General features: G+C 36.3%; 8 protein-coding genes, 1 non-coding gene and 1 pseudogene across 9 annotated transcripts; 6 read left to right on the top strand and 4 right to left on the bottom strand.

Annotated features, from left to right (window-relative positions):
* Positions 1-470: 470 nt before the first annotated feature.
* On the bottom strand, positions 471-6,225 carry LOC130739250 (potassium transporter 8-like). Its single transcript, XM_057591502.1, has 8 exons — positions 5,750-6,225; positions 5,171-5,660; positions 5,001-5,054; positions 3,014-3,274; positions 2,877-2,929; positions 2,387-2,510; positions 2,036-2,290; positions 471-1,619 (listed from the first exon to the last, which is right to left on the bottom strand). The coding sequence occupies exons 1-8, from the start codon at positions 5,786-5,788 to the stop codon at positions 568-570; spliced, it is 2,328 nt and encodes a 775-aa protein (XP_057447485.1). The 5' UTR covers positions 5,789-6,225; the 3' UTR covers positions 471-567.
* A 3,614-nt stretch (positions 6,226-9,839) lies between these two features.
* TRNAR-ACG (transfer RNA arginine (anticodon ACG)) lies at positions 9,840-9,912 on the top strand. Its single transcript has one exon. It is a non-coding gene; the product is annotated as a tRNA-Arg (tRNA).
* An 8,263-nt stretch (positions 9,913-18,175) lies between these two features.
* Positions 18,176-21,814, top strand: LOC130739249 (benzaldehyde dehydrogenase, mitochondrial-like). Its single transcript, XM_057591501.1, has 11 exons — positions 18,176-18,630; positions 18,725-18,862; positions 18,973-19,115; positions 19,231-19,384; positions 19,479-19,708; positions 20,026-20,115; positions 20,229-20,402; positions 20,508-20,645; positions 20,967-21,104; positions 21,205-21,266; positions 21,371-21,814. Exons 1-11 carry the CDS (start codon positions 18,552-18,554, stop codon positions 21,642-21,644), a joined length of 1,620 nt encoding a protein of 539 aa, XP_057447484.1. The 5' UTR covers positions 18,176-18,551; the 3' UTR covers positions 21,645-21,814.
* Positions 21,815-22,069: 255 nt separating this feature from the next.
* Positions 22,070-24,797, bottom strand: LOC130739248 (heat shock 70 kDa protein 4-like; annotated as a pseudogene).
* Positions 24,798-42,527: 17,730 nt separating this feature from the next.
* LOC130736975 (uncharacterized) lies at positions 42,528-44,162 on the top strand. The gene has a single exon (XM_057588747.1). The coding sequence runs from the start codon at positions 42,528-42,530 to the stop codon at positions 44,160-44,162; it is 1,635 nt and encodes a 544-aa protein (XP_057444730.1).
* Positions 44,163-48,288: 4,126 nt separating this feature from the next.
* LOC130739247 (multiple organellar RNA editing factor 8, chloroplastic/mitochondrial-like) lies at positions 48,289-49,547 on the top strand. Its single transcript, XM_057591500.1, has one exon. The coding sequence runs from the start codon at positions 48,426-48,428 to the stop codon at positions 49,299-49,301; it is 876 nt and encodes a 291-aa protein (XP_057447483.1). The 5' UTR covers positions 48,289-48,425; the 3' UTR covers positions 49,302-49,547.
* A 601-nt stretch (positions 49,548-50,148) lies between these two features.
* LOC130739244 (probable receptor-like protein kinase At5g18500) lies at positions 50,149-52,491 on the bottom strand. Its single transcript, XM_057591497.1, has 8 exons — positions 52,409-52,491; positions 52,280-52,322; positions 52,085-52,195; positions 51,883-51,996; positions 51,390-51,611; positions 51,180-51,295; positions 50,770-51,030; positions 50,149-50,672 (listed from the first exon to the last, which is right to left on the bottom strand). Exons 3-8 carry the CDS (start codon positions 52,191-52,193, stop codon positions 50,430-50,432), a joined length of 1,065 nt encoding a protein of 354 aa, XP_057447480.1. The 5' UTR covers positions 52,194-52,195; positions 52,280-52,322; positions 52,409-52,491; the 3' UTR covers positions 50,149-50,429.
* A 474-nt stretch (positions 52,492-52,965) lies between these two features.
* On the top strand, positions 52,966-54,862 carry LOC130739245 (zinc transporter 1-like). Its single transcript, XM_057591498.1, has 3 exons — positions 52,966-53,882; positions 54,208-54,357; positions 54,440-54,862. The coding sequence occupies exons 1-3, from the start codon at positions 53,307-53,309 to the stop codon at positions 54,743-54,745; spliced, it is 1,032 nt and encodes a 343-aa protein (XP_057447481.1). The 5' UTR covers positions 52,966-53,306; the 3' UTR covers positions 54,746-54,862.
* Positions 54,863-56,405: 1,543 nt separating this feature from the next.
* Positions 56,406-58,628, top strand: LOC130739243 (uncharacterized). The gene is made up of 3 exons (XM_057591496.1): positions 56,406-56,595; positions 56,722-56,832; positions 57,987-58,628. The coding sequence occupies exons 2-3, from the start codon at positions 56,739-56,741 to the stop codon at positions 58,205-58,207; spliced, it is 315 nt and encodes a 104-aa protein (XP_057447479.1). The 5' UTR covers positions 56,406-56,595; positions 56,722-56,738; the 3' UTR covers positions 58,208-58,628.
* Positions 58,629-58,829: 201 nt separating this feature from the next.
* Positions 58,830-59,837, bottom strand: LOC130739241 (RING-H2 finger protein ATL74-like). Its single transcript, XM_057591495.1, has one exon. The coding sequence runs from the start codon at positions 59,538-59,540 to the stop codon at positions 58,974-58,976; it is 567 nt and encodes a 188-aa protein (XP_057447478.1). The 5' UTR covers positions 59,541-59,837; the 3' UTR covers positions 58,830-58,973.
* Between the last annotated feature and the right edge of the window lie 1,111 nt (positions 59,838-60,948).

The raw sequence follows: 60,948 nt of genomic DNA, 5'->3' as shown, positions 1-60,948 counted from the left end.
AAGTTTTCCAAGGCTTGATCTTGCCACATGTATATCAACCTTTTAAAGAAAAAAAATATTGAGGTTTCTCCTTTTGATTCAAAAGACTCACTGCAGTAGCTGTTGAAAACTACTTTGATCTACATTTCAGATACATACTAGGATTAAAAGATCTTAGATCTTGGGGGAAGGAGTCCCTACAGAGAGCTTATTTATGTACATAGATAATCCAAAATCTAACAAAATAAAAGGTAAAAATGACAGGTTGGCAGCATTTTAATTGTTTGGAAGCTTGGTGGGTCGCTGTACAAAATGCCACCATTTATCATGAATATGGGTTACCTGCAATCAGGGATACCCTACATTCACGCATTCACGATATCTGTATTGTACAATACTCATATTTTTATCAAGATCAGATGGTAGACATGTCTTAAAATTTAAGTCATCCGATCATATTTGGTGACTGTGCGAATGTAGAGACTCCTGACTACAGAGAATCCATTTCCATTTATCATGTATAAGGTTCACCTATCTGACAAGATCCTTAGTTACAAAACTATATCTAGATTACCACTAGCCAAAACTCTAGACATGATAGATCATGCCAACCTCTAGGGTAGAAGCATGAGGTAAACTTAAAGCATAAGTTGGTCCTCTAGAGTTTCTCCTTAAGAAATCATACCCAAAATTGATAACAACTTTCTTTATCCAGCTTGATCCTCGTTTTGCTCTCACATATGAGTGACTCATTATAAATGCCATTCCTGCCTCCTTTGCTTCCATTAGCTCATGCAGCTCATCCCTTACATCCAAATCAATCCGAGGACTGTCCGGCACAACAAACCTCACTCGCTTCCTCACCTTTTCCGGAGACTTAACCTCCCTCAACTCCGAAGTGCCTTCCATTTGAGAATCATCCTCACCGTCTTCAGACATCCTTACACCTTCCAAGTTTGATGCTGAAGTCCCAACAACTGCCATCTTTGTATCATCTTCAAAGTCTCCAAGTCCTAAGCCATATTCAGAGGTATCTGATCGGATAAATTCTGCTATACTGCAAACAAGATCCTTCTCAAACTCAAGGTCATCCTTGTGAACATCACGGTAGCCGTAGCGTGCTATGCACCTATAAAGCCTATATTCCTTTGGGCCAACTCTGCCCACTAAGAACCTTTCTTGAGGTCTGACATGTGGTACCGGGACAGATTTGACGCAGAGGAAGATTACAACTTGATGGAAAGCAGGAAGATTGGTAACAAAGTGAGAGAAAATAGCTGGGATCCCAGATACAAGCTCAGTATGTATGAGGCCAATTCCCTTAACCCTAACAATTCCGAGAGTGGGGCCCAAACCCAGAAGCCAATTGATGGGGACCTTGTTTTGAACATCGAACTCATACTTCTTCATTGTGCCGTAGTGCCACACATACATGACAATTAGAAAGATGAGTGAGAGGGCAATAGGGACCCAAGCCCCCTCAAGGAACTTGATGAGGGATGCAGAGAAATAAAGTGCTTCAATGGAGCCAAAGAACAACATAAAGCAGATAGCAAGCCAAACATTTTTGTGCCAACATAAGACTATCACTAGAGACATTAGGCAAGTGGTCACCAGCATGACAGTTATAACAGCCAAACCTGTTTATGGAAAGAAAACAAATACTTATTTGGTTAGAACTAATATAACTATTCACATAACTATGCTTTAAGATACTTGGTCACTCAAAAACGTAGAATAGTACCATAGAACAGTAATCTAGTCACTGTTATGAGATGCAAATAGATTGGACTACTCCCATTGAGTCTCTAACATGGTATAATGTTTTTAAAAAATGACAGGGTTCAAACCAAACAACATCTCACTGGTTATTATGTCAAATAGTAAAGCAGAATTTTAGGCTCCTAATTTACTACCATCTCCCCTTCCAACAGAAGACAGACAAAAAAAAATTAGGGGGAAAATGAAACAAACATAATTTCTTCTATATGATTCAGGGCCTCTAAATTTTCCTATGCATATTAAATCATGAAATTATTTCATGAAGATAGATTACCTGCAGCATTTCCCATGCGTTTCGTATCTCGAAATCCAATTGTAATAGCCAGGCAAAGCAGCATCAAACTCCAGTTTATCTCAGGAATGTAAATCTGGCCATGTATCTTTGATGATGTATGAATGATTTTGACTTTGGGGAAACATCCCAAAGCACAACATTGTTTGATTATTGAGAAAGTCCCTGTGATGACAGCTTGACTTCCAACCACAGCTTGAAGTATCGCTATTGCAAGAACAGGCAACCTAAGATTTTCTAAAATTGGGGTTAAAGAAAAGTAAGTTAAACAGCTAAATAGAAACTAATTATTCTTTGAATATGCGACTGTAGAAAATATCACAAAGATCCTACCAGGTACAGATACATAAAACCCGATTCGATAGTCACTTCCATTTTCATGATGCTTGGAAAGATACGCAGCTTGTCCCATGTATGCTAGGATCAAAGAAGGGTATACCAAAAAGGTGAAAGCAATCTGCAGGTAAGTGACTTTTTGTTAAACCAGTTGATTATTTTCTAATGGCTTCTAATGCAAAGGAATTTCCTTCTATATGAAATCAAGAATTTTGAAAACTGATAGACAGGTTACCATAAGTTCAAGAATATCAAGTATTGGATGGTATTACCAACACAAGGTCCATCATTCTATGTATCGTTTTCATTTATCAATTATGGTTTACTTTACCTTCTCCTGCAGTTTTTTTTTTCCTGTTTTCTTAATGAAATGGCATCAGTTACTTCATCAGTTTCTATGCTTTAGAAAATTCATTACTTCCATCCAACATTCCGTAGTAATTTTGAATTCAAAGTTCCAAATAAAGGACTTCATTTGTCTGCGTACCTGAATCGACAATTGTGTAAAGTGTCCTAAATCAGCATACATAGCTTCTGAACCTGCAATATAGAGAAACATTATCAGAGAAAGATAAAGTATATGTCAAGTGCAAAAGCACACAATTTCTACACTTTGTTCCATACCGGTTATACACAACAGAATCCCACCCAAGGACATCCATCCTCCCGTTCGAGTCTTTTTCAGAAATTTGTACATGTAGTATGGGGAGAGAGCTTCATAGACATGTGGATTCCAGTGAAAGATATTATAAACACCAATAGAACTTATGCAGAGCAGCCAGGTCAGCACAACAGGTGCAAAAAGATATCCCATGCGGTGCGTGCCATAATGTTGAAGGGCAAACAAAAATAGCAGTATTACACAAGCAACTGGAACCTCCACATCTGCATAACCAGAAAGCACCGATATAATAATGGTAGTAGTAGGAAAGGTACAAGCCAAGGAGATTCTCTATTTTTAATGTTTGTTGAAGAACATATATTGTAGTAAAGGAAATATTAACCATTAGAATTGTTGTTGAATGTTTAGAGCAATGACTGGTGGTAATTACATCAAAAGGCATATTAAATTGCAAATGGTAATTTTACTTGACCATAAATCATCAAGTGGAAATTGCAGAACCTATGACCAGCAATAGCCAATTGGCAAAATGTGAAGGTCAAAGATCAGTTAACTAAAAGGTGACAAGTGTTATTAATATTTAGCAAAAGGACTACTTGTAAGATAAATCAATAAACATTTTATGAGAATTACAGACTATGAAAAAAAGTAAAGAACAATTATAAATCCAGTTATGGGGGTGTATAACAAAAAGTTTATCTGTAAATTGTTAGTAGTAGTGATTAAAATAACTTTCTATGAAACAAAAGAATAATGATACAGATGACAATTATCCAAAGCAAAAGTTGAGTCAATATAAAAAAGTATCAGCAGGGTGATTTCATTCTATACTATTTCTGCAGCTGCAACTTATTGAAGTTGATAGAATTAGGTCTCCATTTAGTTGAGGCACCATAGAAAATCATTATTTATAAATCATAGTGGAATTGCATATACTGTTCATGACCAATTGACCAGTATAATAGTGGCCATACCTAATTCTGTATCCAATCAGATAATCAGATGACTGTTCTAGATTGATCAACAGGGGATTCATTGAAGTTCTATCTAAACCACAATGCTCTATAACTTAATGAAAGTTTAACTTCATAAAGGATCAACTTTTTTAAACTTTATCTTCTGATTAATTGCATTGAGCTTTACATATCAGCCACACGTTTCATGGGTACACTTTTTTTATTATTCTAATCAATAATCAATTTAGAATCAACTACGTATTCAAAAACATGTTTAGCATGATAGTGACTTTACTTTGAACAAGCAAGGATATTTGCCCTGATCATATATTTACAAGGACCCACAATTGAGCATGCACTAGCAAAGTTGCTGTCATTTGGTTCTCCCTTTCTATCCACTAATCTTACACGCCATGCAATAGGAAGCACGAAAGCGAAGGAAACAGATTGTTCAAATAAGATTTTATTCACTCATTAGAAAAATTACTTTTAATATCTTTACAGCATATATGCCATGAGGGTGAAAATATCCTAAGGGAATGAAGAGTCAGCTAAGACAACTGCAGTATCACATATATTACAGAACACAAACGGTATGAACTATTCTAAATTTCTAAATTAAGAACATATTCCTAAGAATTGTTCATGAAACCAAGTGTTTTGAATTCTACTTCTACTCATCAAAGTTAGATTCTGGAAAACAGAACCAAAAAGTTGAAATCTGCAATTGGAAGCTAGATGTTTTAGTATCAGCAATAAAAAATTTGATGATTGAATAAAGAACTCCTAGTTGTGTATTAAAAAATTGGGCAACTTTCAGTTCACCAATCGAATTCGCTTATCTGAAAGACCTATTGCATATCTGAAATACCCCTCATAGTAATTAAATCTTAATCCCAATTCCCAAGAGTACAAACTAGATTATCAGAATTGCATTAAAAGATTATGCCATGGAGAAGAAAAAAGAAGAAGAATAAATGAAAAGAAACAGGATTTTTTAGACAAAACTAGTTGTTTCTAGAAACAAACTTACATCTGTGGTGCTCTTTGGACATGGAAAGCTCCAAACCTGACACTGCAGAGAAAACTGCAAAATGACAAAAAACAACAAAATTGAGTGACCAAGATTAATCCCATTCCCATGTTCACTGCTTGCAAATTGCAATGAAATTACACAAAATCATCAGAAAAAATCTCAAGTACCAGAAATTGCTGGTGTTAGAACACCATCTCCAATAACCATGCAAGTCCCAATCAAAGCCAGAACAAGCAGAACCCTCTGCAACACCCTATGTTTCTCCAACAAAGATTTCAACCCCGACCCAACATTCTTCTTGTCCACAGGAACTTCTCCATCAATAGTGTACTGAGTCAAATCCTCATCCGCAAGCTGAGTGCTAGGCAACAAGCTAATACGGGCATGCCGGCAAAGCGACGAGTACAGAGCGAAAGTCCCTCCTTCACCATTGTCATCAGCTCGGAGCACAATGAACACATACTTGAACAGAGGAATCAGTGTCAAAGTCCAGAACACAAAGGACAAAACTCCATAGATTTCTTCATTGGTTTCTGAATGCTGAATGTCCTCAGCAAAGGTGCTCTTGTAAACGTAGAGTGGGGAAGTGCTCAAGTCTCCATAGACAACCCCCAAGCTCTGATATGCCAGAATCAACACTGTCTTCCATGATTGCTCCTGCAAGAAGAAGGCAATGGTGGATGAGAAGAATTGAATAAAGCTGAGATTTTGAAGGAAAATTCTGACACCCTTTTAGCTTCTTCTACCTTATTTGGGTTCTTGTAGATCACAGACTCAAGATCCATGATGGGGTTTCTCAGAAGAACCACACAGACCCCATTTCACAGAAGCTAGTTAAAAAGCCAAAGATTGAAACTTGAAGGACAAAAAGTGATTTTGGTAATGGTACAGTGTGACCCTTTTGATAACTTTTGATATCCCCCGCTCTCTTTTTGTTGGGTGTTTGATATGAAAAAAAAAAAGTGTGTGTTGGTGGGAAGTGGTTCAACCAAAGAGGGACAAATGCAGAACAAGCACAAAACACAAGTAGGGAGGAGTTTTGAGAATGGTGTTGTGATGAGGAGAGGTTGGTGTTGGTGTTGGAAAGAGAGCTTTGAGAGAATGAAGGAGATTAGAAAAATGAGTAGGTGATGGGGGAGTGTGTGTGTGTGTGTGTGTTTTGTGTTATAGGAGAAGAAGGTGTGTGTTGTGTGGTGAATGAGAATGGTGATGGTGAGTTTTCTTTTGGTCAAGTTAATGAGCCCTTTAAATATTGCTCATTTAATATGATTTAATAAGGTCAAATTACTTTGCCTCAAAAATTGCATGTTTGATTCTCATTGTCTAGGTAATGGCTGTCTTGACGAGGGATATATGTAACTGTGTGAAGTTGTGAAGCATTTAGAGCATTTCCCATGTAAGGTTCTTAGTTCTTATTTTTGAGTTAAGAACTAAGAACTAAGAACTAAGAACTTTACCATTGGAGGTGCTGACATGAAGCTCTTAGTTCTGAAAAATAAGAACTCAGTTCTTATATAAGGAGTTTTACTTTTTAAGTTCTTAGCTTAAAATATTAATTATTTCTCTCTCATCCAAATTACTTTATTAGTTTTATATTTTACTTTATAAAAATAAAAAGTATAAATAATGTGGTTGGTGGAACCAAATGAATAGTGGTAATAACTAAGAACTAAGAACTCATGGTTGAAGCAAAATTGCTTGAGAGTTGCTGAAGCACATGTGACAATATGGGCTCACATGAATAGTGTTAAGAACTAAGAAATAAGAACTAACATTTAAGATACTCTTATAGATTTAGAGATATAAGAGTATTTGGTTTATAATAGTGATTAGAATCGAACTCATTCAAACGGTTATTGAGCGATTTTCCTACTTACTAAAAAAAACTGTTATTGAGCTCCTTTGTTTTCTGTTTATGTTACTTTTGTCTTTGACATGTACTTGACTGACTTGTTTGAAAAAAATTATTTAAATCTTTTTCAATAAATGATTTTTCTGGAATCCAATCTTGTGAAGTATCTAACTAACATTTGCGTAAAAAAGAATTATATATATATATAGATATATATATATATATATAGACTATATAGACCCCAACACTTTATTAATTCTTGTTACTATATAGTATATACAATATGTAAACTAGATAATAAGTTGCATTTTTTTAGTTTAGCAGAACATTATTTAGTCGTAACTAAGCTAGTTTAACAACAAAAACGACTTGTGATGTGTTATTTTGTTGTTTTTATATTTTGTAACAACGTTCAAAAAAAAAAAAATTGTAACAGTAAATTAAATCCTATACTCTCTTATATTACTCCCTACGTTTCTATATATGAGTCTATTTTACCTAATTTTCTTAGATTAAGAAAAGTAGTTACAAGTAATAAATTTGTAAAAGAATTTATTCACTTTCCTAGATTACATTTATTTAATTTCATATAAATTTCTCTCTCTAAGTTATTATTTCAAAACTTCATTGTCTCTTTCATATTAAATATGAGATGGTTTTGGAAAAAAATAATTAATGCTTCATTGATATTGTAAATTAACTTATATTTAGGAACAAGAAAAACACTAAAAAATTACCTTATAATAAAAAACGGATGAAGTACTATATATTATTTCTGAAACCAAAAAGTGGTGACAAGTTTTCTCTCTCATACTATAATTATGAGGTAAATGATGTCATATTTATATTTTCTGATTTTTTAGTAATTTAAATATTAAATAATTCCATATTTTTGAAAATAATTAATGTATTAATATTGCATTTAATAATATTAATAACATTATAAATTTTTTTGTTACCCGAGGAAGATTAATAATAACATTAGAATAATTAAAAAATCAATTGTGACTTTTTTCAAAAATTATTATTGTATTAATTTGATATTTAATAGTTATTAATGAAATTAAAATAATTAATAAATGTCAATTGTGACGTTTCTACCATTAAAATGTATGCTGACAAAATCTTTTTTTAATAATTATGTTTATTTAATATAATAAAATAAAAAATATTGAATACGTTCAAAAAATCTTAATTATGTGGAGGATGAGGCTGAACAAAGTAGTAAGTACTACATAGGATGCTACAGATGGCTGCTTGTGAGACATGGATGATGTCAAGCAAGCATGTTTTGAAGGAGAGAGAAAGAGGGGCTCCATAGTCCATTCCATTGCCATACCATGGAGAGAGAGAAGAGGGAGCATTAACAATCTCTAACAACATGCAGTAATTGTGACAGTTCTCATTTTAGGGGTAACACTCACCAAACACCGGGTCCCCGAGGGTTAGCTCAAGTGGTAAGAGTTAGGGACATAAGGGTTGGGGAGGGGAAGATCCAAGGTTTAAATCCTGGAAGAAAACTTTGAAGGAATTTTCTAATTTACTAATAACTAATCATTAACATTTTTCTATCATAAAAAAAAAACTCACCAAACACTGACGACTTCTGAATCTGACGTCTCCACTTACCCTCTCTTATTAATTGTATTTTTCATTATTTACAAATAATAATAAAAACATTTTTAATTGTTCACAAATGATAACTCAAGTGGCAAGAGTTTGAGATATAAAAAAGGTCTAGTGATCAATCATTAGAAGGACAATTTAGATGATTCAAATGTCAAAAAAAATGCATTTTCAATTTTGTAATTTATTTCTTTTTTTCACCTTCATAATTTAGAAATGTTACCTTTGAAATAACAATTAATACTTAAATGTTTATTTTCAAATGAAATTTTTCTATTCTAGAGGGAAACAACATGTTTACGTCATAACAAATAATTTGTCGCCTCTTTGTTAGAGAAATTTGTTGGTGGGAATTGAAGTCGGTAAGCGTGTCGGTGGACATTGTGGTTAGCTTGGAGGTGGTCTTGAGAGGGAAGCAACCATGGGTTTTTTTTTTTTACAGAACCATAGGGGTGATGCACCGGTTTTAGGTGAAACCAGGAACTGATCCAATCAAAATTCATTGGTTCGATTATTAGCAAAAAAAAAAAAAATGAAACCGAACTAAACTAAATCGATGATGAACGATTTGGATTTGTTAGGTTCATCGGTCATGTAGGCATGAATGAGTGGTTTGATCCGAGACGACTCCTCTGAATTGGCAAGTGGGGTACTATGTGGGTTCAACTAGAAGAAATCCTCTCACTGTTCAAGTTCTTGCTCTAAAGCTTGACCTTATGGTGCTTAGGGAGAACAATACTAAGAATGCATACTGTGAGTTGGATTTCTGGGAGATTATGCACACTTTTCAGTACCATTTTCCATGCTAGTGACTTTCTTGGACTTGCATATTCTTTTTTGGCGGAACTAGGAAGTGAGACTACAACATATTCCCAAAGAGACTAATGGCCCTACAAATTGTCTAGCCAGTTTTGGTACTCACCTAAAGTGTGGCGTTACCCGTCCCTCCAAATCAAGTTGTTCCTTTGCTTTTCTTAGCGGGCTATTTTTGTTAAATTTTCCAAAGAAAAAATTGAAAGTTTTAGCTACCTAATATTTTGGACCTTCCACTTATTAATAAGTATGATTTTTAGATGAGTGAAAATTAAAAAAAGCTGACTATTGTAACCTTTGAAAATTTAACTGAACAAATTTATTTTAAAGAACTAAACTAATTAATAAATAATTTACCTATGAAAAACTAAAATATAGTTTTACTCTAAAAATATAACATATATATTATTTTTTGAAGTTTAAAATATCATAATATAATCTCAAATTTTATTTTTAAAATATTACATAATATATTATTCAAATCTCTTTTTAAATTAAATAATTTATTGTTCATTACTGGTTTTGTCCAACACAATATCAGCAATGACTCTGTGGCCCAATGGATAAGGCGCTGGTCTACGGAACCAGAGATTCTGGGTTCGATCCCCAGCAGAGTCGTTTTTTATTTTTTATTTTGTTGATAAATTTTTACTGACATCCAATTTTAGTAATTTGCTTATCTAGTTTAAAAAAAAAAATGAACGGTGATTTTTGAAAGTAACGGTGAATTTAATTCCAATTGATTTTTCCTGTCAAATCAATGAAAGACATTCGTTCAAAAAAAAAATGAAAGACATTACAATTTACTGACCACTTTTTCATCCAATTATACACGTGGAAAGAAAATTTCACTCTTTTTTATATCAAAACAGAGGAGTGTACTTAAGTCTTAAGCCCTAATTGTTTTTAATTAGTTATTCTTCAATTAGCCATTTATAAAAGCGACGTAGAAAATTCAGTGTCTAAATCTTAACTGTTTATCGTTGCAATATGCTGTCAATAATTAGTTAATTACCGTTTCACCTTTTAACCAAAAAACTATATTGTTTGACTTAAGAAAACCCTTTTGTCGTCTCTATCAAATATATTCACGAAACATGCTCATTTTTCCGCGCCGAAAAGAAATTGAGAATATAATATAATACTAATTCAATTTGATTGAGAATTGAATTTCAACTAAAATCCTTTCAGCTGTTGGAGATTCTACCAACCACAATGAGCCAAGCATGCATAAATGTAGAGCAATTGAAGTATTTAAATTCTGCACGTAAAACTTATTGCAAAAAATGACACGAATCCTTTTCAAATTGATTTTGAAGAAGCCTCGAGAAGTTTAACCCTCACGAAACCACAATGCAATTAAAATCGCACAAGCAAATTGTGAATAAAAAGCTACGTGTGTGAGTGTGATGGATACCACAAGCAACAAACCCTTCTAGAGTCTTTGTTTGTCTCCATTGTTTGTCACCTACTACTGCCTCATAAATTAATCTTGACATGCATGCTTGACCACCCGGGTCCCACAGAATGCATTTTAGGTCTCATGTATAATTCACAAATATAATTATATTTGTGTATGTGTATTTTAGTTTATAGTATAAGCACGTCATCGACTCAATCAAATCTCAAAGTTATTATCAATGGCTTGGTTAAGGACCACCATTTAAATAAGTGGTGTATCGGAGGCTTTTTTTAATCTATTGATGCCTCTGCCTCATATAGCTGTTAGCCATAAAACAGTTCATTATATCACTGTTTTATTTGCTTACTAAGTAATATATAGGGGATTGAACAATTTTTTTTTCTATTCATAAGAGTGAAAAATAAAATAAAATTTGCAACTGGTTGCTTAATGGATGAACCACTACGACTTCGATTGTCCAATTTTAACTATTAATGGAAAATTTATGTCGGTAGGAAAAAAAACTCTACCACCATTCTTCTCCCCAATTCCAATTAAAAGACGGGCCAGGGTGCATTTAGTGGTTGCTTTTGTCTGTTATTTCAAAGTGATGGTGAATATATGGTTATATTTAATTATAAGAGAGTTTGAAGATTAGATAAGAAAAGTCTAGCTTCTTATGTATTTATAAAGTGCAAGATAAGTGAAAGTGACACTAGAGGGCATTCACTCTTATCTGAGGGTGGTGATTTGTGAATGTGGAAAGAATTGGAACAGGTGGCTACATAGCTAGAAAAATGCCAAGGAGAGTTTTATACAATGCAATTACAGATGGACCACTTTCCCTTTATCTTTGCCAATCTTGTGAGTGCATGGTTATTGCCTTTAAGCTTTTGGAGTATGCATCTTTGCGCAACTTGCCTCGTTTACATCCTCCTATCAAATCGCAATTATCATCATCAAACTTTAAAAAGAAGCAAATAAACTTTCCCCTTTTTCTGTTTTTGTCTTTTTTCTTAAAAAATTCTAATCCTTTTTATTCCCACTCTCTTCGCTTTTTATTTAAAGAAGAAATCTAGAGGCAAGCTATATGGTGGGTGTTGTCTTAATACAAAAGAAGAAAAAGAATATGTTAAACGCAAAAAGTTTAGGCATTGCCTACTTTAGTACGTTACCATGTAATCAATCAAGGTGAAGATTAAGGTGGAACTTTTTATTTTGGTTCATTGATGAACTAGGGGTACTCAGATGTCTTAGGGCTATTTTAGACTTTACCATTCATCTCTTAGAGGGCTCCACATCGTATTAGCATCGCCTCACCGGTGTCGTGGCTGGAGTCATGCAAAGTCTGAGTTAGGGGTGGGATGATTGGGGTGATTGGAGTGAGTAAGGGAAGATGTATTAACAAAAGTAACAATATTTTATCACTGATTCAATCACAACCATACATTTATGGGATATTTCTACAATCTTGCATCCAACAATGTTTAATTCATGGGTTCATCGATGAAACAAAATAATAAAGGTTCACTTTAGTCTTCACCGTCATTGAACAATTATAATAATAGGGACCGGAGGATGGGTAATTCACATGGTTGAGCTAAGGGTAACTGTAGGTGAAGGACTAGGATTCGAATCTTGAGAAGGGATAATTTGTATTAATTTACTAATAACTAACATTTTTCTATAAAAAAACTATAATAATAGGGACCATTTAATTTTTTAAACATTTATTCTATTTTTTAATATTTAATATTTTTTTTTGTACATACTAACTTTTATCTATTTAATAGCAACTTTTACAACTTATACTTTTTTTTGGTAACATGACGGGGCTAAGCCCCAAAAACGAAACTAGGCACTAGACATACCTAGAGAAGAGGACAAACCATCTCCCCGATCTAACATGAGAAGATTATGACACTCCCCAAACGGTGAGGAAAGAACATAGACCTAAGCGGAAAATACAAAGATGGATTTGCCGGCCAATCCGCCACCAAACTAGTCTCCCTAGTAGTATAACTGCAACTTATGCTTTTTTTTTTGTTAAAACTTATACTTTGTTAAAATGGATATTTAAACATATATTTTTAAAGTATTCAGTGAAAGGTCAAATAAATGATTTCATATTATATTATAATATGCTCCCTTTTGCAAGAGCCTTTTAGGCTTGAAGTGTAGAAAATGTACAAACTCACTTATCAGTGCTTAAATCAACTTTTTTTTATAGAAGAATTGAGGGGCAACAGTGGTCAAACTATAAACCACCTAGTCATAAAGACTTTAATACCACCATGTAAGTAATCAATTATCCCAAAAACTTAAGTTGTTAGGTAAAGGCTAAATGAAAGATTTGATATGAATATAACACTTGCGCAATAAGAAAATGGCATATCAAGCGGGGGGGCTGGCAGGGGCATCTCAGATGTAACAAATTTTCGATTTCAAAGTTAATGACTTTGGCACCAAGACTGAGAGAAAATCACTGTTTGATTCTATTATGTCTCCTCCACAATAAATCTCTTGAACTGAGGTTGTTGCATTGCAAAGTAGACACTTGGTCAAATCTTTGACCGCACAAGTATATGGTTGATTAAGAGTGAATCACCATTTTGGTCCCTAAGAAAGTAGGCGCCGGTCATAGGAGTCCATATCTATGTTTGGCCGTTAGTCCCTAGGACGGAAAAGTGACCCGGTCACTTAAATTGACACATGGCTGATCCACGTGGCAGCCATGTAATATATAATAATAATAAATATTAAAAAAAAACTCTAACCCTAAATTACTCTTCATCATCTCATCAACACCACACCAGAACCAACATGAATCAGCACCACCATCTCCCTTCGCCGTCAAGCTCGATCATTCCACCATCGCTTCCCCTCCATCCAGATCGCACCACCACCGTATCTCCCTTCCTCCTGGATCACGCCGCGCAGCCACTACCTCTCCCTGGCCTAACAACGAGTCATCCTCCTCCCTCCACCACGTCTACCTCGCCAAGTTACTCCACCTCTACAACTTTTCCTCCGGCGACAATGCAGTGGCGGAGACCCATCGGCGCTGAACCCACGGATCTGCCTGCTGAACCGGGTCGGGAAGTGGGGTTGGGCGAAGGTGTTGTTGGGTTTGGTGAATTTGCATGGAGGAGGAGGAGGATGGTGAAGTGGGGTTGGGTTCTAGATCTGGGAGTGGGGGTCGATTTGAGGTTGTGGGTTGCGGTGGGGAGAGGGTGAGGTTCGGTGGGGGGTGGCTCATTTGTGTATTGCATCAATCATCCCTTTTTACTCACAACCTTTTCTAACAAAAATAATTTCTGGGCAGAACGATGTCTCCTCCGTGCTGGGTTTCATGGGCAGAGGTGAACGGCGTCGGTGAATGCTCCTCTCCCTTTCATCTTCCCGGTTGACTGTGATGGTCCTTCCGTTTGTCTTTCCCATTGAAAAGTCTGCAAGATCTGCAAGATGGGCGTGGGTGAGTGGTGGTGGTGCTGTGGTGGAGGGGTTGTGGCTTGGGCGGTGGGGTGGTGGCAGTGGTGGTTGGGTGGGGGGCAGTGCTGAGATTGTGAAAGGTTGAAGATGTTGAAGGTCTGCTCCTCCTTTCTTTGGATCTGGTTGAAGGTTCATGTTGCTGGGAAGAAAGAAAGAAAGAGGATAGATTCAGGATAATAATTACTTGATTTTTTTTTATAGTTTTTTTTAGGTTTTTTTTAAATATTTTTAATTGATTTTTTTCAACCTTAGGGACTAAATTGATAATGTCGGGGACCAAATTGAAACCCACATGGCACATAACTTGACACATGAGTATTTTCCGTCCCAGGGACTAACGGCCAAACATAGATAGGGACTACTATGACCGACGTCAACACTTTCAGGGATTTTTTTCACCATTAATGATTTCTAGGGACTACTATGACCGGCGCCTACTTTCTTAGGGACCAAAATGGTGATTCACTCGTTGATTAATTTGGCCACAAATAGATGGACCCTACTACAGAGCCATTTTGGAACCCAAAAAGGGAGCTGGATGCCACTAAATTAGACATAGACAGAACATTTGGCTCATGCTGATGAGAAAGATCGAACGAATCATGGCGAATCCAAAGATGGTGATCATCTCACACTAGAGAACATTTTGGATACAAACAATGATCAAGCCAAAGAAGTCCTTAATATCAGGGGTTTATTAAGACATTTCATTATTCTATCAATATCTTGACGTATAATCATATATATGCATGTCATATATATATATATATATATATATATATATATATATATATATTTGTACACCCAAAGACAGACTCAATAATTCATTTAATAAAATATTTTTTGGTTCAACATTGAATGAAATATTGCTGTAGAATGGAAAAAAATAAAAATAAACAATTCATATCTCTTCACTTTGTTCAGTTTTATGATCTTCTGACACTTAGTTAGTTGCTAGCTAGTCAGGTTCATTTGCTATATATATATTTTTCTTCAAAGTCTGCTTCAGGATCATAGTGTTCATTCAACCATCTGCCGGCTGATAATCGAGCCGGCCATATTGATTTTCAATGTTTATAACAGTTTTTGACTTGATATGGTGGCACATGTGGTGGAAGTAGGAGTAGTGGCAAAACAAAATGACTTGATAAAACTTTAAATGGACACTAAAATTCCAAAATGTCCTCAATTGTTTGGTGATATAGCATCAAACACTTTTTTAGATGACTAGCTAGTATTAGATATTATTAATTCTCAAATGAGCATATGTATTGTTGGCACCATCTATACAAAGTGTATTATTAAAGAGAAATGATGGATCACATGAAACGAATTTACCGAATTTCATGCATGCCATATGTCATTTTTAATTGGTTATTAAAATTTATACTACGAAAACACACCATGCGTTCTTTAAAATTCTTGAAAGTTCATTGAAGTGATCATTCCTACATTTCAAAAAAAAAAAAGTGATCACTCCTTTCGTTTGCTAAGGGATCGTGCCTTTGGGTTTCGTCACTTTGAATACTAATGGTGCACATTTAGCTCGACGAATTAGTTATTGGGCATGTGAGAGTTGATTCGTGATAGCTCTAGAATGTGAATTCACAATTTCTATGCAAATATGCTGGTGGAGATGCTATTTGTGCGAATATTAATTAGTGCTCTAAAGCATGGTCTCAATTTGCTTAATTTGGAGCATGGATATTAGGAAAGCGGTTTGCGAAGCAGATTCTTTAGAGCTTGTTGACTCTTTAGACAATAATAAGTGTAGGTTTCATATGTATGCAAGGGATCTTTTTGGCATTATTAGAATTCCGGAACGTAAGTTGGATATTCATCTTCAGCATATGTTTCTCATGAAGCTAATGCTCTAGCAAATTTCCTGGTTAAAATTTGTGCGACTCTGCAGTGTGACGTCACTCTTATGGACTTGCCTCCAGATAAGGTTGAACCCTTTCTTGCGAGGGACATTCGATGCCTATAACTGTTTGTTGTTTTATGTTTAATTACTTTCCCATTTAAAAAAAATTATGTACCAGCTAGGCAAGGCAGCTATCAACAATGAAATAATTTATTTGTGTATTAAATATTTTTATTTAAGAATTTAATATGTATGCACTATATATTTTTATAAAGATATATAATGAATGATTGTCAAATCAGAAAATAAGTTTTTAATTTGATTAAAAATATAAAGAATGTAACTATTTTTTTAAACAAGAATATAACTACTTTTAAATATGTGACATTAAATTATTGAATTTTTTTTATTAAAAACGGGGCCAAAGGCCAAACTACATGATGTCTTATTTTTGTTTTGTTCCTTTAAGTACCAATCCCACAACTTACAGAGTATTTCATTAAATGATTTGAGTTATATAAGAGTGCAAAATATTTGGTTCTCTTGATCTTGACTCTATCCTAACATGTACTGTTTGCTTACACATCCTTGGTCTAGCCCTACGCTACCCCGTGCTTGATCCACATTGTATGCAGAATAGGGTACATTTCTCTTCAATTAATCATTTATAAGGTTATATGGCTAAACTTAACTTCAAGAGAATTTGTCAGACATGCAAAAACCTGTCATGACTCATGGGCGATCTTTTAATTTGTTTATATAATATCCTGGTTAGCAATGGAAACGTATGAAATTAAATGAAATATTAAGAATTTATATATGGAAAATCTTATATAAAATAAATTAGAATACGTTTTATTTTACATATATTGAAATATGACTTTACTAGTTTCAATTCGGACACATGGGCTTAGCTCATTGGACGATCTGACAACCTGGGTGGTGCTGCCTATTTAAATTCAAACCTGCAATTGAGGGATATGTATGTACTGTTGTGCACAATGCACTCTGCAACCTGCAGTATCAATCAATAAATTGCCCCTCTGCTTTTCCATTGATAGAAAATAAAATCAACTACTCAACTCAATCAATAAATTGCATGAATCTGTATTCTTCAAATAGTTGGCCACGTTCAAGACCTTGAGTGGGATATTAATGCAAATGGAATGCTGCACAGAACCAATTTGAAAGAATCCTATGAACAAAACGAACCATCCTATGAACAAAGGAAGAACGTGAACACATGGTAGCTTGATTCAATCATTAATTTTTGGAACATTGAATGGCTTGAAAATATTGACTAGTCCCAGCAGAAGAACATTCTGAAAGATAAATATGGAAATGGAGCCCAATAAGGCCCACACTCATGAAAGCTTTTATGGGTCCATAATCATAGAAGGTGGCCCAATAATTGTTTTTTGTACACTAAACTATTTACAAAACAATATTTTTTTTTACTCTCACACCAAAGTATGACATCAAACATATTAATTACTTACATGCTCTCTTATGTAAACTATTTTTATTCTGTTCCAACAATGTTTGTTTTCTTGTTGGCTCCACCCTCCAAGGGATGGTCCTCAAAATTGCTTACCATTGATCAATAGATCGATAAAATTAAACAAATGTTTGATGCAAATCGTTGAACTACAGAAAAATAAGTTGAAAGTACCATGCTAAATTAATTTAATCATATAATAACTTGCTATATATTTACCAATCTTCACTCATTTTCTACAAATGAATTTAGCTAAAATGAATAATTAAAGAAAAAGTAATAAGGAATGTGATCTTTCTTGGAAGCTTGGAAGAATTGTCATGGCAAGTGTGATGCTGCATGAGTGTGGGGAAAACAGGTGTGTCTTCTATTAAGGAAATGGGAAACAAGTGTGCTGAAGCATGGAAGCATGGAAGACATGTGTCCACCTTAATTGGGAGGAATTTAGGGTTACTTGAGACATCTAAGTCGAGTTTTTATTTAGTACAGTTAAGTAGTTGGTAAATCAAGTTTGATAATTTTTTCCTTTATTTAAAAATCAACATAGCTAATCACCTAATCTACAATAATTAGTATATAATTATTGTAGTAGTTTCAGAGAGCTAACTGGATGTCATCATTTAGCATTTTCATTGATTGAACATCACTAACCCATACCATGATGCAATTTGATGTTCCCTATTAGGGCGGCTACCATCATTATTCTTGTTAGAATGTGACTCTCTCAACTTGTTTACTGTCTCAGTGCTGAGAAATAGTAATTTTGATCCATTAGCCAACTAGACTTGTATGCTACATTTACAGGAAGAAGCATAATGATAATGATAACCATTAGTTAATTGTTGACTTAACTACTATCTGTTTTCCACTTTCTCTTCTTTTCTTGTGACAAAGTGGTGAAAGTTCTGAGATGATTGCTTACTGGTTGGTAAAACTTTTATAGCTCTAAAAAAAGTGTGGTGAGAGTTTAATTCAAAGTTGCTCTTAATTGGACAAGACACATGCAGATCATGGCTACTAGAATTCTTTCCTCTCTACATCATGTCTCTTCTTCTGCTTCAGCTGCTAAACGTTGTTTAGGTAATATCACTATCTCTCCCTTGTATAATGTGTACCTGAGTATATCTACTTATGTATAATTGAAATCTTCGATAACTACTGAATAACCTTTCAGGTCTATATTGTCTCTGGCATAGAAGTATCAGTGGATTTGGTGCTTCTGCTGCTGTTGATGTAGATCCTAGTATACCACCTGTGCAAATAGATCATAGTCAGCTTCTGATTAATGGACAATTTGTTGATGCAGCTTCTGGTTAATATCTTGATTTTCTACCCTTAAGAATTAGTGTAATTTCATTTATATAAGGTTAATACTTAAGAATCTGTACAACAGAAACTTGACTTAATTTTGTTCTTTGTTAGGAAAAACTTTTCCAACTTATGATCCTAGAACAGGTGATATAATTGCCAATGTTGCTGAAGGTGACAGAGAAGATGTAAATCGTGCTGTCCACGCAGCTCGGAAGGCTTTTGATGAGGGACCATGGCCTAAAATGACAGCTTATGTACAAAAAATTTCTGAAAATGTGTTCTTTTGGTTTGGACTGGAATATAGAAAGTTTCTAATGGTTGCAATATGCTACTTGTTTTCATATACAATGTTTTGATGATATCCTATAGGAAAGATCGCGTGTAATGTTGCGCTTTGCTGATTTATTGGAAAAGCACAATGATGAAGTTGCAGCAATTGAAACTTGGGACAATGGGAAGACTTATGAACAGGCTGCAAATGTTGAAATACCTATGGTTGTACGGGTGTTTCGGTATTATGCAGGTGATTACACTATCTTTGAGTTCACATATGTTTCATGTTGTTATAGGATTTATATCAAGTTGACATTATTTACCATTTCTGATGTTTTCATCAGGTTGGGCAGATAAAATTCATGGTCTAACAGTTCCAGGTGATGGACCGCACCATATCCAAACCTTGCATGAGCCCATTGGTGTAGCAGGGCAAATTGTTCCTTGGAATTTCCCACTTCTTATTTATTCATGGAAGGTTGCACCTGCATTATCATGTGGTAACACAGTTGTGTTGAAAACTGCAGAACAAACACCTCTTTCTGCTCTTTATGTGTCAAAGCTATTTCTTGAGGTATGTTTACAAGTATTATATTGTCACGGATATTAATTGGACCTCTAGAAAATTAATTGGTTAAGTTTAAAATGAAGTTTTCAAAATCAAACTAGCTTACAAACACCCCCGAACGCGTATGTCAACTAACACGTGGTTGCTCTAGCTCAAGTAGAGGTCTCGGCTTAGAATCCTTGTGGATGCAAGTGCCTCAAATACTTGGTAGGGAAAGCTTTGCAGCCCATAGTGGGTTTTACCCGACTCGATCAGGACTGCAACAGTGGATGTGTCTGTCTATATATTTGTAGTAGTCCTCACTGATAGTTTTGATGCAACAGGCAGGACTTCCTCCAGGTGTTCTAAACATTATCTCTGGTTTTGGTCCTAGTGCTGGTGCAGCTCTATGTAGTCATATGGATGTTGACAAGGTACTTCAACATGTTTAATGGAAGAGTTCTCCTGAGACATCACAAAATGTCCTTCATTTTCATGACTCATTATCCATGTATAAGCAATAAAAATTGATTATCTTGTTTTGTAGCTTGCTTTCACAGGATCCACTAGCACTGGCAAGATTGTACTAGGACTGTCTGCACAAAGCAATCTGAAGCCAGTAACTCTGGAGTTGGGTGGAAAATCTCCTTTCATTGTGTGCAAGGATGCTGATGTTGATGCCGCGGTTGAGACGGCACACTCTGCCATATTCTTTAATCAGGTTTGGTGATTTGATTTTATGTAACTCAATATGAGAAACATGCATCCTCAAGATTTTTAGAGATCAAATATGGTTCAAGCAATTCTTGTTTTGTCTCTCTTACAGGGTCAATGTTGTTGTGCTGGTTCTCGCACATTTGTTCATGAAAGCATATATGATGAATTTGTGGAAAAGGCTAAGGCCCGTGCTCTTAAACGTGTAGTTGGAGACCCTTTCAAAAATGGAGTTGAGCAAGGTCCTCAGGTATCTATGATTATGAGCCTGCTTGGATACAGACCAAAAAGCACTTATTGAAGCTTCTATACTAAAAAATGTACCAGATAGACTCGAATAAATGCTCTTTAGTTCACATCCGGACAGACTCTATCTCCTACTCCTATGCTTTCTTTCCTCATGAACCTCAAATCAAAGAGAATCTGTGGTCCAAATAAGAATAACATGCAAATTTTCCTTACTTTGAAATTTCTTATTAATACCAGCAAAGTTGTTCTCAAACTTTTTTGAATGCTAAAATCAATGGCATGTTAAAGAGAAATGACATTGATAGTTCTGTGTATGTTTCAGATTGATTCTGTGCAATTTGAGAAGATCCTGAATTACATTAGATCAGGAGTTGAAAGTGGTGCTACACTTGAATCTGGTGGTCAAAGAATTGGCTCCAAAGGCTACTACATCCAACCAACAGTTTTCTCAAATGTTCAGGCATTAAATCTCCTCTAGTATCTCTATTTTTTGGAAAACAGTAACATGATTCTCAAACAAAATTAAAGAACTAAGATGATTTGTTGACTATCTATTGCAGGACAACATGTCGATAGCAAAAGATGAGATCTTTGGTCCAGTACAATCTATACTAAAGTTCAAGTATGTTGTTAAATCCACAATTAAAAGTATACCATCATGTTTGTACATTTTTTTTAGTTCCTCCTCTTAAATCTAAACTATGGTTTGCTTAAAATATATTATAGGGATCTAGAGGAGGTAATAAGAAGGGCCAATGCAACTTCCTATGGTCTGGCTGCGGGAGTTTTTACTAAGAATTTGGAATCTGCTAACACCTTGATGCACGCATTGCGAGTTGGAACAGTGTGGATCAACTGCTATGATGTCCTTGATGCAACAATTCCTTTTGGTGGATATAAGATGAGTGGGCAAGGTAGAGTAAAGGGAATGCACAGCCTTAGTAGCTACCTTCAAGTTAAAGCTGTTGTGACTGCTATGAAGAATCCAGCATGGTTGTAGTTTTTCAATACCCAAGTGTTCATTTTCAGTGTCATTCTTATATGCAAAAGAACTAGCATCTATCTTTGAAGTCCCACCGGTTAGGGACATCATTGAAGCATTGAAATTAGCCCATTAATGAACAACTAATATCATGTTTGCCAAGAAGGAGAACTACTACTTTCCACAGATATTGTTGTTTTAAATCTAATCAAACATTCTTATTCCAAGAGAAACTCAAAAAGGAAATCTGATATATTTAATCTTAAATAGGTAAATGGTGAGACATGATATCATCCACTCTGGTCGCAGTTGCCCGGCATCACTTTCACTCTCACTCTCAATCACTCTACCTCGCAAACTCGTGGAGTAGGAAGACGAAGAAGAGGAGAAAGGGAGAGAAGGACTGAATCAGATGAAATAAATTTTGGTAGAACCTAAGTGGCTGAGCAAAAAATATATCACATGCTCTTAAAATTTTTGAAGGCCCAACATTTCAGGAAAGCAAACTAGAAAGACATTACAAATCACATAGTGAAATAATAGTAATGAAATGGTAAAACTTGTCTGCTGGGAGTTGATGCAGCAATAGCAGGAAAATAAAAGCTAAGTCTATAAAACATATGCAGCAATATCATATTTAACTACAATATTTCCAATCTCATGTCAAGAAGACAGTCATATATTACTAATCTAATTGTAATTGAAAATATATAATCAAGAGGGTGGGTCTATACTCAAACTAACGCACTTTCAATGACTTGATTCGATTGCCATTAACTTTTAATGACTTGATTCTAGTCAAACGAAAGGAACCAGCCCCTTGTGTTCACTGTCCTTTAATGAATCAGTTTTGATCTCTTCTAAACGTGATAACACATTAAGATTCTGCAACAGTAGCAGCAACGATGAGTACCAAAAAACTAAAAAAAAGTATAAAAAAACAAAAATAACAATCCAGAGAAAAACAGATACTTCAATTTTATTCATAATAATCTGGTAGCAAACAATTCCCAACCAAGCTAATTAATCTACTAATATCAGTCCAAGAAACTAAGAAAATAAAGAACAAGGAAAAAATTGGGAGTGATCCCCAATACAACATAACACAATTATTCTGGAATTGTTTACTAAAAATAATTCAAACTCAATTATTAAACAAACTAAGCGTCTTCAACTTGCCCCAGGTCCTTGCAGCGCGCAATTGATTTGGCCGGTGGAGTACTAGTGCTACCATTGTTGATCTTGGCCAAACCAGGTTGCATAATGCTCTTGAGCTCCCTTAGAAACTCCACATATACGAATGTCTCTTGCTGCTGGTCATCATCAAGCAAATCTTTGCCCTTTACAATAGCTGAATTGATCTTATCTTGGACCATTGGAGGAAGCTTAGAACTGACACACTTATCTTTCATATATTTGTTCATTTTGTAAAGGTAACGATCAAGAGCAATCATTGCCTCCACCTTCTTCTTGAACTCCATATCATCAACTTCGTGATTTTCAGCTTCTTGAATCATTTTTCTGATTTCTTCAGCTGACAGCCTTTCTGTTTCATGGGTTATGGTTATCTCATTCTTATTACCGGTGGCTTCTTCCTCAACAGAAACAGTTAGAATGCCATTTTCATCTATAGAAAAGCATACACTAGAAGGATAGCCACGAGGAGCAGGAGTGACAGGAAGATTAAAAGAGCCCAGCAAATGGTTATCACTAGCTCTTGCTCTCTCACCCTCATAAACCTCTAACAGGGCAGTGGATATGTTATCTTCACATGTAACGCATCTTTTTTTCTTCCTTGAAGGAATAATAGTATTCCTTGGAATCACGACATTCATGCGATCTCCTTTTATCCCAAAACCAAGTGAAAGAGGTGTAACATCCAAAAGCACTAAGTTTGGAACATTCTTTACGCCTTCAGTCAACAAAGCAGCCTGAACAGCTGCACCATAAGCAACAGCCTCATCAGGGTTGATGCTCCTGCACAGTTCCTTCCCATTGAAAAAATCCTGCAATAGCTGCTGCACTTTGGGAATCCTTGATGAACCACCAACAAGAACAACATCAACTATGTCACTCTTGTCCATCTTAGAGTCTTCAAGACACCTCTCAACTGTCTCCATACACTTGTTAAAGAGATCAATGTTCAGCTCCTCAAATTTAGCGCGAGTAATTGTTGAACACAAGTCAGTACTCTCAAACAAAGCATCTACCTCAATGGTGGTATCACTGGCAAATGAGAGTGCCCTTTTTGCCCTCTCACACGCACTTCTCAACCTCCTCAAGGCTCTTGGGTTCCCACTAATGTCCTTCTTGTGCTTCCTCATGAACTCCTGAGCGAAATAGCTCACCATTCTGTTATCAATGTCCTCTCCTCCAAGGTGAGTATCACCAGCAGTGGCCTTCACTTCAAAGCTATCATCCTCAATTGTGAGAATAGACACATCAAAAGTGCCGCCACCGAGATCAAAGATTAAAATATTGCACTTGCCATCAAACCTTGATTTCTTTTGAAGGCCATATGCGAGACCTGCAGCGGTTGGTTCATTGATTATTCGCATAACATCAAGGCCAGCAATAGCACCGGCTTCTTTGGTGGCTTTTCGCTGCGAGTCATTGAAAAAAGCAGGCACAGTGATAACTGCATTATTCACAGGTGAACCCAAAAATGTTTCAGCAATCTCCTTCATATTTGTGAGAACCATGGATGAGATATCCTCAGGAACAAGGTACTTTTCCTCACCCTTGTACTTAACAACAATAGTGGGTTTGTCATCAGTTCCAGCAATGACCTGGTAAGGCCAATGCTTAACATCATCCTGAACAACTGAATCACTGTATTTCCTACCAATCAACCTCTTTGCTCTGCAAAAATAAAAACAACATTGATGTATAATTTGTTTTGTTATGATAAAAAAACATAGAAGAATGAATGAAATAAAGACGCAAAAACAAAAGAAATTCAATTACCAAAGCCAGTGTTTGATGGGTTTGTTGCAGCCTGATGTTTTGCAGCATCACCAATCAATCTTTGAGTATCAGTGAAAGCAACCAAGGAAGGCGTGGTTCTATTTCCGTGTTCATTGTGTTGTTCTGTTCTTCCCATATAGCAACACATGAGTACGTGGTGCCTAAATCAATTCCTATTGCAGGTCCCTCATATTTTTTGGCCATTAACTATTAACTGAATGGACTTAAACAAAGATTGAAGAAAAATCCCAGGAGTGGGAAGAAGGGAATAGTTATAACTTATAATAGTTGTAGTCTTTTTTTTTTGAACTCTATAATAGTTGTAGTCAAGAGGAGATATTTTGTTTTTAAAACTTTATTAAAAGATTTATTATTTTTCTAATGAGTTTAATTTCTATGCACCGACGGTGTAAAGTTTTTTTACGCCATCAACCAATCAGATTTCAATATGAAATACAAATATGCAATAATGGGGAAAATTAATGAAATAATTTTTTTTTTGACAGTCAATGAAATAATTAGTATGGCCATAATTACATTCATAAATATACTTATAAACTTTAAAATCAAATATAATTGGTATCGCAATAATGCATTTTTTTAATTCAATTTTTTTAATTCATATTCTAATAATTGAATCTATGATAATTTAAGAATGTATACCCAGCGAAATTAGATGAAGATTTTAAAATGGAGAAGTTGCTAATTTTGAATTAATTTGTGTATTGCTTATATGCAATTAATTTGGATACCACAATAATCACATTCATTTTTCTTATGAAAATAAATATTATGAAGATTTGTTCCCTTTCTGATTAGAGTGTGAGGGATTCATTTGCGTCACTAGTAGAGGGGGAATCATATATATGTCACTGACTTTAGATCATATCCGTCGCTGATTTTGAGAGGGACACTAATCCGTCACTATATTGGTGAGGGATTCAAATCCGTCGCTTTATTAGAAGAAGAAGAAGAAGACGCCGTTTTTTTTATCAAAGGGGTGAATTATCATTGAAAAAGAGGTCTCATGCCCAATTAAAAGCTAGGAGCTAATAAATAAAGCACATTTCTAGGTACATAGATTTGCTAAAAACACTGGTCACACAAACTCAAATCTAGTCCTAGATATTAAAGCTAGCTAGTACAATAGTGAGATGACAAGAGAGAGAGGGCGGATGCATCGTGAAGGGTGTGCATCGTGCAGAGTTCTTTGAAAAGATGAGGCTAATGGTTGCTGCTAGGGGCATCGCGTTGAAGCGATATGGGGACATATGGTCACCATGTCTCAAACCTCTCTAGGGAGTGCAGATTTGGCTGAGGTACTCATTCACCTTGTACTTGTATGTTACTCCTCGGACAAGTGTCATGACCATTGAGACCCATGGATCGCAAAAACCATATGCTAGTAGGGCCGCCTCCAAGAAATCGCATTCTACACTATCATAGGCCTTGCTCATATCTAGCTTGATTGCTAGGTGGTCTTTAAGGTCTCTTCCCCAGTGGTTTAAGGCATGAAATATTTCATGTGTGATGAGGTAGTTATCTTGGATCAGCCTGCATTTGATGAAGGCACTTTGATAAAAAGAAATATAAGAAACAGGTCATCTAATAAATAATGGTTATAATTTATGAGCCCAATTTGAACCTTTTTTTAGTCAAAAAAAAGTCATGTATTTTTTGGGCTTTACTTTATATTCAACTTAGGCCTTTTAATCATTTTCAATGGATGAAACAATGCAAGTTTTGTATGAATTACAACTGGATCTATCCTAGGATCTAGAACATCAATATAAATTAGGATAATCTTGCGTACCTTTTGAAAACATCATTGCAAGTTGTTTAATTTGCGGAAGCATGCACACAATCGTATGCGACAGAACAAGATCTTTCACTTGATCTCTCGTCTCTTGCAAATTGACCCTTCGATGGAGCACAAGCCGTTAAAGAGCGTCAGGGACAAGTGAGGATCTTGCCCTTTATCAGTAAAACATGGAAAACCTAATGTCCATCTGTCATGGACATTACACCCATTAGGCCCTACACAAAAGCTCACACACTTGTCTATTGTGCTCAACCCAATAAACTTATATCCATATGGTGATTCCCAAAACAACCCAAAAGGATCGCATTAACAAATGAGCTCACAGAGAAAAATATATTAGGTAACATTAAACTCATTTTAATAAAATAAATAACCCACCAAAAAGCTAAAATTAGAATAAAATTCTAACAAGTTTGTGTTGATGGTAGCTAGATATTGATGGGGATAACATGGCGTCATTTGTGGTCTCACTAAACACTCGGTATTTAGATTGTCTAATTGTTTAGATGAAGGTGATTATTTTTATGCAGAGATGTTGAGTGGGAGTTGAGATGCATAAAAGTTGTTTGTGCTTCTTGCTGCACTAACAACATAATTGTTTGAGACAAGTTTGTTATTATCTAAAAGAATGGTAACTCTCTATGATGGGTTATGTAAGTTTGCTTGTAATTGACACACTACTTTATTCTTAGGAACTGCTACGTTTGCTTCCACCTTCCTTCTTTACTATTTTCTGTCTTTATAAACAACTGTGGTTAGTTTACTCATTGTCACTGGTGCTCATCCCAAGAAAAGGGAGATTGAGCGGATGTATCTGAACTGTTATGTCCCGCCCCCGCTCATGGGGTTGCGGTTTCCCAATAGAGGGATAAGATCATGTGTTGCAATTGGTTTAGAACCCCACCGTCGCCTACTCTGACGCCGGAGATATGGTCAAGATGTAGTATATTCAGAGTGATAGGCTTGATGGTTTTCCTTGGAGTTATGTTGGTAAGCCCCTATTTTATTTTTTATTTTTCTTTAAATATCAATTATGGTTGACAACCCCACCGTCGCCTACTCTTACGCGGGAGATATGGTCAAGATGTTGTATATTCGGAGTGATAGGCTTGATGCTCTAGAAAGAAACCATCCTTTAAATAGAGTTAGTATTTGTTCCTTAGATTTATTTATTTTTTCTTTTTTTGATCTATACTTACTATTTTAGGAGTCGGTATAACTGCACCCTCATCTGGACAACCTATTTATTAGGGATTTGAGTATAAACGGATTACTCGATTATATATCCTTTTTAAATTTTTTTGACCATATGAGTAGAATTAAGTAACCCCTCATGGGTGAATTAGATCATTTAACCAACCCTAATGATTACCTTTTAGAGAAGGACTTGCCTTTTGACCACTTCTTATTTGGGAATCATTTTATTCTAGCCGCCATGCCCCTAAGTGAATGTTGTATTTTGAATTTTATTTTGTTATGACATTATCTTACTTTTTCTTTTTCGATGTGCTTCAAATGCTAGAAAATCCTCACATAGTTCATTTTGGCAACGATGATGATGAGGATGATCATGTCCCTCAATTCCATGGTACGGGTTCATCTGATAAGATGAGGAGATAGGAAACTCCTAGAACGAAACCACGGGATAACCCAAAAAATGAGGCGAAACCTAAGGATATGTAAAACCCTACTATAACAAAACCACCGGTTAACACAGAAAATGTGAAACTTGAGAATAAGTCAGAAACCTTTAGAAAGAAACCAATTCTTTTAACAGAGTGAGCATTTGATCCTTAGATTTTCCTTTTTTTTTTTTTCCTTTTTCTATCTATACTTGTGTTCTAGGAGTCGGTATGACCGACCGCACACCCACCCGAACAACCTACTCATTAGAGATTTGAGTATAAACGGATTGCTCGATCATATTTTCTTTTCAAATTGGTTTCACCCATGTGAGTAAGGTTAAGTACCACCCTCATGGGTCAATTATGTCATTTGACCAACCCAATGACTACCTTTTAGAAACAAACTTGCCTTTTGACCACTTCTTATCTTGGGAATCATTTTATTCTAGGCGCCATGCCTCTAAGTAAGTGTTGTATTTTGAATTTTATTTTGTTTTGACGTTATCTTACTTTTTCTTTTTCGATGTGCTTCAAATGCTAGAAAATCCTCACATCGTTCATTTTGGCAACAATGATGATACTGTATTTTATAGCCAACCTCATAGTACGGGTTCATCTGATATTAAAGATGAGGAGATAGGAAACTCCTCTAGAACGAAACCACGGGATAACCCAGAAAATGAGGGGAAACCTAAAGATATGGAAAACCTATGAAGATAGATTGGGTTCTTTATCAACAACTTCCCTTTCTTTTTTTTCCGAATATTTTATAATGTTAGGTTAAGGGTTTACAAGGGCCTAGCTCAGAGTCTTTCTATCTAGCCCAAAATCTTAATCTTGTAACCCTAACACATCTAGATATTCATAGCATGTATATTATTTTTTTCTTTTCTAATAGAAAAATGAATTGAGTGCTTCATAACTTTTCTTTCACGAAAAGACTTTCCTTTTGGCTGTGTGCGAATTATTCTTTTCTTGCCTCCATGAGTGAACCCATTTCCCAAATCCGAGCAAGCATCTATATTTTAATGTTTTTTTACGTATCTTACTTTCTTACCCCCAATGTCAGCAATCAGTGATTTCTTAGACCCTCAACATGATTGTGAGGTAACTAATGTTGAATTTATGTATTTGCAGGATTATGACAATTGTTTGAAGTGTGATGAGAGTGATCTAGGAATCAATTGACTTTTATTTTGGGACTTCAAATTTTAATTTTTTTTAGCTCTGGTAAAGCCTATGGTGAATTATGTCTTGTTTGACTTTGTTTAGATTATGACAATTACTATTGAGTACGTAAATTATGATCCCACTACAAAGCTTTCAAATTGCTGTGTAGAGAAGTTTTGGTTCCCTCTATGCATGTCTTATTTGGATGATGAGTTATAGTTTTACTTGTTTTTAAACTGAAACAATTACATTGAAACCAATATTCTATTTTATTTGAGTAATGTTTGAAGTCACAATTCCTGAACCATGGGGACTCTTACCCACATTCTGCCCATATTTTGTATAGAGTTCTGCTTCATATAGTTATTGCAATTATAATGCCCGTAAACTGTTTCACGAAATGCATTGATGTTTTGTTTTAACGTTATTTTTCTTTTTCTTTTTCTGATGTGCTTCAAATGCTAGGACAACCTCCCAAAATTGATGGTTGCAATGATGATGATGTTGTCTTTCACCCCCTGGTACGAGTTCATCTGAGATTACAGTCGATGAGAATGCGATAAACCGCTTTGGACCAAATCCACTGGTTAACCCAAATATTAGGAAGCTGGGGATGAGGGAAAACACCCTGAAACGAAACCACCGTTAACACAGAAAATAAGACACCTAAGGATAAGAGAAAACATTCTGAAACGAAATCAATAATGAAGAGAAACCACCCTCCCTTTCTACAGAGTGAGCATCTGTTCCTTAGATTTCCTTTTTTTTTTTTGACATATCCTTACTTTTTATTTTACAATTTCAGCAATGATTAGCGGAATCCGTGGGAAAACAGTAAAAAAAACCCAAGTGAGAAAGATATTGTGGAAGATAACCCGAAGGTGAAACCGCCTCCCATGAAGAAGGAGGTTAAACGGATTTACCTCAATTGCACTGTCCCACACCTTCGCCCGCCACAGCCGTGACCTCAACTTCATTTGTGTTCCCGGTTGCTTTTTTAATGAGGTTATGAAAGAGGATTAAGGTTAAATGTTGTAATTAAGGTACACATTTTTTTTTAAACCGGAAAACTCATTATTTTGGGTCAAAAGCACCTTGTGCAACCTTGCACAAGTTTGCTTGTGCATATTAATTCTTTTCTTATACTTACTTTTTTTTTTCACAATATCAGGAGTGATAGAAAAAATTCGTGGGAAGAAACCTCGGAAGAAAACCTAAAGGGGAACTTGTTGTCATTGGTGCTCATTCCAAGAAAAGGAAGATTGAACAAATGTACCTGAACTGTAATATTTTAAAGGAATACTTGCATGATATTTAGTCATAGAGAAAGATCCCTTTTTAAGAGGATGTTTAGCAACTTTAGCAGGTACAGGATCAGGCAATATGGTACCAGAGGGAACAAAGCATTCATACAAGGATTTAGCTTTAGACACAGAAGGCTCATTTCTAATTGGTTTAGAGTAGCCAATGCCATGCATTCCATTTCTGCTTACGCCATAGATCATTGAAGCCATTAAGCTTCTATCCACGCTTTTAGCTAGGAATCTTTGAAAAGACTTTTCATACTTAGATTCATTCCTACAATCAGAGGCATCACAGGCAACAATTTCTTCTAACTTAGCAATCTGGTTCTTAAGCACAGAGTTAGAATTTACCAAAGCATGATTTTCATTTTTCAAATCTGAAATAATTTTCTCATGTTCAGAAGGAGTCTTGGAGACAGCAGATAAGTTCTTTTTCAACTTTTTATGCTTAGACAATAAAGAGTTATACTTATCCATGATATCAGACAAAGCATGTTTCAGTTCAGAGGTAGAGAAAGAAGCAAATACCTCATTTTCATCGTCTGAGTTAGGATCTCCTTCTGATTCTGAGTCAGAGTCAACAGCTTCCTTTGACTCTGATCCTTTGTCTTTGACAATGGCCATGAGTCCTTGGACTTCACCATCAGAGTCAACATCCTCTGACTCTGATTCATCGAATGTCACCATCAGACTCTTCTTGGTCTTGAAGTGCTTCTTTGGCTTCTTGTCTTTCTTCAACTTTGGACAATCACTTTTGTAGTGCCCAGATTCTTTGCACTCAAAACATGTGACTTCCTTGATTGAAGACTTCTTCTGGCCTGAGGACTCATACTTTCCTTTTGCCTTTCCAGAGCCTTTGAACTTGCTCTGCCTGTGCTTCCAGATGCGGTTGAGTCTCTTGGAGATCAGAGTCAGCTCATCTTCATCAGAATCTTCTGATGCTTCTTCAGATTCTTCTTCTTCAGCTTGAAGAGCCTTTGACTTCTCAACCTTAGCCTTTTCAGATTTGGATTTCAAGGCTATGGACTTTTTCCTCAGATCTTGCATCTCTGAGCGCTTCAGCTCATGGCATTTCAAAATGCTGATGAGTTCTTCTAAACTCATATTCTCAACGTCTCTCGTGAGCTCTATTGAAGTCACCAAAGGCATCCAACTTTCAGGGAGACACCTGATGACCCTTATGACATGATCTTTTGTTGTGTAGCTCTTGTTGAGAGGTCGTATGCCAGCTACAAGCAATTGAAATCTGGAGAACATATCTTCAATGGATTCATTTGGCTCCATGATGAAGGATTCATACTTTTGGATCAAAGACAATGCCTTTGATTCTTTGACTTTCTTGTTTCCTTCATGAGACATCTTCAGAGAATCAAAAATGCCTTTAGCAAACTCACGATCTGTAATCTTCTGGTACTCTTCATAGGAAATAGCACTTAGAAGAATTGCTCTTGCTTTGTGATGTTGTGAGTACAGCTTCTTTTGATCTGCAGTCATCTCTGACCTTGGGATCTTTTTGCCATCTGCATCAACTGGACGCTCGTAGCCATCCACAATAATATCCCAGAGATCTGCATCGAAACCCAGAAAGAAACTTTCCAGTCTATCTTTCCAATATTCGAACCTTTGACCATCGAACATAGGAGGCTTTGCGTTGTAACCATCTCTTTGAGTTTCACTGGTGGTGGCAGCCATTGTTTTTCACACCGGCCCGGATCACTGAACACTGTTAGGTGTGGTAATCAGAACTTGCGCTCTGATACCAATTGAAGGTATGAAAAACGGTAGAAAGGGGGGGTTTGAATAACGTTTTCAGTACAAAACTTCCACCTTAAAGATTTTGGCAAATCTTTCGAGAACTTAAGTGCTAAAGATAAGAGATAGAAAAGCACACAAGTATTTTATCCTGGTTCACTTGATAAATCCCTCAAGCTAATCCAGTCCACCCGTTAAGGTGATTTCTTCCTTCTTAGAATGAAGGCAATCCACTAATCAGATAAGAGTTACAACTGCACTTGAAACCTACAAGTGACTAACAATTACACTGACTTAGCTATCACTAAGATTCACTCTCTTAGTCTTCTCTAGGATCCGATCAACCTTGATCTCCTAAAGGAATCACCACTAAGATTCACTCTCTTAGTCTTCTTAAGGATACTGACCTACCCGGTCCCTTAAGGAAAATCAAACAACTGTTTGAGGTTGGTGTTTACAAAGGTTTTGCTTCTAAATAAGCTGAGTGTAAACTAAATGAATTTCAGATGAAAGAAAGCTTAGAATATTTTGAATATGTCTTGCGCGTGTGTATTGCTTCTTCGTTTCTTCTAGCCGCTTCTTTCAATCTTCAGCCTCTATATATACTCCAAGGATTAGGGTTGAGCGTTGCATGGGAAATGCTACCGTTGGAGGGCAGTTCTGGAAAATCCAGCTTCTGCTGTGGCTGAGAACGTTAGGTAGGTCGTCAGGAAGGTACACTTGCTTTTGTACTTGGATAGCGACTTGACCTTTTAACCTAGGAGACTTCTGATCAGAGGAATACTTCATATTGGAACTTGTGAAGCCGGTTGATCAGAGTCAGAGGGAAAGCACAGATCCTCTGACCATTGTATCTTCTGATTCTGAACTCAGAGGGAAGAACATGGCCTTCAGAGTTTCTTGCTTCTGGACTTCAGAGTTTCCACTATTCAGCTTCTGGATCTTCAGAGTCTTCTACACCATCAGAACATCTGAACCTTCAGTGTTTCTTGGTTATCAGAACTTCTGGATCTTCAGAGCTTCTAGCGACTGAGTCCACATCAGAGTTTGTATAGCTTCAGAACTTCTGAAGCTTTTCCACTGTTCATACTGAACATGGTGAATGCGAAAGCGTTGCTTGGGTTACCCTTTATACACAGTGCTTCTGATTTGTGTGAGATTGAGTTGAGGTCAGAGCCTGTAAATAGCACACTCAGAAAAACACGTTAGAGTACCACAATTGTTCATATCAAAAGGTTAACTTGTAATCATCAAAACATAGAGTTGTACTACTAGATCAAAACTTGATCTTACAAGTTTGATAGAGACCAGTTTGTAAACATGGGCGAATTCCGTCATTCACTATTCGAATGGGTAACAAATCCAATTTTATTCATTCATTCATTATAAAAGTTGCAGGGCAAAAGGTGTATATAATTGTACTACTACTAGCATGTGAATGTGAATGAGTTGAATCTGTGGAACAAAACTTGTGGTCATTAAGCAACCGTATATCTACATATGGTTTTTGGTTTGTTAGCCTCATGGTGAATATATGTCGGAGCTTGATAATAGCATTTGTGGTATTATGTTGCTAAGCTTGAGTCGTATGGTCAAAGTCTCTTGTTGCATAAACAAAACTTTTTGGGAATAGATTTGAAATGGGACATGTATATTATTATCTAAAAGAAGGGTAACTCTCTATGATGGGGTATGTAAGTTAGCTTGTAATTGAAATACTATTTTCGTCTTAGGAGTTCCTGCGTCTACTTCCACCTTCTTGCATTACTTATATTTTCTTTTTTCTGTTCGTATTAACAACATAGGTTATGACTAGGGCTAAGTAACTCTCATGGGTCAATTAGATCATTTAACTAACCCAATGATTTGACCTCACTACCTTTTAGAAAAGACCTTCCTTTTGACCAATCCCTATATGGGGAGTCATTTCTTCTAGCCGTCATGATCCTGAGTGAGTGTTGTATTTTGACTTTTACTTTGTTTTTGGCGTTATCTTTCTTTTTCTTATAAAACATTGGTGGTGGGTTAAAAGAGAGACACTAAAAGACGCGGAATATTTAAATTTTAAAATAAAAGAGTGACTGAGGCGGCGACTAAGATAATAGACCCTAATGATTTGACAGTTGACACTACATTTCAGAAAAAGGAGCAACCTTTTTACCTATCAATCATCTCTTCTATGGCTTCGAGTGAGTATTTTAAATTTGACTCCTTTTGACATTATCTTGCTTGCTTTTCCTTACTTCGATTCGATGTGCACATTATCTTGCTTTACCTTGCTTCAATGCAGAACAACCTCACGAAGTTGGTAGTTATGATAATGAGGAGGAGGAGGAACCTGTCTTTAACCCGTTTTCATCTGAGATTGAGGACCTGGGAAGCACTTCTGGAACAAAAGTTACAAAACCTCAGAATAGCTCAAAAAATGAGGATCAGGAAAACCCTCAGAATAGCCCAAAAAATGAGGATCAGGAAAACCTTTAGAATAGCCCAGAAAAGAAGAAGAAACATGAGGATCAGGAAACCACTGGACCGAAAGCATCGGATGGCTCAAAGAATGTGAAGAAACTAACTGTTAACGAGAACTTTCTACAGAGTGAGTTCCTTCTTTTTTTATTGATAATAACAACATTAGTGCTAACAGGGACGGAACCAAGGGTACTCATAAGGGGCGCCCGCCCCTAGCATTGGTCAAAAAATTTCATATACCCTACATATAGATATAGCTCTCTGCCCCCTAGCTAGAAAAAAATATATTATAACTATATGAAGGGAAAGGTTTCAGCACCACTTTGTACCTTGCTTTTAAGAAGTTTCCAAAAGAATGAAAAGTTTGTAGTCTTTATCCAATCTCCACAAGTCACACTTTTGTCCACAAGTTAAAAAAACTTTCAAAAGATAACATTATGGGTTAATCCTCTAATTGGTCCCTGTGGTTGTGTGGCTGTCTGAAATTAGTCCCTCCCGTAAAATCTAAGTCCTCGTGTTTGAAAAAGTGTGTGTAGCAGGTCCTCGCCGGAGGGACTAATTTCCACACACTTTCCAAACACGAGGACTTAGATTTTACGGGAGGGACTAATTTCAGACGGCCACACAACCACAGGGACCAATTAGAGGATTAACCCTAACATTATTATTATTTTTAACCGTGGGAATTGAAGTGGCTCTAGTTCATCTTCCTTCAGAGTTCTTACTTTTCTTCTTTCAAGTTCCATGCCTAAGGCTAAGCTTTTTCCTTCCAAGATCATCATCTTCCCCTTGTTGCTTGGATTTGTGAGATTGTGATTCAACAAGAAAGCAAGTCATTCTCCTTCATGGTGTAAGCAATTTTTTTCTCTTTTATTTCAAATCTATCTATAATCTATTTCTATTTACAACTTTTGATGACAAGTTTTTTCGAGAGAAAATAAAATAGTCATAGAGATTGTGTCTCACTAGTTACTACCTCCTTGTTGTTTGCTATAGCCAATGGATTTTGTTGGGAGAGGAAAGTTACTTACTTTCATTGAATGGGTTATTTTGTGTAAGGAATTAGAGAGTTCCATTTAACTAATAAAACACAACAAAAACAGACGGATTTGAACAGTATTAAACATTAGTGTGTGAGTAAATTGTTGATTTTCTTCACAAGTTAGAGGAAAGGTTCATGACTTCATCAGTTACCGATACTAATTTATAGACCTATTGTACATAAATTCTAATTAATGACAATCAAGGTAAAAAGGAATAAAACACATCCTAATGACTATCCTGATGTATGTGCATTGCCTTTCTATGTATATTTTAATTATATGCTTTCTCTTAGTCTATATTTCATTTTGTACACTCTTTTTTGTAGTTAAAAAATTATATTTTTACCTATTTCTGTAGGGAATCATGCGGTTGATTACCGCAGCGGAATAAAATTCTCTATATGAGAAGATCTTGTAAAATACATGTTTCAAAGTTCATGTTGCAATCAAACACATAAAGGAGTAATAAGGATTAACTCTTGAAGACAGTTTGTGGCAAACAAAGCACTGGTAAGCCTTGTCTCTACAGAAGTCCACGCGAACTCTCCCACTAGATCTCCCTTGCGGCTCTTTGTACTAGCAGAGGCAAGAGTGTGTAATTTTCTGATGTAGGGTTTGAGCATCTCATGCTCTACTTATAAGCACCCGCAAGGAGGCTAGCCCTAATTCTTATTGGAGCCTTATTGGGCTTATCCAATGGGCTGGTCCAATAAGACATAATTCTGGTGGGCTAATTCTATGCGTGTGACCCTATAGGCATCTCTTACATATTTAGGTTGTAATATTTAAATATAAATATTAAGCTACTAGTGCATATACCATAATGAACTTCTTGATCCAAACTGCTTCCTTTGATGCATTTGAAGCAGAACACGTAACCCGATTGCGACCTCGAGTCATCTTTGTCAGTTTGGAAGCTAGCGTTAGTGTAACCTACTACACTTAACTCATCTTCCCCTCCATATACCAAGAATGTGTCCTTAGTCCTTCTCAAGTACTTAAGGATATTCTTGACAGCAATCCAGTGACCTTCACCGGGATCTGACTGGTATCTACTCGTTACGCTTAGTGCATACGAGATATCTGGTCGAGTACATAACATGGCATACATTATTGATCCAATTGCCGAGGCATATGAAATCTTACTCATGCGTTCTCTCTCTTCCTTATTTGAAGGAGACTGAGCCTTCGAAAGGCTGATGCCATGTGACATAGGCAAGGATCCTTTCTTGGAATCTTGCATGTTGAATCGTTTCAACACCTTATCTATGTATGTACTTTGACTTAGACCAAGTAACCTCTTAGATCTATCTCTATAGATCCTAATACCCAATATGTAGGTTGCTTCGGCTAAGTCTTTCATGGAAAAGCACTTTTCTAACCAAGTCTTCACAGATTGAAGGGTAGGAATGTCATTTCCAATCAGTAGTATGTCATCCACATACAAAACCAGAAAAATGATTGTGCAACCACTAATCCTTTTGTAGACACAAGGTTCATCCTCATTTTTAATGAAACCAAAATTTTGTACAGCTTCATCAAAACGGAGGTTCCAACTTCTAGAAGCTTGCTTTAATCCATAAATGGATCGTTGTAGTTTGCATACCTTATTGGAACAATCAGGCATAACAAAGCCCTCGGGTTGTGCCATATACACATCTTCAAGAAGGTTTCCATTTAGGAAAGCTGTCTTGACATCCATTTGCCAAATTTCATAATCATGGTATGCTGCTATAGCAAGCAAGATCCTGACAGATTTAAGCATAGCAATAGGGGAAAAAGTTTCATCATAGTCTACACCATGAATTTGCTTGAGACCTTTAGCCACTAGTCTTGCTTTATAGGTATTTACATTACCATCCATGTCAGTCTTCTTTTTGAAGACCCACTTGCACCCAATTGGTTTAATACCATTAGGTGGTTCAATCAAGGTCCATACCTTATTAGTGTACATGGAATCCATCTCAGATCTCATGGCCTCATGCCATTTCTCAGACTCTGGACTTTGAATAGCCTCTTGGTAAGTCGTTGGCTCATTTTGATCCATCAGCAGTACATGTCCTTCCTGAGTTACGAGAAAACCGTATCTTTCGGGCAAGGACCGTACTTTATCTGACTTACGCAAGACTTGTGTCTCCTGAGCTTGAGGTAACACAACTGATTGTGACTCTTGCTCTTGTTCCATTCTAGGCTCATTGTCATTTTGTGGTTCGTGAATTGCTTCAAGTTCTACTTTCCTCCCACTGATTCCTTTGGAAATAAACTCTCTTTCAAGGAATACAACATTTCTAACGACAAACACTTTGCCTTCGGTAGGATTGTAGAAGTAATAACCCTTAGTTTCTTTTGGGTATCCCACAAAAAGATATTTATCAGATTTGGGTCCAAGCTTATCTGAAATTAGACGTTTCACATATGCTTCGCAACCCCAAATTTTGATAAAAAGGCATACTGGGTCGTTTTCCAGTCCATGTTTCATATGGTGTCTTTATGACAGCCTTAGATGGGACACGGTTTAGTGTGAAAGCTGCCGTTAGCAAAGCATGTCCCCATAAGGAGTTAGGGAGATCTGATTGACTCATCATTGAACGAACCAATCCAATAAGGTTCGATTTCTCCTTTCGGATACACCATTCCATTGTGGTGTACCAAGGGGAGTGAGTTGAGAAACAATCCCAAACTCTTTTAGATAGTCATCAAATTCTTGGCTCAAATATTCTCCACCCCGATCGGATCGAAGTGATTTAATCTTCTTGCCAAGATGATTTTCAACTTCATTCTTGAATTCTTTGAACCTTTCAAAGTACTCTGATTTGTGTTTCATGAGATACACAAACTCGTATCTACTGAAATCGTCAGTGAATGTGATGAAGTAGTGAAAACCTCCCCTAGCCATTGTGCTCATTGGTCCGCATACATCACTATGTATCAGGCCTAGAAGATCCCTTGCTCTTTCTCCTTTTCCAGTGAATGGAGCCTTAACCATCTTTCCCAATAAACAAGACTCACATGTGTCTATTGATTCAAAATCAAAAGAGTCCAAGTATCCATCTTGATGGAGCTTGGAAATGCGTTTCTCATTTATATGGCCTAAGCGACAATGCCATAAATAAGTAGGGTTCAATTCATTGGCTCTGACCCTTTTCGCATTTATGTTATAGATTGGTATTTCGAGATCAAGGACATAAAGTCCATTACTCAATGGTGCACTAGCATAAAACATTTCATTCAAATAAATAGAACAACATTTGTTCTTTATTACAAATGAAAAACATTTCTTGTCCAAACAAGAAACATAAATAATATTCTTTGAAATAGCAGGCACATAATAGCAATTTTCCAATTCAATTACTAAACCAGTGGGTAAAGTTAAAAAATAGGATCCTACAGCTAAAGCAGCAACTCTTGCTCTGTTTCCAACGCGTAGGTCCACTTCACCCTTTGCCAATGATCTACTCCTTCTTAGTTCCTGCACATTAGTACAAATGTGAGAACCACATCCAGTATCCAATACCCATGATGCAGAAGTAGATAGATTGACTTCTATAACATAAATACCTGAAGTGGAAGTCTCACTTCCCTTCTTCTTGCACTCCTCTAGGAATTTTGGGCAGTTCCTCTTCCAATGTCCTGTTAGATCACAATGGAAACACTTTCCTTCCTTGGCCACTGCACCAGTAGGCTTCAAGCCAGAAACACTAGGCTTCTCTCTGCCCTTTCCAAAAGTCTTACTTTTGGGCTTGTATGGCATTTTGGCTTTGCCTCTCCCCTTGTTGGGTAAGACCATCAGAATGGCCTTATCCTTTCCTTTATTAATGTTTTGCTCAGCAGTTCTTAACATGCCAAGCAATTCAGGCAGTGTTTTCTCAATTTCGTTCATGTTGTAGTTCATGACGAATTGATTGAAACTATCAGGCAATGATTGCAAGATAAGATCAACAGCCAACTCTTGGCCGAGTGGGAATCCAAGCCTCTCAAGGTTCTCAACATACCCAATCATCTTGAGTACATGAGCCCCTACAGGACTTCCCTCTGCCAGCCTACATTGATAAAGCTTCTTGGAAACCTCAAACCGTTCATGCCTAGCTTGCCCTTGATAGAGCTTCTTCAAGTGCACGATCATATCGTACGCTTCCATGTTCTCATGTTGCTTCTGAAGCTCAGAGTTCATGGAAGCCAGCATGAGACAGTTAACATCTGTAGCATCGTCTTGCAGCTTCTTAAAAGCTGTTTTCTCACGAGCTGGGGCTTCCTCAGCGGGTGGTTCAGGAAGAGCTTCTTCCAGGACATGTTGTTTTTTCTCTTGCTTGAGGACTATCCTCAAGTTTTGATACCAGTCAAGAAAATTAGTTCCTGACAACTTTTCCTTCTCAAGGATTGATCGCAACGACAAGTTACTTGAAGTGTTCGACATGGTTATCTATAAACAGAAAATATGCGTGTAAGTATCGAAATAAAAATACTTAATTAGGTCTTTAATTAAATATTTTCCACTATTTGACTCATAAAACCAACCCTCATTGAACCAAACTTATACATAGTGGGCCAAGATCCATATTTCTCCTATTCTTAAGTCAGCTTTGGCTGATCACTTAAAAGTAGGTTATTTAGGTAGGAAACTCTTTCCAATTGCATCTCATACAACTTTTGGTTAGCTGGGTGAACAACTCTTATTCAAATTCATCTCATGAATTTGATCCCAACTTATCGCCTCTAGGTCTTACCTAGTTAAGTCCAACCCAATTAACATAACAGTTGGATATTACCTTTATCCCATCGCGCCTTATTAATATTAACAAGATCACCCTGCTTTGACATACCTTCACTTGTTGATATTAATCTTGACGAGTGTTATTTAATTGGAAGGCAAATTGACTTAATATATGTTGAGGGATTTTGTTTAAAAATTGTCGTTTTAAATAAAATTAATTAATTAAGCGTGTACGCAAAATCACACTAAGCAGATTAGCACAGAGTTTCCGTCTAGAAAATTTGAACAAGATCTAAGACTTGAATGCATTTATGTTTTGAATAAGATCTAAGATTTGAATGAGATACTGATTCTCAGGAAAGGGAGGAGAGTCACATGGACATAATTAAAAACCAAGCCTTTCCTTAGCCAAAATCCAACATTTCTCAACCAAATCATAACCATTATAGTTATGATATCTCTTACTCAAAATAAAATGAATCAAATCACAACCATTATAGTTATGATATTTCTTATTCAAATTAAATGATTGGATCACATCCAATCTTTCCTTAAATACATGAACCATCCATGCACCAAGGATGACGGCTAGGGTTTAACTCTTAAACCCTAATTTTGTGCCTCCAAACATGAACTCTTCATGTACTGCGTAACGACAACCTAAACATTTAGCAATTGGTACATCAAAATATAATAATCGCGGTTTAAACAGTTATATCGCATATGATTATCAATCTAACAAAATAGTATAAACACTTTATACATATACATATATAAATTGAATCATACTTAAAACACATATATGAAATAGATCATGTTATCATATAACATCATGCTATAAATCAAACATGTTATAAACACATAATCATGTTATCAAGTAATCATGTTATCACATAACAATATGATTAAAAATTGAATTATGCTTATTTGATCAAGTATACATAATATTGAAATTCAACCAGAAACATATTCGATTATCAAAATAAAGGAATTGGTTCTGTCTGTGATATACATGTTTACGTGATCATCAAAATTCAACCATAATATATATTCACGAAAATCAATTGTCATATACATATATACAAGTTCATATATATAATCAATATATATATATGAATTTCAATTGAAGAAAAACATGAATGAACGTACACGAGATTCATATATAATCAATTGAAAATAGTTTGTGAATCAACGTCAAACTAATCTAGCATGCATCGAACAGATTCAATACAATTAAAGTTACTAAATCATTCACCATTCTCAGATTTAATTAACATATGATAATTATCAAATAATTAATCTTCAAGAAAAAATCATGTCCAATTATTTCTGCAAACAAATTACAAAACCCAAAACATGTTTTGCAAGAATGGCTCTGATACCACTGTAGGGAATCATGCGGTTGATTACCGCAGCGGAATAAAATTCCCTATATGAAAAGATCTTGTAAAATACATGTTTCAAAGTTCATGTTGCAATCAAACACATAAAGGAGTAATAAGGATTAGCTCTTGAAGACAGTTTGTGGCAAACAAAGCACTGGTAAGCCTTGTCTCTACAGAAGTCCACGCGAACTCTCCCACAGTCCCACTAGATCTCCCTTGCGGCTCTTTGTACTAGCAGAGGCAAGAGTGTGTAATTTTCTGATGTAGGGTTTGAGCATCTCATGCTTTATTTATAAGCACCCGCAAGGAGGCTAACCTTAATTCTTATTGAGCCTTATTGGGCTTATCCAATGGGTTGGTCCAATAAGACATAATTCTATTGGGCTAATTCTATGCGTGTGACCCTATAGGTATCTCTTACATATTTAGGTTGTAATATTTAAATATAAATATTAAGCTACTAGTGCATATACCAACAATTTCTTCTTGGGCTCTTGGCAGTGTGTAATACTATAACAACTCAAAAAAGCATTGGTTCATTCTTTAAGAAGAAAGAAGGCAATAGTAGCAATCAACCTCAAACTATTGCTACACCATCTATCCCACCACAAGATGAACGACCTTCAAAATGTAGAAGAATTCAATCAGAAGAAATGAATGTTGTTGATATAGAGCGTGATCCTGGATTGCGACCAATGATGTGGGAGTTCCCTTTTAATCAAAGAGATGAAATATGTCGTGCTTATCTTAAGGTTGGTCCATATCAACCAAGGAATATAGAATTTCCTTTTTCAGGAGAAGGTAATAATCGTCGACGATTTCAAGCTTCTTGGTTCGATGCACATTCATATTGGTTGGAGTACTCACCTAAGAATGATGCTATATATTGTCTACCATGTTATTTATTTGGAGAGAATGAACCGGGACATGCAAATGCATTTATAGTTGATGGATTTTGTAGATGGAAGAAAGTCAATGAAGGAGTACATTGTCCTCTACTAGTACATGTGGGAAAAAATCCTAACTCCTCACATAGAGTTGCTGTAAAATCTTTTGAGGATCTCAAGAACCAATCTCAACATATCCAAAGATTATTTGGAAAACAAGCATCAAAAGAAGTTGAAAATAATCGACTACGGCTTAAGGCTACAATTGATAGTATTCGTTGGTTAACTTCCCAAGCATGTGCTTTTAGAGGAAATGATGAAAGCTTTGACTCAAAAAACAGGGGGAATTTTATTGAGTTGTTAAAGTTTTTAGCAACTTATAATGACAAAGTTGCTTGTGTTGTGCTAGAGAATGCTCCACAAAATGCCACATACACATCTCCTAAAATTCAAAAGGAGATTTTGCAAATCATTGCTAGTAAAGTAAGAAATACTATTAGGAAAGAAATTGGTGATGTCAAATTTTGCATTCTTATTGATGAAGCTCGAGATGAATCAAAGAGGGATCAAATGGCTATCATTTTGAGATTTGTTGATAAAGATGGTTTTGTTCGAGAACGCTTTTTCCATGTTGTGCATGTCAAAGATACCATGTCATCAACTCTTAAAAATGAGGTATGTGCAGTTCTTTCCCGTTATGATCTTCATGTTGAAAATATTAGGGGGCAAGGTTATGATGGTGCTAGTAATATGCGTGGTGAGTGGAATGGCTTACAATCTCTATTTCTCAAAGAATGTCCTTATGCATATTATGTTCATTGCATGGCTCATAGATTGCAATTGGTATTGGTTACGGCATCTAGAGAGGTTAAGCATGTTCATCAATTCTTTGAGAGTTTGACATCTATTATAAATGTTGTTGGTAGTTCTTCTAAGAGGCATGATGAGCTTCAAGATGCACAAGCATTGCACATTCAAAATCAGATTTCTAATAATGAAATTGAGACTAAAAAAGGAGGAAATCAAATTGGTACATTGCAAAGAGCTGGAGATACTCGATGGGGTTCTCATTATCAGTCAATATATAGTCTGTTAAGAATATATGCACCAATATGCTCTGTTCTCAATAATAGTTCTGAAAGAGGAGCAAATTACGCTCAAAGGGGCGATGCAGAGGCAGCTTTCTTAACATTGACTTCATTTGATTTTGTTTTCATATTGCACTTGATGAAGCAAATTATGGAAATAACAAATCTTTTATGCAAAGCTTTACAACAACAATCTCAAGATATTGTAAATGCTATGCATATTGTTTCAACTACAAAATCACTACTTCAAAAGTTAAGAGAGGATGGGTGGGAGCCACTATTTGAGAGTGTCAGTCACATCATTTTGTACTAGCAATGCTATTGATATTCCTGATTTGAATAGTCAATATATTAGAGGTCGGCGTAAGCCTCGTCATAAGAATGACGACACTTCTATGACTATGGAGCACTATTTTAAATATGATATATTTACGGCTTCCATAGACTTTCAATTGCAAGAGTTAAATGCAAGATTTTGTGATAAAACTGTGGAATTACTCATGCTCAGCTCATCTCTAAGTCCTAAAGAGGCATTCAAGTCTTTCAAGGTTGATGATATATGCAGGTTGGTTGAGAAATATTATCCAAAAGATTTTACTGATCAAGAGAAGATTCACTTGAGAATTCAACTACAACATTATGAGCTTGATGTTTTAAAGCATTTTGATTTTCAAGAAATTTCAACACTTTGTGAGTTATGCAGGGTTTTATCATCTTCTGGGAAATCAACAACTTATCACTTGGTTGATAGAGTAATTCGTCTTGTCTTGACTCTCCCAATTTCAACTGCAACAACAGAGCGTGCTTTTTCAGTAATGAAGCTTGTGAAAACTAGGCTTCGCAATAAAATGGAAGATGATTTTCTTGCAGATACTATGGCTGTTTATATTGAAAAGGATATTGCAAAGACATTCACCACTGAAAAAATTATGGAAGAGTTCTACCAAATCAAGAATCGTAGAAGAACATGACTTTGATGATTGAAATGAAATGCATATTTAGTTATTAAGAATCGCATATTTTTTGTAGGCGGTGTTTACCTATTAGTTATCATGTTTAGTTTTATCAAACTTGTAATATTTTATATGAACTAAATATTATATAATTGCTAATAGCATAATTGAAAAAAATTATTTAATCTGTCATATATTTTTTCGCCCCCTGGACCTTATTTTCCTGGTTCCGTCCCTGACAGAAGCTATAGCTAATTTCAAAAAAAAGCTATAGCTGATGAATCACTCGTTTCCATTAATCTCTACACAGTTTTTTTGAACGTAATCTAATCTGTACACAGTTAATTTTATTTAAAGAAAAATTTGAAATAAACACACTCTTATATACAGAAACAGTTCTAGTTTTTTCCCTCTACATTCATAATTAATACTATATGACATATTCTTACTTTCCGAAGAAAAAAAATGATATATCCATAATTAATGCCAGCAAAGATATACTTCTCTTATTGCGGATTATACCGGTGTATCAAATTAAATATCAGTTCACAACTTAAAGTTTCTAGCGGTCTGAGTCTTTCTTGGATTTTTTGAATATGAATGTAGATGGAAGATTTGTTATTTGAGAGAGATAATTTAATTGATTATTATATACTTTATCTTTTTTTTTGGTTACATATGCTTTATCTATATATTAAATAGTCAAATACATAATTAGAAAAGAGAAAAAGGATGATGCACCGAGGGTGTAAAGTTTTTTTACACCGTCAGCCAATCAGATTTTAAGGATGTGCCACGTCAATTAATGAAATTAAATAAAAGGAGAGATTTCCTCTCATCCTTGAAATCTGATTGGTTGATGGTGTAAAAAAACTTTACACCGTCGGTGCATAGAAATTAAACTCTTCCATATTTATTCTTTACAAAGAGTACACAAATTAATTCAAAATTAGTAACTTCTCCATTATATTGTTTCAACATAAACCTTGACACTAGTATGGATAGCCTAAATGGTATTTGATGGATTAAAATTTCTCAAGTCCTGGGTTCAAATCCTACTGGTACCTAGATACCAAAAAAAAACATAAACCTTGACAAATCAATGCTCTCTTGTAGCCGAAATGTACCTGATAATGTTTTCCATGAGCTTAGACAGCTGTTGAACGTAAAGGCGGTGGAGTGCTATGACAGATATCTGGGTCTTCCTACCATCATTGGCAAATCGAAGACTCAGATTTTTAATTTTGTTAAGGAGCGGGTTTGGAAGAAGCTTAAAGGATGGAAGGAGAGGTCTCTTTCACGTGCTGGCAGAGAAGTACTTGTTAAATCAGTGGGTCAAGCTATACTGTCATATGTTATGTCCTATTTTTTTGCTTCCTGATGGTATTTGCACACAGATTGAGGGAATGATCAGCTGCTTCTATTGAGGAGGGGATGTTACGAAACGTTGTATGCATTGTCTTAGTTGGAAGGCTTTGTGTCGAGCCAAGGACCATGACAACATAGGTTTCAGGGATTTTAAAATGTTTAATACTGCTTCGGTAGCCAAAAATTGGTGGCGTATTAAAACCAACCCAGATTCACTTCTTGGGAAGGTGTATAAAGCGGTATATTTTTCGCAAGGCACAATTCATGTGGCTAAAAAAGGGTATTGACCCAGTTATGCTTGGTCTAGCATTCTACGGTTCGGTGTGGCCATTCAAGAGGGAGGTATGTGGAATATAGGTAATGGCAATAGTGTTAAGGTTTGGTGTGACAAATGGATGCCTAGTTTGAATACTTTTGTTTATAGTGTAGACTTAACCCAGAAGTTTGGTATTTCTAATTACTCTGATCTTATGCAGCCTGGCAGGATGGCTTGGAATAGCGAGTTAATTAATTTTATTTGCTCACCGCCCACAGCGTGAGCAATTTTGGCAGTTCCTTTGCCTTTGGTCCATCTTGATGATGTCTTCTATTGGCCTATGTCCGTTGATGGCCATTATACAACTAAGACAGGTTATCAATTCCTGTGTGCGGTTTCTAAGTCGGCTGTTGCTTCCTCATCGCAGGTCCCTTCCTTGCCTAGTGTGGATTGAAGGAAATTATGGAAGGCTGAAGCTCTACCTCGATGTTGTGAAACTGGCTGGAGAGCATGCCTTGGTGTGCTACCCGTGAAAGCTAGCCTTCATGCTCGCGGTTTGGCGGAGGACCCCATATGTCCTCGCTGCTTGGCAGCGCCGAAAACTGCTGACCACGCGGTGCTGTTTTGCCCATAGGTGCATCCAATTTGGTTTGCAAGTTCACTAGGATTTCGTCTTAACCAAGAATGTAAGATGCATGAATTTGTTGCAGACTTTATGCAGGTCGCTGATTAGGATACTTGTGGTGAGTTTCTCACCATTCTGTACGCTATTTGGACAGCTCAGAATGAGCTTTGTTTTCGGTACACGACAGTAACTTTGGACCAGGTGCTGCGCCATGCAGCGTCCCTTAGGCCCCTCCCATCTCTGCAGGCGTCAATGGCTCCTCAATAGACACACAACTCCTCTTGGTTCCGTCCTCCTCAGGGCACGTTCAAGCTTAATTTTGATGCGAGTATGGCAGCGCAAGGAGATGGTGGCTTTGGTTTGGTTGTTCGCAACTTCCGCGGGGAGGTGCTGGCTGCGGTGTGTGCTTTCCATGGACCAACGTTTTCATCCTTGGTGGCGAAGGGCCTCTCTTTGCGGTGGGCTCTTGGTTTGGCAAGTGAGCTTGGTTTTCGCTGAATCGTTTTTGAAACGGATTGTCTCCACCTGTATGAAGCATGGAAGCGTCGGGGTGGTTGTTCCGTTTTGGATACTTTGATTTTGGATTGTCGCAATTTGCTTTCGTATTTTGATGTTTTTCAATTGTCTTTTGTTCGTCGTACTGGTAATTGTGTGGTTGATGCCTTAGCAAAACTCTGTTTTCAGTTAGGTAATGTTGTTTGGGTTGAGGAGCTTCCTCATGAACTTTATGGTTTAGTCCAGTCTGATGTAATGGTCTCGGAGCCAAGCTTTTCTTCTTAATTGAATGAATTGAGTTTCAAAAGAAAAAAAACTTCTCCATTATATTTTTTTAATTAATTTCACCTTTTTTTACTTTGGAAAATTAAACAAATGAACAAAGTTACAAAACCCTAGCGCATCCTTGAAGATTAGAGGGATAGCCTGATCAGGAAGATCCTCAAGAATAGTGAACGCAAATTGAGAAAGACATTCATCTCTACAAAGGCAATCAACATGAGCATTAACTTTTCGATGGATATGTCTGAGGCAAGCCTCCAATCTCAGTCCAACAATTAACAAGCATCCGCAAACTCACCAGCGTGGACATGCTGCTCAAACTGATCATCCCTAAGCGCTATCATACACTCCAAATTGTTAGTTTCACACTACACTTTCCAACACCTATACTCCAAAGGAGCTCAATGCCAAACTTAAGAGCGAACCTCTCCACACACACGATCACCCCCACTTACCTATCTTAAATTGTTCAATAATTAAAATATGCATTATTTTTCTTAGTTTTAATTTTCATAAATCATCAAAATTTGAGGGGTTTTTCCTATATAAATTCCCCCAAACCCTAAACCACAACCATTTCCACTACTCCTCCCCTCAATGGCGACCAAGATCATCTCTCGTCTCCACCCCAAAACCCTAACTCCCTTCTTCTCCCGCTCCCTCTCCACCACCTGTCCCTCTCTCCGCCGCCTCCGCCCCCTCGCCGCCGCCTCCATCCCCACCCGCCACCTCTTCCTCCCCTCCATCCGCTCCCTCTCCACCCGCGCCACCACCTCCTCCCACAACGACCCCAACCCCAACACCTCCAACCGTCCCACCAAAGAAGCCATCGCGCTCGATGGCTGCGACATGGAGCACTGGCTCATCATGATGGAGAAGCCCGAAGGCGAACCCAGCAGAGAAGAAATCATCGATGGCTACATCAAAACACTGGCTCAAGTCCTCGGAAGCGAAGAAGAAGCGAGAATGAAGATCTATTCAGTTTCTACCAAACACTACTTTGCATTTGGGGCACTTGTTTCTGAAGAACTTTCCTTCAAGATCAAAGAATTGCCCAAAGTTACATGGGTGCTTCCTGATTCGTATTTGAATGTTAGGGAGAAAGATTATGGAGGTGAACCATTTATCAATGGACAAGCTGTGCCTTATGATCCTAAGTATCATGAAGAATGGGTTAGGAACAATGCTCAAGCAAATAATAGGAACAACCGCAATGCCAGGCCTCGGAGGGACAATGCAGGTGGTCCAGGAAACAATGGAGGTGGATACCGGCCTAACAACAATGCCAGCGGTTACCCTCCTCGTGACGGTGGTCATGGCCGTGGTGGAAGGCCTCAGAATAACTATGCTGGCAACAGGGGAGGTGTGCCACCAAACCAGAATGCAGGGTGGTCAAACAATGGACCTGCTAGAGACGCGCCGAGCAGGGATAGGGGAGTAGCAGTTGGTGGTGGTAACACATATAATGGTTGAGGTATGATCAGCTGAGATGGTAGTGTGGCCAATGTAGATAATAAAGAATTATGTCAGGGACATCCTAGAGTTTATTGATCTTATGAAATTAGTATTTTTTTAATCTTGTTAGTTACTACTTTCCTAATGAACCTGATGTTAGGTATCTGAAGTTCACAAATATTCTAAGGTTAGAGACCACTTTGGTTGTCAAAATATTTATGCATTTATTGTTCTATTAAATTATTTTGGTACAGTTAATGTTAATAGTTAATACTACAACTATGTTAAAAAAAATTAATCTCTAGATGAAATATTATAATAACTTTATGGTGAACCAACTTTTGGTCCTCCTGATGCTTTTGAGGCCTTAGCAAGTCTATATATAGGTGAAAAGCCATGGCCCTTGGGGAGTTTTACGTTTCTCAGGGTTTGTGGCAATGATGGCAGCCATTGGGGCATTGATCATGGAAGCTTTGGCTATGGGGTACCATTTTGAAATGAGGAAAGCTCAGCCATTGAATTATGAGGATAAAGAGACTCATGATGCACCTCATGGTAGTCTTGTTCATAGTAGTCATGTTCATAGCTCTGCACTTGCCATAGTTTTTCAGGCAACTAACTAATTTGGTTTTTGTTTCATCCCAGATGATAATAATAGAATATGTGCATGTGTGAAATTTTTTTCTACAATAGTACAATTGATTCGAAATTCTGGCAAGAAACTTTAGGAGTGCTGTGCCTGAATTGGTTATGTGAAAAAAAGGAGAAGCTAATTCAAACATGTTATAAAAGCTTCCTACTTAGTTTATCCCCGCCAAAATCGAAAAAGTGAAGTCTGAAAAGCTTGAAATAGATCATGACTTTACTTTCAAGTCTTGTGCTAAAATATTTGGATCAGCTTCAGTGCAAACAGACTGTAGCATACATATTCGTTCACCTGGTATCCAAACATATAGGCGTAGATTTTAGCAATCACTCTTACAGAATGAACCTTAGATAACAGTAGTACAGAAGTTTTTATTGTATCACATAATCTGGATTAAAAAATCCATGGTATAACATGTATAAAATATTAGCATTGTACTTGAAACTTGTAAATATTTTCCAAAACTCTGATTATGAAAACTTATCCCAAAATTCACTATTTCATGAATCCTTAGAAATTTTGTCTGCTGGAGTTTCTGTAGTATACACCTTCCTCTCTTTTGAAATTAATAAGGCCTCCTCCAGTTTTATCACAACCAGCTCCATGGATGGTCTTTGTTGGTTGAGTGCTGTGCATGCAAGAGCAAGCTGAAGTGTAAAATCAAATGCTTCCTCTGAGTATTCTCCTTTAAGTTTAGGATCAGCAAATTCTGTAATGCTACCATTCTTGGTGAGCAGTTTTGCCTAAGAAATTAAAACATTTGCACAACGGGTCAAAGACATTTCGAAAAACAATAATTAAAAATGCATGAAATAGAGTAAGAAGGTTGTGGTTTCTGACCATTTTACTTAGTGGCATTGGTTTTTTCAGTTTCAAATTTATGACCTTCTTTCCAGAGAGGATTTGTAGAAGTACCATGCCAAAGCTGTAAACATCACCAGATGAATTCACATGGCGGTTGCTTTGGTACTCAGGATCCACATATCCAAAAGTTCCCCTCACTTCTGAACTAACATATGTTTCTCCCGCTTCAATAACTTTAGACAGTCCAAAATCTGATAGTTTTGCCTCAAATTTAGGCCCAAGAAGAATATTTGTTGGCTGCACAAGAAATATACACCATTCTATTTAACCAAGTATTGTGTGAACTTTAGAAAGGTAGCATTTGAGTCACAATTGTAATCTTCAGCATGTCATGTTTAAGAGGAAAATTACACTTTAGAATGTGTGAGATGTTCATAAAGATTGACCTTGATATCCCGGTGAACGATGCAGCCTCCGGGATATGCATGTAAAAACCAAAGACCTCGAGCACTATCAATTGCAATTTCTAGTCTTTGTATCCAGGACAACACCTTGTTCTTGCCTGATATATGATTCACTTGTCAAATCTTCAACCAAAGATATAAGAACGAATAAACTTCAAGCTCATGCTACAAAAAGGGATAAACTACAATTACCAAATAGCCACTCTGAAAGACTCCCATTGGGACATAGCTCATAGACAAGAAAGCATTCATCTGCCTCATTACAGAAACCCAACAAAGCAACAAGATTTGGGTGCCTGACATGAGACAGGCTTGTAACTTCTCTGACAAAAGTTTCTATATTTCCATCATCATTGATTATGTGCTTTACTGCAACATCTTGTTTATTTGTCAATATGCCTTTGTAGACCTTACCTAAAATTCAAATCCAGAAAGAAGTGTTTTATAAGTAGATTTAATCAAGCTTGGACAATTTAAAGAAAGTTGATATCTTCAATTGGTTTGGTAAAGAGCGAAGATTTTAACTCTAGAACACTCATCTAGGGCCTGTTGCCTAAACTGTTGAAAACCATAGAAAATCTGAATGTTTATATACATAATGTATAATTGATGATATTTTACAGAGCCATTCATTAATAGGTTAAAGTTTAAACCAAATTTTCTCACCAAGCTTTCAGTAATTTACCTGCAGTTCCCTCTCCAATGATATTCATTTCATTAAGATGGTTAGTGGCAGAGTACACTTCCCTGATAGAAACTCTTGGACAAGCTGTTTTCTTTAACATGTTTCCAAATGTTACTGTGAAAAATAGTACATAAGCATATTAAGCTATTAGCCTTTATCAACAATGCTGTCTAATATGAGTTTGATATAATTTAGGTCTTACTTTCGTTTGTTGGTGGGGCTGATCTGAAGCATCTAATATAATACATGATGCATGCAATGATAACTGTAATGAGAATAACCCCTATAATTGCTCCTGTCAAAGTCCACATACCTAATTCCATATAAAAGCATTGATGGTCGTCATGAAGAGAATAATACAACAGTCTGCATAATTGGATATTATATATTTAAGCACCTGTATCAGCAACACTGTCACTTGCTTTCTTTGGTTTGATTCTCTGCTAGAAAAAAAGAGAAAGTCATATAATTGGGAACACAGTTCTGTTCCAATCCCAATGAAACTAACGTTTTAAGGGGTATTCACCAAATGCAACTATAGACAACATGTGACATGTAGCTTGTTGTGTTCATGAGGAACAATGAAGTGTAAACATTTGTTTGTTAGTGGAACTGGTTGAACGTTCCTTCTTTCCCCATTGTGCAGGTTTGTGTGCAACTGAGAAAGAAAGGGGAGTCTAAGGTGTGGGGCTAGTTTATGCAACTACTACTTGGAATATCTTGTAGATTTTCTCAAGAGTTATTTTCTTTGCTATTAGATATTTGAACATTCATATGTCAAACATTTAAGAGATTTGGGTGTATCGTCCAGATGGAAACACAAACAAATCAACTGACTTCACCCTTTTGCTTCTTGTGCCCAATTAGTCTTATGGCCGGCTAATGCAAGTTACAGTCATTTTACTTCAGAAAATATTATTGTTTCTCACTGTCTTGAGATTAATCAATTTTTTAAATTAAATTGATTTGACACATGCTCTAACTTAAGCAGAGTTCTCATGTTTAGTCCATGCGAATGTACTTACGTTAAATACTTGCTTCTAACCGACTTGAACAAGACTGTTTCGGTGGTGGAGAATATTTGTGATTTAAATAAAAAAAATTGATTGGACACCTAATCAATTTACTGCTTTTTAACACATACCTCCAAAAATGTCCTATGCCAAGCAAATTAATGGTCTTGCTGACCCTATATGCTCTTTTTAGCTTTTAGTGCTTGCAGAAATTGAAATGTCCTCTGCCAAACTTCTTTGTACCCATCGCTGATTAGCCAACTTTGCCATTGGCTGCTCCTTCAATTCTCTAGCTAGTACCAATTCTTAATTTCTCTAGTTCTGTTTCAGCCTTTCAGGCACTTCAAATAACCAGTTTCCACAACTTTTTCTCCTTTCACTGACCCTGTCTATGTCAAATTCTTGAGCACAATGATCAAGCTTTTAACAAGCAGCAAATTCATATCTATCATCATTCTTCTTCAACAAAACTTGGTATTTTCTAAATGCACTTGTGATAACCAAGTTCAAGATTCAGATAACAATGACTCTGAGGCACTGAAGTTCAAGTTGATTGCTGTGGCATCAGTTTTAGCTGCTAGCCTCATTGGTGTGTGCTTGCCAATCTTTGCTAAAAGCATTAGCAACCCTGAAAGTCACTTGTACTTCCTAATTAAAGCATTTTCTGCTGGTGTGATCCTCGCGACCGGGTTCATCCACATTCTTCCTGATGCTTTTGAGGCCTTAACAAATCCATGTATAGGTGAAAAGCCATGGGGAGTGTTTCCTTTTTCAGGGTTTGTGGCAATGATGGCAGCAATCGGGACATTGATCCTGGAAGCTTTCGCTATGGGGTACCATAAAAGGTCTGAAATGAGAAATGCTCTGCCATTGAATAAGGATGAAGAGACTCATGATGCAGTTCATGGTAGTCATGTTCATAGCTCTGAACTTGCCTCTGAGAAATTAGAATCACCAGATCTTCTTCGGTATGACATAGTTTCTCAGGTAACTAATTTGGTTTTTGTTACATCCCAGATGATGATAGAATAAGTGCATGTTTGAAAATCTTTCTACAGTTAATTCTGAAACTAAAATCAATTCTGGCTATTGTGAGTAGCCTCTCGGTGCTATAATTGATTATGTGAAAAAAGAAGTTAATCCAAACATGCTATAAAATCATCCTACTTATATTAAAAGTTAATCCCAGCCAAAAACAAAAATAAAGTTAAGTCTAAGAAGCTTGAAATAGAGATAAGGTGTGAAGAATTTGTCCTGAAATATTACAGAAAAAGAGTTTATTTTTTCAATTAAATGTAATGAAAATATACAGATTCTGGAGCTGGGTATGGTGCTTCACTCAATCATTTTAGGGATATCTCTTGGGGTGTCCAGAAGTCCTAACACAATCAAGCCTTTGGTGGCTGTACTAAGTTTCCATCAATGCTTTGAAGGCTTGGGACTTGGTGGGTGCATTTCCCAGGTACTTTTTTATGTATCAGTTTTCACTCTTTATTATACTTAAGAAAGTCACTTTTGCTAATACTTTTATTCTCTTTTATCAGGCAAAACTTAAACATTATAAGGTTGCAATTATGGTGCTATTGTTTTGCCTTATTTTCCCAATTGGAATTGGTATTGGTATTGGCATATCAAACACTTACAATGAGAACAGTTCAAAGGCGCTTATAGTTGAAGGGGTTCTGCTATCAGCATCTGCAGGAATCCTGATTTACATGGCACTTGTTGATCTTCTTGCCACTGACTTCATGGGCACAAGAATGTTAAGCAGTTTTAGGCTCCAATTGGGGGCAAGTTTAGCCCTTCTTATGGGATTGATTTGCATGTCAATCTTGGCATTGTGGGAATAAGCACAACCATGTATAGGTGTAACTTTTTTCTTGTCCTTGAAAAGTATATTAGGGAAATAATATTGACTCCTTGCACTCTAATATATATCATGCAGTTTTTGAGCTTGGAGCCTACAACTTAGCTCAAGCAATAATTTTCATCTTAACACACAGGGAATTTACTACTACTATTTTACAACTTGTATTCATTGCAATTCATGAAGGGTTAGAATTATAGGTCACAATCATTGATGCACCACGACACGTGTAGCTCAATTGTGAGATTCAGATTCCCTATTTAAAATATTTAGTTTATCACTGACATATAAAATAAATCCAAAAGATAGTGGATGGTTTGTACTGTTGTTGGGTCTTCTTGTTTTAGATTTTAGTAAAAAATGATTGGGAAGGAATTGATATTGTAGGGTCTTCTTGTTTTAGATTTTAGGGAGGAATTATTATCACAAAAATTGAAATTAAGAAATTTTTATATTTCGAAAAAATGAGTTTTTTTAAAGCAAAACTTTATTAATGATCAAAAGAAAATAATCAAAATATGTACAAAGCAAACACAACCCTCCAAACCACAAACACACCTACCCACCCCTCAAATAAAAAATGAGTTAATTTATAAGAGGATTTAATTAAATTTAACTCATAGTTTAAAAATTATTGCACATAAATCCAATATATTGTTAGGGTTTACATTTTCATCTATCCTCACACAAAATGATATTTTTAATTAGTTATTTTGTTTGATAAAATTATAGTTATAATAAGTTCTTATTTGAAAAATTATAATAATCATGTTTGAGCCGGTTACATCCATCTCCTTGTTAAGTTATGAGGCTAGTTTTTAAAACATCATTTTTATGATCCATGCACAAGACTCGAACGGGTGATATAGTTTAAGGAAAAACAAATATATATCGTAATTCGTAACACACATTAGTTACATTTTATTTTTGAGTATAATACATGTACATATATTTTATGGTTGACAATCGTGTTCGAGTCAGGAAATCCATTGTGGTGGTGAATCTCGAAATTGAATTCTTCCAACCTCTATTGTATTCAAACTGATATTATACATAGACACCTCAAACACACCTTATTTTTCTCCACATCCGTCTTTTTTTTTTATCACATCACATCATATATCATTTTCATTTTTTTTCCCGCAATTTCACTACTCTTCCTTTCTCATGTAGGATCGAGATCCCCTACCCCGATTATTGTCTCATTTTCTATCTCAACCAACGAAACAATATCATGTCAATTAATAACTACATTAATATAACATTTATAACCTCACAATGTAGTTAACATGAAACTCAAAGCATAAACCGATTTTTTTATGGGCAAAACACCTTGTTTCTCTTTAGAGAGAAGCTCTCTTCTACGCATCGTTTTGCGTTTTCAAAATTAGGTTTCCTGGCCGTGGCCTAAGTTACCTGTCGCGAGACGCATTACAACAACCGTTCTCTCGATCCGCTTCTGTGGCCGCCTCCTCTAGTTCCCACCGTCGGCCACCACGTATCCCATTCAACCACCGTTCCACCATGCTTGGGCGGTGGCCCAGGCCCTGTAAAAAAAATCTTTGGGCCTTAAGTTAGTTATTGGGCCTGGGCAAAAATGAGAAACATAGGTTAGTTGAGGGACTAAAATGAAAAAACCTTCACACAATCAGTCTCTTTCTCTCTCGCGTCTCCCTACCCTAATAAGTCCCACCCACCACCACCAGTCCACCACGAATCACGATCTTCTTCCCTGCCGGTGCCGGTGTCGCTCCTCCCTCCGCCGCTCCACGCCGCCGCGCCTCCCTCCTCACTTGTCGTCTCAGCCTCTTTCAGAAATCTGAATTTGAGTGGGTTAGTATCTACTTGTTTAATTTTTCTTTGCTGGTAGTGGTTGATGCCTAGAATTCAGTGGGTGGCTATGGGGAATTCACTGTATGTATGTAGATGGATTACAGCATATTTTTGTTGTTGCTGTAGAGGGATTGGAGACAAAGATGAGAGTGATTCAGAAGTTTTTCATTGCATCAATGTTCATGTGGGCAGTCCCTATTGCAATATTACATGCTTTTAACCATAATCTGCTTCCTGGTAAGATTCTACAGCACTAAGCTCTTTTATATTTTTTTCTTTATTATTTTATTTATGAAGGTAATTTGCTACTTAAAATGGACCTAAAACTGATAAACTTTGTGATGATTAACATGTAGTTAGACCTATCACATAATCCTTACCTGTGGTCTCAAGAAGTAGTTTGTAATTTGTGGTAGTTAATTTTGCACATTGGAGCTCATTTTTTTTATTTTTTAGCATCATGTGATGTGCTTGTTGGAAATGGTTTAGGCATGTGTAAATGGTGATGCTCTCAGTTTTTGTGTGTATTCTCTTTCTAACATATAGACTGAAGATCATACAAGCAATAACCTATCCACTTTCATGCATCCTCACATGTGGTATTGAGGCAACCAAATATGCCCACTTACACCCCCATTATAACCAGAAAGTGTTATTAACATTGTCATGAGCCTATATATATATATATATATTGTAGTTCTGACTTCTGAGTTCTGAGGCAATGTCTGTTGACTTGTATATGCCAGAATTGCCTAACCTTAAATTTGAGGTGCTGAAATATTCATGGTAATTGTTGCACTATTGAAAATAGTAGTGTATCTATTTTTTTTATTACTGACTTAGGGTGAGTTCGGGTAAACAGTTTAATTAAGCGCTTGTGTCAGTAAACGCTTATTGCATAAGTGCTTATTCATAAACTAATTTGAGAAATTTATTGAAATAAGTTGAACATAAGTTATGAATAAGTATAAGTTGGTATTCATAAGCTAATATGAATAATGAACAGCTTATGAAATAAGCTCAAAGTAGTTTGTACTAGGCTGAATAAGCGCTTATGCTTTAAGATAAGCTCAAATAAGCTCTTCCAAACAGGGCTTTAAGCCAGTACTTCAAAATGCTTCCCGAATAAGCTTAATTCTTTAGGAAAATTATATATTCTTTTAATTTTTATCTATCTGGATTGGCATCTAAATGCTCCCATACTAAGGCTCTTCAACGTGCCAACGATCTATCTTATTTTTGTAGTGCTTCATCCTCTCTGCTCCGTGATAATAGTTCTCATTAATTTTTATCTATTTCATTTAATGCTTCTCAACTTGGAGTAAGGCCTAATAGAATAATGTAATGACAGTTGTAAACTTTACCTTACTGTATTTCCTTGTCTGTAACAGGAACATCCAATCTGTCTCCTTACTCTGTGACACTAGTGAGCGGATTTCTTGCTGTCATATCTGTTAATGTAGTCATAGCATTTTACATTTATTTGGCAATGAGAGAACCTGCAGACAAACACGAGCCTGATCCAAGGTTTCTCGCCGAGGCCAAAGCTAGTATAAACCAGACTTCAGGAGAGGCTCAGCAATCTTCCCAGCCTTCCAAGAAAGAACAGTAGGATGGTGTTCTTAGACCCTTGTTGTACACACTAGCTGTTCATCTTGGGAAGGAGAGGGGAGAACGGGGATGAAGGGAGAAGGTCCAGAATTCTGTGCCGAGCATGCTTCGTATGAAATTTGCATATGATTCATCTCGTGCACAATTTATGTTTCCAATATGTTAGTTTTGTAGCATTATATATATTCAGTTCAGAGTATTCTTTTACAAGTTTTTCTTCCCATTTTACCATTTTGGTTTCAATGTATTGAAGAAGATTATGAATGTTGTCAGGTGGGTAGACAGAAGAACAGCGAGTACAAGTGCTAGAAGGTATAAAAATGATAAACGTTTTGTAGTACCAAACAGGGTTGCATGAATTGTAGGCTTGTAATGAAACTACTTCGCATTTGATGATTAATCTTTTACCCTATGAATTGTTATTTCTCTTTGCCTCTTTTTCACTATTCACTGCTGCTTAAAAATTCTCAAAAATATCTTGCCATTTTATTCTAAAAAACGTAGGACAGTGTCACTTCAGCAGAACTAGCTCTAGGACAATTAACTTTGGGTCCATCAGACAAACAATTCATTATTCTACTGATAAATCAATGAGGCGCTTTGTGCTTGATATGCTAACAGGGGACCACGGAAATAAATTAAAATATAGCCAAATGGAGCACAATAATGTAACAACAATGATGATACTAGAAGACTTCATTGTTTGATTTTCAAACATCTTAACTACAAATTCTATAGCATCAGGGAAAAGTGAGCAGACAATAACATCATTGATTTTCAGCTGTACCTGTTTGGTGCACTCTTGATTCCACTTCTCCTTGACCAGACCTGGGGGTTCCAAATATTGGATTGTCCATCATTTCTATTGCAACATTTCTTGATGAACCACTTTCCACAACTTGAACTTGGTTTCCACTATGAGAAGACCCAGCACTGGATCTACAAATTGGACAGATGGGTGTCTTGAGAAGCCAAGTATCCACACACTGGGCATGAAAACTGTGCTTGCAAACAGGCAACAATCTGCACTTATCTCCTGTAGTGAGATTCTCCAAGCAAACTGCACAATCCACAGGGCTACATGTGCTGTTGTCTTTGGCAACATAATCATAGCAAGGAAGCTTCTCCAAGTCCTTTTTGGACATGCTTCTTCCCCCATTTGCACCCCTCTCAGTCATTGATCCTCCTGAGCCTCCTCCTGTTCTTGAGAACCACTCAGACAAACACACATGAATCAGGACCAGGAACACTAGTCCCACAAATATCAGTACCAAAGATATAATAACTGCCATTGTCAACACCAGTGCTGAAAAGCTCAGAAAGTTTCTAAACATGAGTCATGACTATCTTATGTATTTTCCTGCTAAACAACATTGCAAAAAATCTTGTAACCCCCATATGTGAAGCTTTATCACATTTCAGTTCATAATTCCTATAATACCAAAAAATTGCCAAAGAGAGAGAAATTGTAAGCTAGAGTTATAGAATGAGAAAGAGTGATTACAACATCATCAATCAACTTGATTTGTAATTTTATATATTTGGTGATTTATGTATTAGGTAACTGAGGAATGTTGATGGAGCGGGTGGGAAAGTGACCAGTTTTACAAGTGGAACCAAAAAATCACGGTTAGCTTGCAATTTGAACCTTTTCCTCTTTATCTGCTTTCCCTTTTCACTTTACTTTCCCTTTTGTCTTTTTTTCCGTTTGGTTTTGGCAGCATGTATCCCTTTTCCCCAGTAGCGTGAAGTGCAAGACAATGCCTTAAAATAAAGAACTACTATATAGTAGTATTAAATTAATAGTAACTCTTGTTCTTAGTTTATGTACCCATTTCCAAGGTTCAACATTTATTTATTTTTTCAGTTGTAGCTGGTAAGTTTAATTTCAACCAGGATCACGAGTTTGATTATTATTCCTTTTTAAAATTTAAAATTTTATTTTATCTACTTGGAGTCTTAAAATGAGTTTGAAACCCCCCTATTGCTTAAGCTTGGTTTGGTTTCGGATCCGGCATGTATTGGACGAACGTAATATTGGAATCGACTATATTAATGTTTCAGAAAAGAATGCGCATCTGATCATGCGAACACCTACATGCATGAGAAGCTGCAAATTTATGTTTGGATCAGCTTTGTTATTGTTAAAATTAATTGGGGTCTGGAGATATAATTGATCGATATAGTAAAAGTGAGTTAAAAGTTATTTTCGTATAACATATTGTAAAATACATACTGTTGTAAAAACTGATAGCTGGAATTTATAATTTCATCGCAAATTAAATTTTGGAGCTGGAATCAATTGTTAAAAATAGTATTCAAATACACAAAAATTAATTCAAATATTGAAGAATTCATTATAACAACGGCAAACGTTGAACCACGTGATTATAAAAACGTGGTTAAATTAAGATGGGAATCTCTCCTGTGTTAAAAAGAAATAATTCTTTTGAATACTAAAGACATATAGTACCACCTTTTTCTTTTAGGAAGTCTTGACATGCAAGAGATCCTTCCTAGAATAAACACTTAATTTTCACAAACTTACATGTGTCATTATTTTTGAATTTCTTAAAATTGTTGACATTAATTTAATTTTCCATTCATCGACAGTAATATCAAACTTACTTATTTGTGCACAAGCTGCGAATTTGAAAAAGCACATTGATGCTAACTTTGTGGTAGATAAGACCCACTCATATTGGGTCACACATTTAGGAATAGGCCCAAAAGAGCCCTATT

This window comes from Lotus japonicus, chromosome 2, assembly GCF_012489685.1.
Source record: "Lotus japonicus ecotype B-129 chromosome 2, LjGifu_v1.2".
In the NCBI taxonomy this organism is placed as follows: domain Eukaryota; kingdom Viridiplantae; phylum Streptophyta; class Magnoliopsida; order Fabales; family Fabaceae; genus Lotus; species Lotus japonicus.
Note: the sequence above shows the minus strand (reverse complement) of the source record. Positions and strands in the feature narration are given on the sequence as shown.

Bases quoted from the DNA above. Each gene is read 5' to 3' on its own strand.
- LOC130739249 (XM_057591501.1), top strand. From the start codon at position 18,552: ATGCAGATCATGGCTACTAGAATTCTTTCCTCTCTACATCATGTCTCT. The intron at 18,631-18,724 runs GTAATATCACTA...ATAACCTTTCAG, and splicing joins AGCTGCTAAACGTTGTTTAG to GTCTATATTGTCTCTGGCAT. The intron at 19,116-19,230 runs GTACAAAAAATT...GATATCCTATAG, and splicing joins GGCCTAAAATGACAGCTTAT to GAAAGATCGCGTGTAATGTT.
- LOC130739245 (XM_057591498.1), top strand. From the start codon at position 53,307: ATGATCAAGCTTTTAACAAGCAGCAAATTCATATCTATCATCATTCTT. The intron at 53,883-54,207 runs GTAACTAATTTG...GAAAATATACAG, and splicing joins GGTATGACATAGTTTCTCAG to ATTCTGGAGCTGGGTATGGT. The intron at 54,358-54,439 runs GTACTTTTTTAT...CTCTTTTATCAG, and splicing joins TTGGTGGGTGCATTTCCCAG to GCAAAACTTAAACATTATAA.
- LOC130739244 (XM_057591497.1), bottom strand. From the start codon at position 52,193: ATGTGGACTTTGACAGGAGCAATTATAGGGGTTATTCTCATTACAGTT. The intron at 51,997-52,084 runs GTAAGACCTAAA...TATTTTTCACAG, and splicing joins AGCCCCACCAACAAACGAAA to TAACATTTGGAAACATGTTA. The intron at 51,296-51,389 runs GTAATTGTAGTT...ATCATATATCAG, and splicing joins TCTTTCAGAGTGGCTATTTG to GCAAGAACAAGGTGTTGTCC.
- LOC130739241 (XM_057591495.1), bottom strand. From the start codon at position 59,540: ATGTTTAGAAACTTTCTGAGCTTTTCAGCACTGGTGTTGACAATGGCA.
- LOC130739247 (XM_057591500.1), top strand. From the start codon at position 48,426: ATGGCGACCAAGATCATCTCTCGTCTCCACCCCAAAACCCTAACTCCC.
- LOC130739250 (XM_057591502.1), bottom strand. From the start codon at position 5,788: ATGGATCTTGAGTCTGTGATCTACAAGAACCCAAATAAG. The intron at 3,275-5,000 runs GTAAGTTTGTTT...CTGGTTATGCAG, and splicing joins GTCCAAAGAGCACCACAGAT to ATGTGGAGGTTCCAGTTGCT. The intron at 2,930-3,013 runs GTATGGAACAAA...TCTATATTGCAG, and splicing joins GATTCTGTTGTGTATAACCG to GTTCAGAAGCTATGTATGCT.
- LOC130739243 (XM_057591496.1), top strand. From the start codon at position 56,739: ATGAGAGTGATTCAGAAGTTTTTCATTGCATCAATGTTCATGTGGGCA. The intron at 56,833-57,986 runs GTAAGATTCTAC...TGTCTGTAACAG, and splicing joins TAACCATAATCTGCTTCCTG to GAACATCCAATCTGTCTCCT.
- LOC130736975 (XM_057588747.1), top strand. From the start codon at position 42,528: ATGAATGTTGTTGATATAGAGCGTGATCCTGGATTGCGACCAATGATG.